General features: G+C 36.0%; 9 protein-coding genes and 1 pseudogene across 19 annotated transcripts; 4 read left to right on the top strand and 6 right to left on the bottom strand.

The window, feature by feature from the left end:
- Positions 1-10,132: 10,132 nt before the first annotated feature.
- On the bottom strand, positions 10,133-13,522 carry LOC110603180 (annotated as a pseudogene).
- Positions 13,523-14,023: 501 nt separating this feature from the next.
- Positions 14,024-19,594, top strand: LOC110604299 (COP9 signalosome complex subunit 5a). 6 transcript variants are annotated; one of them, XM_021742465.2, is made up of 7 exons: positions 14,038-14,573; positions 14,653-14,707; positions 14,906-15,183; positions 15,259-15,406; positions 15,594-15,676; positions 18,620-18,697; positions 19,124-19,594. In XM_021742465.2, the coding sequence occupies exons 1-7, from the start codon at positions 14,151-14,153 to the stop codon at positions 19,211-19,213; spliced, it is 1,155 nt and encodes a 384-aa protein (XP_021598157.1). In that variant the 5' UTR covers positions 14,038-14,150; the 3' UTR covers positions 19,214-19,594. The 6 variants fall into 6 exon arrangements, 5 of the variants coding, with proteins under 5 accessions (XP_043807966.1, XP_043807967.1, XP_021598157.1 ...); XM_021742466.2 differs by lacking the exon at positions 14,653-14,707 and having other exon boundaries at positions 14,044-14,573; positions 14,902-15,183; XM_043952031.1 differs by lacking the exons at positions 15,259-15,406; positions 15,594-15,676; positions 18,620-18,697; positions 19,124-19,594 and having other exon boundaries at positions 14,024-14,573; positions 14,653-14,759; positions 14,906-15,047.
- A 3,782-nt stretch (positions 19,595-23,376) lies between these two features.
- LOC110604298 (plasma membrane ATPase 4) lies at positions 23,377-30,146 on the top strand. Its single transcript, XM_021742464.2, has 16 exons — positions 23,377-23,627; positions 25,080-25,199; positions 25,323-25,559; positions 25,667-26,428; positions 26,525-26,647; positions 26,747-26,851; positions 26,939-27,083; positions 27,171-27,335; positions 27,743-27,981; positions 28,079-28,111; positions 28,194-28,275; positions 28,378-28,538; positions 28,648-28,821; positions 28,988-29,170; positions 29,282-29,463; positions 29,829-30,146. Exons 1-16 carry the CDS (start codon positions 23,571-23,573, stop codon positions 29,923-29,925), a joined length of 2,865 nt encoding a protein of 954 aa, XP_021598156.1. The 5' UTR covers positions 23,377-23,570; the 3' UTR covers positions 29,926-30,146.
- A 1,109-nt stretch (positions 30,147-31,255) lies between these two features.
- On the bottom strand, positions 31,256-35,140 carry LOC110603325. Its single transcript, XM_043951763.1, has 9 exons — positions 35,007-35,140; positions 34,575-34,623; positions 34,424-34,471; positions 33,678-33,749; positions 33,525-33,610; positions 33,380-33,436; positions 32,961-33,032; positions 31,669-31,787; positions 31,256-31,328 (listed from the first exon to the last, which is right to left on the bottom strand). The coding sequence occupies exons 1-9, from the start codon at positions 35,079-35,081 to the stop codon at positions 31,256-31,258; spliced, it is 651 nt and encodes a 216-aa protein (XP_043807698.1). The 5' UTR covers positions 35,082-35,140.
- Positions 35,141-38,253: 3,113 nt separating this feature from the next.
- Positions 38,254-41,032, top strand: LOC110604106. Its single transcript, XM_021742205.2, has 2 exons — positions 38,254-38,524; positions 39,077-41,032. Exon 2 carries the CDS (start codon positions 39,226-39,228, stop codon positions 40,480-40,482), a length of 1,257 nt encoding a protein of 418 aa, XP_021597897.1. The 5' UTR covers positions 38,254-38,524; positions 39,077-39,225; the 3' UTR covers positions 40,483-41,032.
- Positions 41,033-44,099: 3,067 nt separating this feature from the next.
- On the bottom strand, positions 44,100-49,031 carry LOC110603830 (probable E3 ubiquitin-protein ligase HIP1). Of its 6 annotated transcripts, none has more exons than XM_021741764.2 (7): positions 48,877-49,031; positions 46,228-47,438; positions 46,057-46,107; positions 45,884-45,982; positions 45,515-45,679; positions 44,966-45,168; positions 44,100-44,724 (listed from the first exon to the last, which is right to left on the bottom strand). In XM_021741764.2, exons 1-6 carry the CDS (start codon positions 48,980-48,982, stop codon positions 45,004-45,006), a joined length of 1,797 nt encoding a protein of 598 aa, XP_021597456.1. In that variant the 5' UTR covers positions 48,983-49,031; the 3' UTR covers positions 44,100-44,724; positions 44,966-45,003. The 6 variants fall into 6 exon arrangements, with proteins under 6 accessions (XP_021597456.1, XP_021597460.1, XP_021597455.1 ...); XM_021741768.2 differs by lacking the exon at positions 44,100-44,724 and adding an exon at positions 48,169-48,250 and having other exon boundaries at positions 44,784-45,168; positions 48,877-48,954; XM_021741763.2 differs by lacking the exon at positions 44,100-44,724 and having other exon boundaries at positions 44,784-45,168.
- Positions 49,032-51,634: 2,603 nt separating this feature from the next.
- On the top strand, positions 51,635-53,680 carry LOC110604200 (myb-like protein X). The gene is made up of 2 exons (XM_021742334.2): positions 51,635-51,839; positions 52,125-53,680. The coding sequence occupies exon 2, from the start codon at positions 52,180-52,182 to the stop codon at positions 53,455-53,457; it is 1,278 nt and encodes a 425-aa protein (XP_021598026.1). The 5' UTR covers positions 51,635-51,839; positions 52,125-52,179; the 3' UTR covers positions 53,458-53,680.
- Positions 53,681-53,965: 285 nt separating this feature from the next.
- LOC110603324 lies at positions 53,966-54,331 on the bottom strand. The gene has a single exon (XM_021741019.1). It carries the CDS (start codon positions 54,329-54,331, stop codon positions 53,966-53,968), a length of 366 nt encoding a protein of 121 aa, XP_021596711.1.
- Positions 54,332-55,622: 1,291 nt separating this feature from the next.
- Positions 55,623-60,223, bottom strand: LOC110602969 (pentatricopeptide repeat-containing protein At5g10690). Its single transcript, XM_021740594.2, is given in 13 exon segments — positions 55,623-55,758; positions 55,760-55,957; positions 56,121-56,297; positions 56,892-56,960; positions 57,337-57,414; positions 57,643-57,875; positions 58,346-58,481; positions 58,733-58,801; positions 58,891-59,052; positions 59,220-59,317; positions 59,419-59,551; positions 59,642-59,824; positions 59,903-60,223. Coding segments are annotated over 13 exon segments (1,824 nt in total). The 5' UTR covers positions 60,101-60,223; the 3' UTR covers positions 55,623-55,668.
- A 6,447-nt stretch (positions 60,224-66,670) lies between these two features.
- LOC110603033 lies at positions 66,671-68,302 on the bottom strand. The gene has a single exon (XM_021740681.2). It carries the CDS (start codon positions 68,262-68,264, stop codon positions 66,795-66,797), a length of 1,470 nt encoding a protein of 489 aa, XP_021596373.1. The 5' UTR covers positions 68,265-68,302; the 3' UTR covers positions 66,671-66,794.
- Between the last annotated feature and the right edge of the window lie 1,179 nt (positions 68,303-69,481).

The raw sequence follows: 69,481 nt of genomic DNA, 5'->3' as shown, positions 1-69,481 counted from the left end.
AGAGGTGTGTGAATCCCCATTATGTACAGAGTGTTTAATGAGTAATGATGTTATGACTATGATTATCCAAGCTGATATGTATGATGATGATACCCCATTGGAGTATTTGATGAGGACTCCAGTGTGGGGTTTATGTATGATTTTGTGCATGCACAGGTTTTGCTTGGATAAGACAAAAAGAAAAATTTTTACAGATCATGTATATGTTGTCATGTATGGGATTCCACAGGTTTACAGGCAGTATGTAGGCTTGCTACGGGTCCCGGCGGCCTTAAGCCGATCTGGATCCTAGCGCCGGTAACGGGTCAGATTTTCGGGTCGTTACACCTAGGGGTCTCAAACTATAATATACCCCAACTACAACACTTCAAACAACACATTTCCAACATACATTGTTCAAATCACAACATAAACCTAACAACAAGCCTAAACATGCATTCTACCCCATCAACTTGCATAAAACCTTCATAAAACATAAAAGAAACATAGATCGAAGCTTACCTCTTGAAGATCTAGAGGAAGAACGACCCTAGCTCGGAAAATGGAGGGATTTAGCTCCAAGACTTCCAACCTCCAAACTTGCTTAAAAACACTCAAAAACTTTTGTGGAACCTTAAAACTCAAAGAAAATGGTGGGGATTGAAGGAAAAACACAAGATTTGGGAGAGGGAGGTCGGAAGCTCGCTGAGGTCGAAAATGGGAGAAAACTCTCCCATTTCGGCTAAGTGCCCCTTTTATAGGTGGCTGGCCAGGCCACGTTCGGGGGCCGAAGGTGCCTCCGCATGCATGCAAGGTTTGGCGGCCGAACTTGGAGTTCGGCGGCCGAACCTGCATTTCCCTCACTCAAAATTTTCGGGCGCCTAAAGTCCCTCCGAAAGCATGCATGTTCGGCGGCCGATCTTTGGAGTTCGGCGGCCGAACCTGGGTTTTCCTTTCAAAGATTTTTCATGCAAAAACTCATTTAATTCTTACTTAAAAACATGAAATACATGAAAACATTTCATAAAATCATAGTTTTACCCTTCTAGAGGTTTCCGACATCCGAGGTCCCACCGGACGGTAGGGATTCCGACACCGGAGTCTAGCCGGGTATTACATAAAGGTTATGTTTGGTCCCTCATTTGAGTCCATCTGTATAACATCAGACTTGGGAGACTATAGAGGCCTGCAGTGAGATAACTGCTTCAGTTTTGGACGAGCGTCAGCCAAAGGTGAGTAGAACTGAACTAATCTATTATTTTAAAGTAATCAAGCCTTTTAAGCATGCTCATGCATTACGAATGCCATGTATATGTATTAGGTGTTTTGCATTAGAATTCATGAATATGATGCATTGCATAATTTACTGTTGTTGTGGATGGATGTTGGATGACCCACTAGCTCTCGAGTATGATATGTTATGATGTATACTGAAGTCTAGGTCGAGACCCATTCTGTAACGACCCGAAAATCGGACCGCTACCGGCGCTAGGATCCAGGTCGACTTAAGGCCGCCGGGACCCGTAACGAGCCTGACATATAATCTGTAAACCTGTATAATCCCATACATGATCAACAACATGCATAAAAATTAAACTTTTCTTCATACATACTGTCATCAACTAACTCAACCTGTGCATACTCTGATCATATACATAACATAGTCCCTCTGTGGGATCTCATCAAGCCTTAAAGGCAAAACAACCTGTGTTGAGTTAGTTTACATAAACATCATAACATAAGATCATGTATATACAAGGGATTAACAATACATTATGGTCAAGCACAACTCTATCCTCAATAACCTCATTACATAACATCCTGAACATTTTTACATTACATCATAATACATTTGTCATGTCCACAATCTAACTATTACATACATATGACTTTTTCTCTTCTTGCCTTCTCTATCTATCCCGTACCTGCAAACCTGGGGGTTAGGGGAGAGGGGTGAGCTACAAAGCCCAGTGAGTAGAGCTATTAAAACACATTAACACTATGCTCCATGAAATGCGTCATAACACAAACAATTCACATGAGGGTTGGGTGAACTCGTCACCAATTAGTCCAAGTTAACTCTGTGCCAGGCCTGTAGAATGGGGTCCTGGTCTTTCCTGTCAGAACATACATTACTTACCATTTTCCCAGGGCCTCCTCTGGCTCCTGGTCTTCAAGTCCCATAACCGTGCTAGACCATAGGATGGAATCCTGGTCTTTCCTTACTCTGTGCCAGGCCTGTAGACTGGGGCCTGGTCTTTCTTACTCTGTGCCAGGCCTGTAGCATGGGGCCTGGTCTTCCTGTCATGGACTAACTGGGTCATCCGACATTCACCCACAACAACAACAATTTATGCAATGCGGCATATTCGTGAAAACTAATGCAATCATCCTATTGCATAATCATGATGCATGAAACATGATAAAGCATTTAATTTAAAAGATTAAGTTATAGTTCCACTCACCTCTGGCTGACGCTGACAATACCGAAGCAGCTGAACTCACTGCTGGGGTCCTCGGTTCCTCGGGTCCGAACCTACACAGGTGGACTCAAATGAGGGACCAAACATGCTAGAACATAACTCTAAACTACTCCCCAAAAACCCCCTAAAACATCCTGAAAATATCACATAGAGATATGCATGAAGTGGCTGAACAGGGCACTTTCGGCGGCACCTTCGGCGGCCGAAAGTCCTGGACAGAGACGAAACTCGGGTAGGTTCGGCGGCACCTTCGGCGGCCGAAAGTCCTAGACAGAGACGAAAGTCTCTTTTCGGGGGCAACTTCGGCAGCCGAAAGGCCTGCCTCCCCAGCCATGTTCGGCGGCCGAAAGCACCTTCGGCTGCCGAACCTGGTTTCTGCCAAAGGGCAGAAACTTGGCTCCTTTGTGCATTCTCGCCTCCAAACTCACAAACCATGCATACCACTCAACCAAAACATGCATACAAGCTCCTAGGGGTCTCAAAACATCAAATACCCCAACTACAACACTTCAAACATACTCAAACATGCCACATTGTTCATAAATCACATAAAACCTAACATTTACTTAAAAACTCATACAACCCTATACATGCCATTCTACCCCATAAAACTTCTTAAAACTTACTTAAATCATACATTGAGCTTAAGATCGGCTCTTACCTCTTGAAGATCGAGGGTTGAGGAGATCTAAACTTGGAGATGGGAGAAGTTCCAACTTTTGGCCTCCAAGCTCCAAAACTCGTTCTAAGCTCAAAGATCTTCAAAACCAAAGTTATAAACTTGTAAAGATCATGGAAAAAGGAAGGAAAAACTCAAGATTGGGGGAAGGATGGCGGAATGCTCACCTTGGCCGAAATGGGGAGAAAAAGCTCGCCCATTTTCGGCTAAGGGACCCTTTTATAGTGGCTGGCCAGACCACGTTCGGGGGCCGAATGTGCCTCCGCATCCATGCAAATGTTCGGCGGCCGAACTTGACTTTCGGCGGCCGAAACTAGACCTCCCTAACTCATGCTTTCGGGGGCCTAACGTGCCTCCAAAACGCATGCATGTTCGGCGGCCGAACTTGACTTTCGGCGGCCGAACCTGGGTTTTCCTCCAAAGACTTTTCATGCAAAAACTCATTTAGTTTCATACTTAAAACATTAAAATTCCTGAAAACATTTTATAAAACATGTCTTTACCCTTCTAGAAGTCCCCGACATCCGATATTCCACCGAACGGTAGGAATTCCGACACCGGAGTCTAGCCGGGTATTACACATTCTACGTCCCTAGCAATATGTAAGAGAAAATCCAAGTCGAGACCCATTCTACACCCCTGTCACTATGGATTTATTATGTTATATTATGTTTAAGAGGAAGTCTTGAGGAGCACCCGTCGTGGGTTGGGCACTATTGGAATTTGTAGAGGGTTACTGGTGACAAATTCATCTTGATGTGAATTGTTTATGTTGTGACGTATTTCATTCGACCATATGTTTATTGAACTGTTTTTATGTTCTGCTTACTAAACTCTTGTAGCTTATCCCTTTTCCCTAACCCCAGGTTTGCAGGATCAGAGTTAGCTCGAGGGAGTCGGCTGAGTTGCTGGTATAGTTTTTGTAATAGTATAGATGTGGAAATGTATTGCTTTATGGTTTTAAAATTGTGCTTTGCCCTAGTTTTTGTCTTTGTAATCCCTGTTTACATGACTATTATGTAAAAGTTTTAAGTATGAGTTTATGTTTGAACTAAGCTTGAGGCATGTGATGTTTACCATACTGGAGCTTTTGATGAGGGCTCTAGTATGGGTTTTATGTTTTCAGTTTTGATACATGCACAGGTCGAGCATTGGTTCATGAAATATTTATGTTTATGTTTTCGTGTGATCATGTATGAGATTTTATCAGGTGTAACAGGATGTCTAGTAGGCTTGCTACGGGTTTCAGCGACCTTAAGTCGATCTGAACCCTAGCGCCGGTAGCGGTCCAGATCCCGGGTCGTTACAATAGTCATGGTATCTATGATGAGAGGTCGAAGGTCCATAAAGGCAAGGGTGATTTCATGGGTGAGAAGTAGGGAAAAGAGAAGGGAGAGACTCCTTCCATAAAATGCTTCTTGTGTGAAGGCCTATATAAAGCAAGGGATTGCCCGAAGAGAAACAAGCTCCTTACTCTTGTGGAGGATAAGGATATGAGTTGTGTTGGTGGATTCCAAGAATCCATCAGTGCTCTTCAATTAGCGGCTGTTAAAGAGGTGAAGGCCAACGCACCAAAGGAAGTGAGGAAGGGTCAATTATTTATGACTTGAAGCATGGAAAGCGTGAGGTTCTTGCTTTGATGGACACGGATGCTTCACCATAACTTCCTGAGACTGGAAGAAGCTTGTCGGTTGGGCATTGAGTTTAAGAAGACCGAGAGTTAGTTGAAGGCTGTGAACTCTAAGCCTACTTTGGTTCATGGTGGTAAAAGATGTTCCCATAAGGATAGGGGATAGGTAAGTGGCATGGTACTCTCTCCTTTGTTGTTGTATAGATGATTATGGTCGTATGTTGGGGGTAGAGTTCTTTGATAGTGTGAAGGCTATCTTAGTCTCGTGCGCCAACTAAATATGCATCGTGGGAGGTGGGAGAACCTACTCTATTCCGTGTAAGAAGCCACGCTCTTCAGCCTTTGCATGATGGAGTTGCCTGTGAGTCCATATATGGCAAGGCGCTATGTTGAAGTGGGTGGTCCCGTGAAGAAGGAGGATATGGTTATGCTAGTGTAACGACCCGAAAATCGGACCGCTACCGGCGCTAGGAATTCCGATACCGAAGTCTAGCCGGGTATTACATTCTCCCCCCCTTAAGAACATTCGTCCCCGAATGTACCTCAACTAGCACACATAGCAACATCGGAATTCCTAGCGCCGGTAGTGGTCCGATTTTCGGGTCGTTACAGCTAGGGCCTAACAGAAGAAGGCGGTATCGCTCAAAGAGGAGCAAGAAGAGTTGAGGTGTGGAGTGGAGGGAAAGATCAACACGCCTAGCCACATCTTAAAGGAGATATGCTTGTGGGACCATAGTGTCGTATGGAGGCAAAACATCGTATGTAGGTGGGCATATGGATGAAATTGAAATTGGTGTGAGATTGGAGTCAAAAAGTACACCAAGTCAAAGATGGAAATTGTGAATGTAATACCCGGTTAGAGTCCGGCATCAGAATTCTACTTTCCGGTGGAATCCAGGATGTCGAAATCCTCTAGAAGGGTAAGATCTATGTTTTTATAAAGCATTTTAGTATGTTTTTATGTTTTAAGTATAAAGGACATAAGTTGATTTTGAAAGAAAAGAGCCAAGGAAGAAATGCAAGGTTCGGCCGCCGAAGGTGAAAGTTCGGCCGCCGAACATGCATGAGTTTGGATTCACGTTAGGCCGCCGAAGGTGGTTTGGCCAGCCACCTATAAAAGGCCCTAGGTCGGTGAAATGGATAAGTTTCTTCCATTTTCACAGACCTAGGTGAGACCATGCTCTTCTTTGGGTGATCTTCATGACTTTTACAAATCTTTCAAAGTTTTGATGAGTTTGTACGTTGTTTTGAAGGTTTTGAGTTAAAAACCAAGATGTTGAAGCTTGGAGACTTTGAGCGAGAATTGCTCCATATCTCCACGTTAGGATCACATATCCTCTAGATTTTCAAGAGGTAAGTGTAGATCCTTAACTTCTTTGCTGTTTTATGAAGGTTTTATGAAGGTTTTTGGGTAGAGATGCATGATTAGGGTAAGTTGAGTTTTTGGTTGATTTGTGGTCAACGCTTGCATATGTGTTTGGTTGTGATATTTGTTGGGGTTTTGAGGTCGGCCGAAACTGGGTTCCCCAGTAAGGCAGAACCCTGCTCAACTTCATGCAATCTTCCTCTAAACTTCTCAAACATGCAAACCTCAACTCTACAACACACAAATACTCAAACATATTCACAAAGGGGTCCAAAACGACCTCAAAACCCCAACAAATATCACAACCAAACACATATGCAAGCGTTGACCACAAATCAACCAAAAACTCAACTTACCCTAATCATGCAAGTTTAGAGGAAGATTGCATGAAGTTGAGCAGGGTTCTGCCTTACTGGGGAACCCAGTTTCGGCCGCCGAAAGATGGTTCGGCTGCCGAACATGCTAAGGAGGTGGTTTCGGCTGCCTAAGCTTGCCTCCGAAAGTTTAGACTTTCGGCTCTGGAGGGGGGTTTCGGCCGCCGAAGGTTAGGGACTTTCGTCCCTGGAGAGGACTTTCGGCAGCCGAAGTGCCGCCGAAAGTGCTTGAGTTTCGGCTCTGGAAGGGACTTTCGGCCGCCAAACCTGCCGCCGAAAGTGCCATGTCCAGCCTTCCTTTGCATGTTTTCCTTGATTGTTTTAGGATATTTTAGGAGGTTTTTGGTAGAGGTGTAAATGAACCAAACTGTTCGTGAGCTATTCGAAGTTCGATTCGATAAAAGCTCGACCGAGCTCGACTCGATTTTTAAACGAGCCAAACTCGAGCTTAATTTTTAGGCTCGTTTGGTAAATGAGCTAAGCTTGAGCTTCATAGTATTCGGCTCGTTAAGACTCGTGAGCTCGACTCGTTTCTGAGTTCATGAGCAGGCTCGCGAATAGGCTCGTGAACAGTCTCGTTAAGTAAACTGAAATTACTATCATAAGAGAAATAAACTCAAACTCTGCATATACTCTCATGAGCCAAATCTAAATTTTTTAAAATTCAGCTCTATATAGTTTAGTTACACTCTTAAACTTGCATATATTTGGATTATTAAGGTTTAAAAACTCATTTTTATAAGTTTATATGCTAATTTGTAGATATACTTATTTAACTAAAATTATTTTAGTTTTAAACTAAAACTCATTTTACATGTAAATAAATTAAATTACTCGTGAACTATTCGAGACTTAACTCGATAAAAACTCGACTCGTCTAAGCTCGTTTGCTAAACGAGCCAAACTTGAACTTCTTAATACTTGGCTCGAGTTCGATATGAGTAAAGCTCGAATTCGGCTCGAGCTCGAAAAATTTTTAACGAACCAAGCTTGAGCTCTTCAAAACTCGGCTCGGCTCGGCTCGGTTCGTTTATACTCCTAGTTTTTGGGGAGTATTTGAGAAATATTCTTGAGTTAGTTTGGTCCCTCATTTGAGTCCACCTGTGTAGGAACGGACCAGAGGCACCAAAGAGATCAGCAGTGAGCACTGCTTCAGAGTTTCCAGAGTCAGTTCAGAGTTAGTCAGAGGTGAGTGGAACTAAACCTAGTCTTTGAATATGAGAAACTAAAGGTTTTCAGCATGTTTCATGCACCATGATTATGCCATAGGTTGAGTGCATTAAAATTCACGAATATGTTGCATTGCATTTTATATTGTTGGTGCTGGTGAGAGTGGATGATCCAGTAGTCCCTGAGAAAGACCAGGACCCCATTCTACGGCCTGGCACGGTAGATAAGGAAGTCCAGGACCCCATTCTATGGCCTGGCACGGTATATGGTAAGTTAGTATGATGTGTACAGGAAGACCAGGACCCCATTCTACGGCCTGGCACGAGTTTAGGATGTTGGGACTATTTGGGGACATGATCACCTGAGATGATGTGTATTGTCTGTGTTGTGATGCATTTCATGAGAGCATGTTTTTACCATGTTTATATCTGTTCTACTCACTGGGCTATAGTAGCTCACCCCACTCCCTTAACCCCAGTCTTGCAGGATCAGCGTTCAGGGGAAGTCAGAAGAGTACAACAAGAGTAAAGAGTTTTGTAATAGTATAGTGTGGACATGTAATATGTGTAAAAGATGTAATAATTATCAAGAGATGTAATGGTATTGTATAGAGTTTAGTATTGTGCTAGACCTAGATGTGTTGTAAATCCTTTTGGTATACATGATCTGTTTATTGTATGGAAATGTTTTTATGAGTATGGAGACCAGGCTTACCATAGTATGAGTTTAACCCGTCTAGAGCAAGCTCTAGTAAGGGGTTCTGTAGTACCGAGATAATGCATGCACAGGTAGAGCCGTGGTTCAGCTCAGAGTTTTATACGTTTACAGAAAATGTATGATCATGTCTGGGATTTTACAGGTACACAGACAGTATAGCAGGCTTGCTACGGGTCCCGGTGACCTTAAGTCGACCTGGATTCTAGCGCCGATAGCGGTCCGGATTCCGGGTCGTTACAGTGAAAGTCAAGGTGGTGTTATGAAGATCGAGATGCGATGAAAGCGTCGCGAGAATGAGTGGAGGAGAATATAATCCGCTTCTATGGAGCTCCTATATGTCCAAACAGGAAGTCTAGGCCAATCATCGAGGTTGATTGTAGTGTTGAATTGGCTATATTTTATAAAGGAAGCAATTCTGCCGAAAATAGGCTTACGGAGAGGTCCAGATGAACCTCATTTGGCAGTCGGGCTGCGAGGCACGCGGAGGACGCGAGCACGCGCAAGGAGCATTGGGCAGGCGCAGTGCAAGTTTTCACGTGTTCGACGATTCCAACCCCGAAAACCATTCAAGCCGTGCAGCACTTAGCTCAGTCCATCAAACTAAGTCAGTCTTAATCTCTCAAGGCACAACGAAAGATGAATGAAAGAGTTGATTCCAGCAACCAACAAGTTGCAAATGCACACAAGTGGTTAATAAGCACAACTTTGGACAATTGAGACCTCAAGGTGTTGTGGAAGCCAATCACACACAAACAAAGAAGCAAGGTAAATAAACAAACAACCAAAATAGAGAAGAGTATTTAGGGGCTAAGAGGAATTTACTAAGTGATGGAGAAATATAATGGAGGTTACAACAAATACCCACAATTTATGGCTCTCTCTAATGCCTCGCCATATCTCTCTATATGGCTCACTCCATATCTCTACATATCTCTCCATGGATCACTCCATGTGTCTCTCCATGGACTTACACCCATAAGCTTACAAATGAGGCGCATTGAACCTCGTTTGGTTGCAAGGCGCAAGAGGCGTGTGCACAGGCCAGGCGCACATTGTTCGTGGTCAAAGTCAGCACGAGACGTGTAGAAGTAAGCAGCTAACTGGTAGATAGACGCGCGCCAAACCCACATGGTAGGCCTACAAATTTGGACACCTGGCAGGCTGGTTGGCCAACTTTCTAATAATCTCCATCAATAGCCCAATTTCTCTCCAAAGTCGACAAAAGGGACTTTTATGGGCAGATTTTTTGTGGAGTGTTTTTATTGGTCTATTTGGAAGGACACATGTATGGCTCTCATAATTTCTTGTAAAATCTAATAATTAAAAAAATTAATACCATAACTGAAGGAGGTAGAGTTGCCTATAAATACCCCACCTTCCCCTCTCTCTCCCAATTTTATGCAACGGCAAAACACTTTCTCAAGTGTCCAGTTTACAATCCAGAGCCCTCTTCTCTCTTGTGATCCTTTGTAGCTTTATAAATTTACACTGTGGTCTTTGTAATTTTTACTTTGTGAATAAAAACTTTCTTTGCAATTCTAGTCTCAAATTATCCATTTAATTATCCCACCTAACATCTGTATTATTATCTTGTGTAATCCATTAATTTTATTTGGATTACTTTTGTGGCATAAGACTGACTTAGTCCTCTTCTAAAATTAAGTGCCACACATTAATCTTGAAGTTGGACGATTTAATTAGCTAAGGGACGTGACATTAAGCATGGACAAAAACTACTGCAAAAGTATTGTTAAATGAATAATTGGGAGTGTCCAGGCAAGCTTACACATTCGGCAATTAGGGATTCCACTATTGGTTATCGAGTATCAGTCCAATGGCATATTAGGGATGATTAAAATCTGCACAAGAATTGCCTTCTTCGTACAGTAAAGATCATGTTAGAAAGTGAAGACAAAATAAAATCTTCCTTTCACTGCGAAACATTACCCTCTCTTGTAGGGAGGCTATTTTCTCTAGTTAACTACTCTATACTTTGGGGACATCCGATAAAATTGGTACCCGACACGGCTTGGTAGACCCCGCACCCACACTAGAGCCTTCGCTATGACAGAGCAAAAGGCATGAGCATCTTCAATATTATATACACAAAGATTAGTTCTCGGACTAATATGGAACCTTCTTGGGAAGGTTCCTGATGACATTATTCTTCAAGCCAATTTTGGTACGCATGGCCTCTATACCTGATCGATTCATTTCCTTCATCACTTTCATCCTTACCATCTGCTCTTTTGTCTGCACAGTTGCCAATCCCATGCCTCTGTACCTGAAAAACAGACCACAGTTTAGAAGCCATGAAGCAACTTTCTTGCATTTTGCTTTGTACTTCTTTTAAAAGCAGAGGGGGAGGGGGAGGGGGAGGGGAATGTGTATATGAATTCAAATTATTTGTTAGTTAGGACAAATTTTAAAAGGGAGATTAACAGCTAACCTAGAGGCCAGTGCAGCAGCAATGGTCCCATCATTGGCAGCTGAGGGTCGTGGTTTCTGGCGATAATAGCGCAAAAATTCTCGACAACCAAGGGTTTTGGATGATATTTTATTATCAGATCTTGTGGTTACAATGAGCTCTGAACCACCATTTCCAAGTTCTACAGTGTCGGCCACATCACCTGAGGTAATCAGTTGTTTCCCATCCTCATCTACATAACTGCAACCACAAAACAAAATTTTTCAACCGACAGATTAAACATTTTATCTGTCAATAAACTAAAGATGGTCTTTTAAAAAGTAATGACAAGCAGCCAAGTCAAGAACAAGATAAAACTCGGCTCATTATAATCAGTGCTAATACAAAAATGTTAAAAGAAAAAGTATAGTAAAGAAGACACTTGATTTAAATTATCATGCCAAAATGATCAGGGCATGGAGAAGACATAAACCTGCTGCTATAATCATAGAATTCTTCTAATTCCGCTTCTTCATCATCATCATCACCATCACCATAATGTACCCTACAATGACTTTTTGCTACCATATGCTTCCTAACAGCTTCTAAGCTGTTAAAGGAAGGCATCTATCATTACAGTACAAACACATGAATCCCTCTTCACCTGGACAACACAAAAGAGAGAATATCTGTGAACAACTTTGACATGAAAAAAAATATATAAAAATAAAAATAAATTGCAGCAAGAAAGAACACGAAATACTTAGTACCTTGAGACTAAGATAAGTAAGAAGACCGTTTGGATCCTTCAAATACTCAACATCAGGAATAAAAAAGCCATGCTGCTTGTGCATGTGAACCATGCAACTTTCTAAATTATCATGCTCTTGATCACACATAAAGCAACAAGATGGATTCAACAAATCATCGCCTTCACTCTCATCCATATCTTCATCAGAGGCCTCATTTACATTCAAATCAGTCAATGAGTTTGTGCCTCAGCAATCAACTCTTCCTCTGGATCAACCTCTTCCCATTCATCACTACCTTCACTTAATTGATTATCTACTTCCCTTTGCGGGGGATGCTTATTAATGCCCCGAAGGGAAAGTGGTTTAATCACTGCCTTATCCTCATCTTGGTTTGTTCCTTGAGAAGCATGCATGATGTGGCTCCAAGATTTAAGATGCTGAGCATGAGCTTTGGGACTTTGATATCCCTTGCCACATATAACACAACTATATAGCATAGGGGTCTCACTTGATTTATTTTTCTCTAAAGTAAGTGCAGACTGTCTAGCGAGAAACAATGCTTCAGTCACCCCTGGAACACCAGCTACCTGATTTATTTTTTTTTTTTTTGCAAGAATAAGATCAAAAGTAAGAGATAAAAATTTGACCCCAAAAGAAAAAAGGGAAGACAACCTTAAGTGAAAAGGTAATGCTACATGATTAGTATTTAGGGTAGACCATAGTCCCTGTAGTTTAGGAAAACATACTCTCTAATCCCTGTAGTTTTAAAAAACTAGCTGTGTAGTCATTGTATCTTTAGAAAACCAACAAATTAGTCGCTATCATGTCGGATTCTTTCATTTCATTTACAATTTAGTCCCTATAATTTCATAATTACAACAATTCTATCTCTGTAGTTTAAATAGATACAAAAAATTAGTCTTCATTAAATAATACAAACAATGGTGACTTAACTATATTTTCATGATAGGGAGCAACTCGTTCTTTTAGACTAAAATGACTAAATTGGTGATTTTTTTAAAAATACAAGAGTAAAGTGTAGTTTTCACTAAATGATAGGGACTAATTGTAGTTTACCGTAGTATTTATGATTCTCATTGAAAAATGTTAGGATGATCACTGATCACCCAGCAAATATAGACGCTTTTGGCAGAGCAGCTACGAGCAAAACATACTTCCTACACAGCCCAAATCATAATTCAAAATCATAAAATAGCCTGACAATCTCTACCAAAAGGATATGTTACATCCATAACCCCATTCTTAAAAAGAAGTGAAATATCCTTTATTGATCGCGTAGCTAAGTACAACTGGTAACAGAAGTACAAGAGCAACTTAATCAAAACCATCGACTTTAAACGTAAAAGCTACATAATCTCTGAAATAATCAACATCAATTCATAACTTTTGCAAATAAATTGTGCAACACAGCATACGAATTCATTTCTTTGATGACAACTCATAAATCTCAAAAATCCTAGATAGCAAGAATCAATAACACATTAAAAATAGCAATAACAAAAACATCCTAAAGGAAAAAAAAAAGGATCCAAAATAATCTGAAATTTTACCCAGTTCGTAGCAACAATATATGCGAAAAAATTATACATATATATATATATATATATATATATATATATATAGATAGAGAGAGAGAGAGAGAGAGAGAGAGAGAGAGAGAGTATAAAGAGAACCTAGCGTTTGAGATTGTAGCGATGCCAGTCGGACTTGTAATGGAGCTTTTGTTCCGCGTCATCCTGGAATTCTTTATTACAAGCATTGCATGTCAACCCTGGCATTTCTCTTCGATTGAATTGAGCTTTCGCTGCTACTGAATCCCAAATGAAGGAGCAAGATATCTTAAAACGAAGTAAATATACGACGGCTTGTAGCCGGCGAGACGGTGGTATTCTGCTGCAGTCTGCAAGGTCGTTTGCCCGACTCGACCTCTGATATGGTGTCCTACCCGCTTTACTACATTCCACGAAGCTAAGCCCACTTATTGGGCTGGGTTGGGCCTACGTTCTTACCTTGCATTATCATAAGCCCCAATTAATAATAATAATAATAATAATATACCAAATTATTATTTATTATGCTTGAAAAGTACCTTTAAAAAATATTAAAACCTGATCTAACATTAAATTTAATATACTTTATTTATTAAAATAATTTTAAAAAATTGATTTTTAAAAAGAAATTTAAGATTATATTTAAAAGAAAAACATAATAATTACTAAAATGTACTTAAATTTTTAAAAATACATTAATTTGTTTCTCTTTTAAAATGATCTAATTTCTGTTTTTTTCAAAATGAAATCAACCTATTCACTCATTCTGTTAAATAAATTGTTAGCCTGATTTACATCCTTCAAGTTGACCCATAATATAATATCAATTATTAATCAGTTTAGCATGTAGAGGTGAATTGTTAAATCTACATGGGCCGGTTTAGACCGCTAATCCCGTCGAAAAGGCCCAGTTGACATCTGTGATGTCTTCTTCTGCTAACGGCACCGTTGATGTTGCTGTACCTTAACCATCGTATACTGATACGCCATCGTTGACACATCAGTGAATAGGAAGCAAAGCAATGGATCCCTACCCTTCGTCCACAGCTCTAATAGCCCAGAAAACTTGGGAACTCGAGAATAATATAATCACGGTGGACACCCCTCCGACCTCTACCAATTCCACTACGGACTCCTCGTCCGACGCTATTTTCTATTACGATGCGAGGGCGCAAGCTAAGTTCCAGCAGGACAGGCCGTGGGTTAACGATCCCCACTACTTCAGTCGCGTCAAGATCTCTGCACTTGCTCTTCTCAAAATGGTGGTGCACGCGCGATCCGGTGGTACCATTGAGGTCATGGGCCTCATGCAGGGAAAGACTGATGGTAACGCCATCATTGTAATGGACGCGTTTGCCTTGCCTGTTGAAGGAACCGAGACTAGAGTTAATGCCCAGGCAGATGCCTATGAGTATATGGTTGATTATTCCCAGACTAACAAGCAGGTCTGCTTTCAAAATTAACTTCCTTGTTTTTTTTTTCTCCTTTTTTTTTTCTGATTTCTTTTTTTTCAAAAGCTTTTAGGACTCTGCGGTTTTTGATAATTACTTAGGGAAGTTAAACGGTGGATATAGTGGAGGTAATTACTGAAGACGGCTTGTTTTTATGTGCTCAAAGAGATATGTGGAAGGGTGTGTAGTACTGTTTTTGTATGCTAATTCTTACACATAGCAGATATCAAATATGTTTTCTTTTCAGTTCATTATCTTAGCTCACTCATGTCTGTGACTCCCTATCAATTAGAGTTTGCTTACAATGAATGCTCTTGATTAGTCAGGTCGGTTGGAGAATGTAGTCGGGTGGTATCATTCTCATCCTGGGTATGGATGCTGGCTCTCGGGTATTGATGTCTCAACTCAAATGCTCAACCAGCAATTTCAAGAACCATTTTTGGCAGTTGTTATTGATCCAACAAGGACTGTATCAGCTGGTAAAGTTGAGATTGGGGCATTCCGGACATACCCAGAAGGATATAAGCCTCCAGATGATCTTGTCTCTGAATATCAGACCATTCCTCTTAATAAGATTGAAGAATTTGGTGTGCATTGCAAGCAGGTTATTATATTGGAGATTAATGTTCCTCTTGGGTTTTTTTATGTTATTATTGGCTAATATTTTTGTCTTTTGCAGTATTATGCTTTGGATATCACTTGTTTCAAGTCCTCTCTTGATAGTCACCTCTTGGACCTTTTGTGGAACAAATATTGGGTGAATACACTATCGTCATCGCCTCTCTTGGGTAATGGAGACTTTGTTGCCGGACAGATTTCAGATTTAGGTAACTATTGGTTCTGACCAGATAATTTCGCTGCCACCTCTCTTATTTTGGTTGCCATGATTAAACTAATATAAGTTGTAAATAGTTGGGGAGTAAATTTGAACCATTAAGAAGATTTTGCCGTAAAAAGAGTAGTAGTCTCACCTATTTTGAACGAAGATGAAATAATTGTATGTACATTATGCAGCTGAAAAGCTGGAGCAAGCTGAGAATCAATTGGCTCACTCCCATTTTGGGCCCCTAATAGCACCACCTCAAAGAAAGAAAGAGGTAAATGTGGTTTTTGTTAATTCAAACACATGTGCGTTGTATGATATAGTAATTGTTACTTTGTTTGTCATTGGTTTCAGTTTTTTGAAGCATTTTGTAGATGCAACTTCTTGTTTTGTCAATATATATCTTTACTATAGATAGGAAGCCAGTAACTACTTTTAGATATTATTTTTATTGTTGAATAACATGTGAAATTATGCTTACCCTTCTTATTGGCTCTTTAAGCCTCTATTTGCTTTGAGGTAGAAGTATAAGAGTGTGTAGGACATGGTTCTGCATTTGTGCTTTTGCTGTAGGCATATGCATGCATTTCTGCTTTATGCTTGTGCAATAATGTAGTCAATAATTGGTGTGCATATGAGTTCAAACACTGGGAATGTCCATAATATATATATATACACGAAATCATGAATGCTTTATAACAGATTTGTCTTTCAATTTCACATGCATTGGGCATTTGCACAGTGCCGTGATATCCATCTTAATCTGTTTGGCTTAGTTATACTATATTAGTCCATAAAAAATGGTGCATAAATTTCTTTATCTGGATAAAAAGCTTTCTATGTCAAACAGTAAGACAAACTTGCAAGTAGAGTTTTTAATGGCAGAAGGTGATTGTCACCTATAGAAGGAAGAAGCTGAGTAATGTAATCATGAATGACTGAGAGTAGTAGTCAAGTTGACTTAGAAGGGTAGGGAGTCTGTTAGGAAGTGTGGTGTCGAGATGGTTGATTTTGGAGGGAAATGAATTAGTTGGTTAGAGAATCTGTTGCAGGTAGCTGAGAAAGTCCAAGTCAGTTACTAGCTGAAGAATGTATAGGAAGAAGCATTCTTTGTACTGAGATTCTGTTGTAATGCCAATAATATCTCAGTTCTAATGTACCCTCAATTATTTCTATCATCTTTCTAAATTTCTTTGTCTTCTTCGGTGGAAAGCCTGTTTTTGGGTTCCTACTGACAAGCTGGTGTTGGAGCTCATAAATGTGTGGGATTTGATTCCTAACTGTCTTTCTGGAGTCGCAACATGACCAAAAAAGTGGTGGTAAGCCAAGAAGCCATTAGAGTGGCTGAATTGGAGGAGCAGATCCAGAATGTCCAAAACAACACTGACATATCACTGGAAGGAATCAGATCTGAGGTGAAGCAGAGTGCAATTGAGTCTAGGAGAGTCATTCTTGATGAGAGGCAATCCATCTTGAATGGGATTCTTGGGATAAAGGGAAAGGAGTGAATAATGAAGAGGAGGCTACTGGATGCCAGACGATCAGGGGAATTCTGCCAACTCTCAAAGAGTTCCTGAATGTCCAAGAAAAGGAACAGGTCAGTGCTGCTTCCTCAATAGGAATTGGGGAAATACCAGGATTGTTTCCTAAGAATGAGTTGAAACTTGTGATGGAAGGATCTAATCCTGGAGTGTGGCTTAGGAGGTGTGAGAAATACTTTGGTATTTGTAAGGTTCTGAGGGATCAAAGATCGAGTATTGCTAGTTTTTTTTTTCTGGTTGAAAGGGCAGATTCTTGGTTCCATAATTGGAGCAAGGGAAAAGGATTTTTGCCATGGGAAGCATTTGAGGAGTTGTATATCGATTTGGGGTGAAGGAATGGAAGATTTAGTAGTGGAACTTATAAGAATGAGACAAGAATAAGACATGCCCAAAAGAGACCAGTCAATCCTTTGTCAAAAACCACAACTGAAAAAAAGGAAAAAAAATCCTAGAGGTACGCAACTGAAAAGAGGTAAAACACACAATGAAACATTTAGAATTTTCTACCAATGCTTTTGAAGTCCAGTTAAAACTAAAAGTATAGATGTTAAAAAGTCTTAAACCATAACTTATAGTCCACTAACAGCAAGCCTCTAAATTTCCATAAGGCAACTACTCATAATCAACCATAAGACGTTGCTCTCTTCTCTGTTATACTCTTCAAAATCAATTTTTTTTCTCTTCCTCATCTCTAAGAACTATAAGTTTTAGCCCTTAAATTAGAAGATGATGCTTTTGCCTTTTCCTTTCGCCTAGCAATTGGAATGGATATAGTCATATGATGTGTACCATTTATTATTTTAATAATATAGGCATTCTATTCAACTCTAACAGCTTTAGACAGAAAGAACCTGATTTAGCACTATGGAAAACCTTAAAACATTTTGACCTCACTGTGTAGAACAGTCATGATGTCTAATGTAAAGCAACATACTTCTTTCTTTCATTTTACTGTTCATTTGATTCAGTGTGAATGATCTCATGATGTGGCTACTTGCAAAGTCAGATCAATGGTCAAGATATCTAGATAATCAAACACAATTCATAATTGAATATTACGGAGGTGCATGCCTCATAAATGTTGCTCATCTTTTTGGGATTTAGGTGCTAGGGCTGTGCCCCTTGTGCCTTGCACCTCAGACATGCCTTTGATGACTATGCCTATAATCATATTGGCCCATCCATATGACATCTAAAATTTTTGGGGCTTGCACACAGAAGCTCATATAGGCACACAATCTTTTTCACCATCAAATCTCCAATTGTCATGATAAGCTGATATTATGCTTAGAAAATTGGTGCTTTCTTCTTCTCCATGGGAAAGGTTTAATCACTAAGGCTAAAGACATTGGCCATTTCTCTCTCTCTTTCTCAAAGAACATTGGCTTTCTCAAACTGTTATTGTTATTCACTCACTAGATTTTTTCTTATCTTATGAACAAGTCACGTATGAGAAGTCCATTTCTGAAAGAAGAGAGAAAAGGAGGGGAGATAATAGTGGGGTGTGGGTAACCTATTTGTAATTTAAACGTTTTTGTTCCTTATCTATGCTTTATTCTTTTCTTGCTATCACCTTTTCTATCATATACATCTGTTATTTTGCATCAGGATTTTTGGTGGCCGTGGATTTTGTATGATTTTCCCATGATTAATTTATTTTAGTTACCACTGTGCAGGAAGAACCACCGCTAGCTAAATTAACTCGGGATAGTGCTAAAATAACTGTGGAACAGGTCCATGGTCTAATGTCACAGGTTTAGCTAGATGCCTACTTTGAACTATTAATCATTTACCATTGAGGAAAAAAAATGGCCAAAAGGCATAATTTGCCCCCTCATCTAAAAGTTATTTTATCCCTCAATTTTATTTTAATCATATTTACTTTTTTAATTTTTAAATTTTAAATAATTTAATCTTTATAAAATGAGAAAATATATATATCACCCCTTTAATTTTTAATTATTGAATAACTTAATTCCTATAATATGGTAGCGAATGAATATTATCTGTCAGTCATAAAAATTAAGTTATTTAAAAGGTGTAAGCAGAAAAAAGTTAAAAGTGGAGGGATAAAATGACTTTTCAAGGGTGAATTATGCATTTTGCCAAAAAAAAAATCTTAAAAAATGTCTTCTGCCTTTGCTAAACATTAAACTTGTTAGCTTGTATTCGTGGTTTAGGTTATTAAGGACATCCTTTTCAATTCTATACGTCAATCAAGTAGTTTGCTCACAGAGGGTTCTGGACCTGAGCCAATGGTGGAAAGCTAATAAAGGCTTCCCAGTGATGCTACAAAAGATGGATGTTTCATCTCCTACATACACGAAGAACAAAAAGGAAAGAACGAAAGAAAATTCCATTAACAAAGCTGCGGAGATTTTGTCATGTTTGAGGCTGATGTAAATCCATCATTGATTTGGTAGGAATTTGATGTTGTCCTGTTGGAAGTTTATACACGTCTACTGTTTAGCAACTTATCCTAATTACGGAGACTATTTTCGCTTACCATATGCTTGAATGCTGCTCAAGCATAGCTTACTGGAGAACCTTATTCCTTTTTCTTTTTTTTTTGGCCCCTTGATTGTTCTTGTAGGTCGAGTTAATCACGTCAAAGTATATTTGCATATGGTACTATTAAATTTTGAAAAGAAAATATTGGATTATTACACTCTAATAAATGTTGCCTTGGAAAAAATTTAAAACAAAACTAGATATTAGGTTTGTTATAAATTTAATTTGAAATATATATAATATGCATATTTTTAAAAGAGCATGGTTGAAATTAAAATAGAATTGGGCAATTATTGTTGGATTTAATATGAAGCGTGAGTGAGGAGGTGCCAAGGTAATCCATTATTTATTATGATTATTTAACACAAGGAAATTGAAGAAATGCATGGCCGATACAGCGAGATAAAAATGTGAAACGGAAAACTGAAGAACCATATGGGAAGGAAGGTGACACTGACACACAACACCTTTAATCCAATGAATTTGGAAGAAATAACTTCACATGCAAAGCAACTTTGTGTGAATTTCGTTTTCTTTCTGTGATGGGTTTTTTCAGATTGTAATCATTTCGCTGGCAAAGTTTAAGTCCCTTTTTCCTTTCATCACCATAACTTTCCACTATGTATTAACAACTTCACATTGCTCCAACCTATAATTTATATATATATATATATATTGCCAAATCTTCCACTTTTTTAGGTCTTAGTGGGTCTTCAGCACACACAATCTCTCTCTCTCTCTCTCTCTCTCTCTCTCTCCACCAAGTTCTTTCAAGATTAGATTCTCATGAGATAACAAAAAGGGGATGTTTTCACAAGGAATGGTCCTCTCTTTAGATTTAGGGTTATTTGATATAGAGCTTTGAAGAAGCACTACTTGTGACAATGTCACATGTAATTAACTCTCTCCACCACTACTACCTAACCCCCTTTGCTCCTTCCTTTCTTTTTGTTCTTCCCCTCTTTCTCTTGTCTTGCATTTTCTATATCATATTGAAAGCATCTAAGCACGTGACACCATTTCTCTAGAGCCTACTGCTAATTTCCCCCCACTCTTTAATTTATTGCTTGGCGTGCTTCAATTGGCTTGCCTCACAATCCATCGATAATTGCTTTGGAGAAATTTGTGCACTTGAAAAGAAGCATGTATTTATCTTCTTACTATCACATGTTTAGGTGGATTTTCTCCATTATTCTCTTTGTAATTCTATTTAAGAAAAAAATAAATAAACAGGATATTGGGTCCTCAAACTCAATCCTTTGGTACTCTAATTATCCAGGGCCATTCATGTAAATGGCCCCAGCTGCTTGCCATTTCATTTATTTTTAGTGATAAAGAAGAATTTGTACTCTATTTTGTTGATAAAGGAGAATTTAGGCACTTGATTGAAGACAAGTATATATGCTCTAGCCACTTCAGTTAGTGGTTGTCTACTCCCATCTAACTCCAAATCAAACAACACTGTTTCAATTTCTAATTTAATAAATACCCATTTCTTCAATTAAGAGAACAAATTTATGTAAAATGAAGAATGAGTTTCCTTTTTTATGTAAATAGAAAATATTCCCTTGGCCAGCTCTGTCCTTTGGTGCCTGTCTTCAAACAAGGAATGCCTACTATTTCCGCAGAATCTTCTTTGTGAGGTACACACTGATAGGACAAATAATAAAAAAGCAGTGGTGCCAAAGAAACTGGAGGCTTTGGGCAATCAATATTCCCCATCACCACTATGGCATCTTTCTGTGCTGTAATTTCTTGTACATCTCTCATTTTGCTCAAGTGGGTCAAAAGCTCTTTTCAAAACCACACACACATATATATAGTAGATGGGGGCCTTGGGAGCCAACATCAGGGACCATTTCTTCATTTCATACACTGAAAAAAGAAATAACCCAAAAAAAAAAAAAAGAAAGAAAGAGTCCTCTCCAATCTGAAAAATGGTTATGAGTGGGAATATGATCCCCTTGATTATTCATAATATGCCATTTTGTTTCCACTGTAAGACCCAGCTCATGCTTTGTTCTCTAATGAAGTGAAATTTTCCTTCTTGTTTCAGTAGAGGAAATTACTGCGCCTCCTAAAACAAACAGGAGCAGGCCAAACAAAGTCCAACATTAAGGAAACATCAAGACCTGCAATGTCCTATGTGATCCATTTCTGCTATAAGGCTTAAGGGAGGCAGGCAATCAAAGGCCCTTGAAAAATGGGATTTAATTTGAAGACAAAAGAAACATCATAATCCTAGTCAAACTTCCCCGTGCCTTAATGAAAAAAAAAAATTAAGGCTTTTTAATCATATAATTATTATATATAAGCTGAAGGAAACATCAATTGTACGTTTTGTACGGTCTCTATTTCATAATAAATATTCAGAAGCATGCCAACTCCACCAACTTTTCCTTTCCTTTTTCTTTTCTTTTCTTTTCCCCGGACGGCCAATGCCTTGTGAAGACCGTGGAATTGGCTTTCAAAATCCAAACCTAATAAACTCCTATTAGTTTATACTTACCAAAATTCTTTAAAATATTTTAAAAAATAACAAATTATTGAATTTATATGATTACATTCAAAATAATTTTTTTCATATTCTTTAAAGCTTTGAAAGGCATCCAAAGGTAAAAACTGAAGTCCAACATGGAAGTCAATTAATGTGGTGTGAGTAGGAACGCATTGGATTCGTTTCAAGTTCAGCTTTCAAGGATAATAGAATTAAAATTAAAAAAAAAAAAAAATTGCTTATTATCTGTCGGTAATCAGTGGGTTGCGAAAGAAAAAATATACATAAAAAATAGGTTATGGTTTATGAGTCGTTGACAAAAAGATGGTGCAATGAACAGTGGTTCTGAGATAGCAATTTGAGCCACCCGCGCAAGTGTGTTTTTTACTATGAAAAAAATTATGATATATATTTTTTTCTTCTCATTAGTAATAAGCTACTGAATTTACAATTAAAAAATCAAACTATATCAAATTTTGTTTCATTATTTTAAATTAGTTTTCATTTTTTATTAATAATCAAATCAGATAATACCAAAACATAAAAAATTACATATATTATTATAATTTTAAATATATTATAACATTATATACACATTATTTTGTTATTATTATAAAAAGGTACATACACACTTTCATTCTTTTAACTTCTTTTTAATAATTTTAATGGTAGTTACATTTAATTATTCTAATTTCTTTATTTCATAATTTTTATTTCAAAATTATTATACACGCTTATTTTTATATTATTATAATATATAAATAGATTATTATAATTTTATTTTATTTTATATTATTTTCAAAATCACCTATCGTTTATCATTATTTTTTTAAATGAATATTCAAAATTTTTTAAATAATTTTAATATGTGTATAATTGAACAATTAATAAAAATTTATTTTTTAATATATATAAAAAAATAAGGGGTATACTACTTTACTTTAACAATTTAAAATTATTATGTAATATGCATAGCCACTGAATTTAAACATAAATTTGTTTGAAAATTAAATTAGCATGCAAAAAGTTAAAATCAATAAAAATAAAAATAAACCTCTAATAAAAATTTAAATACGTGTTTTTTTTTTTTTACTTAAACACATACCATAAAATTAATAACATAAATCATTTTATTTATACATATAAATGTACATGTATAAATATATAATATTTTATTTTTAGACATAAATCATAAAATAAATTATTTAAATCTTTGAATGTGATTTCAGTATCAAAAAAGGAAAGAGGGACAGGCTCACCTAGGGCCGTTCCCAACCCAAGCATATATTTCTACACCGGTCTAATATGGATCAGGAAACGGGCGCGTGGCAGGTCAAAACTCTCAAAGGGTATAAAGTGCTATTTGGTAGGCCCCACCTCAGCCTTCCATAACCCAACTCTAGTATATATAGCAACTAGAGCCACCTCCTTCAAAGGATGGGAGAGAGAGAGAGTCCTATTTTTCTCTCATTTCATTTGCTTTGTTTTACCTCTACGCCACTTGATCCTTCTTCTGCTTCTTTTTCTTATGTTATGAGTATCTAAGATCAGGGGGAAACCCATATCTTCGCTTACTATATCATTCTGCATTCGAGGGTATAGCTTCAGATTCATCCATCATGGCCACCAAGGGAGGCATCAGTCTCGATGAGATAAAAAACGAGTCCGTTGATCTGGTATTCTCACTTTTGCTATTATTATTATCTTAATGTTGTTTTCACTTCCTCAATTTCAAAACTCAGCTCAAATCCATTTTTAACACTCAAAAAAGCTAAAACCCTGATTAAAACGGTTTAGGACTTTGGAGTTGGGACGCTCAGACGACGAGTTTTACTTTTTCCTTCTTGGTTATGTGATGTGCTCTCTCCTCACATTTTTGTTTAACTAAGCTTTCAGTTACACCATCTGTGTTTGGCCATTTCTCTCTGAGAACTTTGAGACCTTGTGACAGTAAAATTTTTCTTCGCTGAAGACAATTTGTTTCTTTTTTCTTTTCTGGTAATTATATACTTCCATTTCGAGGAACTAAAAGCCCTTTTCAAAAGATAAAAGAAACGATTCTTTTTTTTTCAAATTTTTATAATCTTTTTATCAATATATAAATTGTATTTTTTTGATACATCAACATGTAATCATATTTTTTTTGCGTATATTTTATTTAATATCAATAGATTTTTTTTTTCGTAATTTATTTATTCAAACTACAAAAGACTAGTGAGAGAATTTGATTTCCGTCTGTAACTTCTTCTCCGATGATATAGTCGAAAATCGTGGTAACTTTCCGGGAATAGTAAAAAGGCTTGAGCTGATTGGGAGCATGACTTTTAGTTGGCCTTTTGTGATACTGAGTACTGACCTTTTTTTTCTCTCGTGCTTCCGTTTCTTCTTCCATTGACGGAAGTACGTGATAATCTTGCTCGGGCGTGATTGTCGCGTCCCTCATCCTTATCAGATGAAACAAGCGTAATTATGACGCGCGCATCTTCAAAATTACGTCGAGGATAAGGGTATTTGATTTAGAGAATCATGCCCTCAGACTCTTTCCTTTTTTCAAAAAAGAAAAAAGAAAATCTTTCCACGTACTGTTTTGGAGCCTTCCTTTTATGATTTTTTATTTTTAAATTGCTTTTCTGATTTTTATTTCCATATGACTGAGAAATGTATTGGGGCCGGGAATACTTCAGTGTTACTTAATTCTCACTATTTGTTCAACATTCCATGTTATACTAATTAACAAGTGAGGGTAGAGGGGGAAAATATTTGACATTGAGAAATTTCGATTGACTTGTTCAGCTACACCAACTGCTTTAATAATTTTGTTCCGCATTAAAGCATACGCATAGCATAGTACAATAAATTTTTGCCGATCGAGAATAATATTATACATTAAAATTAATTTTGGCATACGCATCGTTACACCAACTGCTTTAATTGTAACCCCTTTATTTTCACTTGGGTAATTTTATATCCAATCCAATTACGTGAATCGTTGATCTTCAGCTGGAACAACTTGAGAGTTAAGCTTTTAAAACCGTATTGTCGATTAGACAATCCGTCAATTTACTCCTATTAGTAGGTTTGTGTGAGGCCGGAGGAGACTTCTATAAACAATCATATTTTGATTGCAGGAACGGATTCCCATAGAGGAAGTTTTTGAGCAGCTGAAATGTACCAGAGAAGGTCTTACTTCAGAGGAAGGAGCCAATCGGCTGCAAGTTTTTGGTCCAAACAAACTAGAAGAGAAAAAGGTCAATTTTGCGATCTTATTTATCACTAAATATTTTATATAAGAAAAAGGAAAATTTCCATTGGTAGTCTATGAAATTTCAATTTATGATATTTAAGTAATTCCATTTTTCATTTGCAAACAGGAAAGCAAACTTCTCAAATTTTTGGGTTTTATGTGGAACCCATTGTCATGGGTCATGGAAGCAGCAGCTTTGATGGCCATAGTTTTGGCAAATGGTGATGGAAGACCTCCTGACTGGCAGGACTTCGTTGGTATTATTGCCTTGCTGTTCATCAACTCCACAATCAGTTTCATTGAAGAAAACAATGCTGGGAATGCAGCGGCAGCTCTTATGGCTGGTCTTGCTCCCAAAACTAAGGTGAGAAGAATATACTTGTCAAACATTAACTGATTGCTTCAGTTTTTGAACATACTCTTTTCTAAAAGTACTTCTGTAATTTTCTTTTTTGTCGTGGAAAAATGTAGGTTCTCAGAGATGGCAGGTGGACTGAGCAAGAAGCTGCAATTTTGGTTCCAGGGGACATTATCAGCATTAAGTTGGGAGATATAATTCCTGCTGATGCCCGTCTTCTTGAGGGTGATCCTTTGAAGGTTGATCAATCTGCCCTTACCGGGGAGTCACTTCCTGTTACTAAGAATCCCTCAGATGAAGTGTTTTCAGGCTCGACATGTAAACAGGGTGAAATTGAAGCAGTAGTGATTGCTACTGGCGTGCATACTTTTTTTGGTAAGGCTGCCCATCTGGTGGACAGCACCAATCAAGTTGGACATTTCCAAAAAGTTCTAACTGCCATTGGTAACTTCTGTATTTGCTCAATCGCCGTTGGAATAGTGATTGAAATTATAGTAATGTACCCAATACAGCATCGCAAGTACAGACAGGGAATTGACAACCTATTGGTTCTTTTGATCGGAGGAATTCCCATTGCTATGCCAACTGTTTTATCTGTCACCATGGCTATTGGTTCACATAGACTATCTCAGCAGGGTGCAATTACTAAGAGAATGACTGCCATTGAGGAAATGGCAGGCATGGATGTTCTCTGCAGTGACAAGACTGGAACTCTGACACTTAACAAGCTCACTGTTGACAGGACCCTAATTGAAGTATTTGCAAAGGGTGTAGATAAAGAGTATGTCATACTTCTTGCAGCTAGAGCTTCAAGAACAGAAAATCAAGATGCTATAGATGCTGCAATTGTAGGGATGCTTGCAGACCCAAAGGAGGTATAACCTTCAATGTTGTTTTCTCCTGAGCTGCTGTGCTATATGTTTTCACATCAATTCAGGTTTCTTATCATAAAAATATCGCTAATTGGGCAGGCAAGAGCTGGTATTAGAGAGGTCCATTTTCTTCCATTCAATCCTGTGGACAAGAGAACTGCGCTGACCTACATTGACTCCAACGGGAACTGGCACCGAGCTAGCAAGGGTGCTCCTGAGCAGGTAACTATTGCTTTTTTTCCTTTTTGGAGCCCACAGAACATGAAATGTGGGTTTAGGGAGGGAACTTCCATCTGATGTGCTTTTTCTGCTTTAATAAAGATATTAGCCCTATGCAATAGCAAGGAGGATGTCAGGAAGAAGGTTCATGCTGTGATAGATAAGTTTGCTGAACGTGGGCTTCGATCTTTAGCAGTTGCAAGACAGGTCACCAGTTTAATCTTCTATCTTTTACATCTTTCTTGTTTATAATAAAATCGGTAATCTTTATGGCTCACTTGATGATGCGTGCAGGAAGTACCAGAGAAAACCAAGGATAGTCCAGGTGGCCCATGGCAGTTTGTTGGTTTGTTGCCTTTGTTTGATCCGCCCAGGCATGACAGTGCTGAAACCATAAGAAGAGCTCTCAACCTTGGAGTAAATGTTAAAATGATTACTGGTAATGAGTCTTTATACTTGTGTGCGTGTGTACGTGTGTAAAATATTTCATTGCTTAGACATTGGCTGACGATCTCTAAATATCCAGGGGATCAGCTTGCCATCGCTAAGGAAACCGGTCGGAGGCTTGGAATGGGAACAAACATGTATCCATCTTCTTCATTGCTTGGCCAAGACAAGGATGCTTCTATTGCGGCTCTCCCTGTAGATGAGTTGATTGAAAAGGCTGATGGGTTCGCTGGAGTTTTTCCAGGTAAAATTTTCGGTTGCTTAATTCTGTTATAAATGCACATGTGCACTTTTTTTATTTTTATATTCTAGGAACTCAACTAAATTTTGTAAAAGTCATGCCGTCAATAATTTTTCCACGTTATGTAAAGACTGCAAAAATATTCTTCAGCCATGGCATTCATTTTCCTTGGTGATTATTTTTTTGGGATATCATGAATAGGCTGTCAAATCATTGCTGTATTCTTAGCTTTAATAGAGCATATAATTTTATCAACAGCTTCCCTCGCTCTTTTTTTTTCCGTAATTTTCTGTTTCTTATTTTATCCAATTGATTGCCATTATGGATTTCTTTTTCTTGTCCACTTGTCCCCTTCTTTACACAATCAATTACTGATTGCCTCTCTGTTTTTGGCTCCGATACTTTAACAGAACACAAGTATGAGATTGTTAAGAGGCTGCAGGAGAGAAAACACATCTGTGGGATGACAGGAGATGGTGTTAATGATGCCCCTGCACTGAAGAAGGCAGATATTGGAATAGCTGTGGCTGATGCTACAGATGCGGCCAGAGGTGCGTCTGATATTGTCCTGACTGAACCTGGGCTTAGTGTAATTATAAGTGCAGTGTTGACCAGCAGAGCCATATTCCAAAGGATGAAGAACTACACAGTGAGCTATAATTCTGCTCGTTTGTTGTCCCCATTCAAGGTTCTAGCATTTTATCAAGTGTACGAACTTACATTATTTTCTCAATTCTTTGTTGCAGATATATGCAGTCTCGATTACAATCCGTATTGTGGTAAGTACAAATACATGTGAGTTTAACACACTATTTTGATGTTGATATATTCCTTTTTAATTTATGTTTTTCTGTTTGACAGTTTGGATTCATGTTTATAGCCTTAATATGGAAATATGACTTTGCTCCGTTCATGGTTCTAATCATTGCCATCTTAAATGACGGTGAGCTCTTGAGTAATTCTTTTACGTAAATTGTGTCATTTTGTTTCTTCATTTTACCGATTCAGCTTGAGCATTGCTCTGACTTTGTAAATCAACCTCAAGGAACAATCATGACAATATCAAAAGATCGAGTGAAACCATCACCACAGCCAGATAGCTGGAAACTTAAAGAGATATTTAGTACTGGTGTTGTTCTTGGAGGCTACTTGGCACTGATGACAGTGATATTCTTTTGGGCTATGAACAATACCAACTTCTTTTCGGTAAGAATACTCGGTATCTCTTCTGTCATATCATTAGTGTTTTAACTTTGTTATGTTAGATTTTATTCCTCTTGTGTTCTAGATATATAAGATTTTATCGTCAATGTAGGACAAATTTGGCGTAAGATCATTGCACGGTAGGGAACATGAAATGATGGCGGCTCTGTACCTACAAGTGAGTATTGTAAGTCAGGCCCTTATTTTTGTCACAAGGTCTCGCAGCTGGTCCTATGTTGAACGTCCTGGACTTCTTCTAGTCAGTGCATTCATAGTTGCTCAGCTGGTAAGGCTTCAATCTACTAATTTCTACTGGGCTTAATTTGTTTGCAATCAACAGAGTTCTCTGACTTCTGGATCAAAGCAAAGGCACTGTCTTTTCCAGTTTAACTTGTACTATGAAGAAATCTGCATTTCTATACTAAGGCATTAAACTATTCTGTAAATGACAGGTAGCTACTTTGATAGCAGTTTATGCAAACTGGGGTTTTGCACGTATAAAGGGCTGTGGGTGGGGCTGGGCTGGTGTAATCTGGCTCTACAGTTTGGTTACTTATGTGCCACTTGATCTGCTCAAATTTGCAATTCGTTACGTTCTCAGTGGCAAGGCTTGGGATAATCTTTTGGAGAACAAGGTACAGTTTTCCCTTTTTTTTGTTTTTTTGTAAGAGAATAAAAGAAGAAGAATCCTTGGACCTCCCCATTTTTCTAATCACTGGGGATGCTGATTTGCGTTGTTACAACAGACTGCCTTTACAACAAAGAAAGACTATGGGAAGGAAGAGAGAGAAGCCCAATGGGCCACAGCTCAGAGAACCCTTCATGGCCTGCAACCTCCTGAAACCAACAACCTCTTCGCTGACAAGAATAGTTATCGGGAACTTTCGGAGATTGCAGAGCAAGCCAAGCGGCGGGCTGAGGTGGCAAGGTAATCAACCAATAATATGCTTTACATTTCATTTCGTGACTGAATATACTTTTTCACATTTATCAATCGGGTGAGGGCTAAGGAAAGAACTAGCATTTTAACAATCAATTATAATGGGATGGATAAGCATTTTTCAATACCCCTTTCATATCTCTAATCAATGATTGCAAAAATAACCTTTAGGTTTACACATTTTCCTTAACCTTACTCTTATCGGTCTCTCATAAATCTAATCAATAATTGAAAAAGACCATTTTTTCCTTAATTCCACTATTATCAGTCTCATCCTCATTTATTTTGGAGTTTCTTCTATGAACTTACAAAGTAAATAATCTTTTCTTTTAAATTTTATTTTTTTCATTCAGGCTGAGGGAGCTACATACACTCAAGGGCCATGTTGAGTCAGTAGTGAAGCTGAAAGGACTTGATATTGACACAATTCAACAACATTACACGGTTTAAAGAGCCTAAAGATACCCCAATAATTACATAAGATGAAGAAGTCCTAAATGAAAATTTTCTCTAGGTTAGGATTATAACATTGCTCTTGCTATAATATGTGGTATTTTTTTAAAAACTTTTTATTATGTAGTTCTCTTCTCTGCTTTTATCACCAGAGGAGAGGCTTTCTCCTCTGAAAGTTAAGCATGGTCGCTAATACATATTTTCTCTTTAGTGTACAATTTTTCTATCTTCTGCCATTTAACAGAGTATATCATTACTTGATAAAAGCTTTGATAATGCCTTGCCAAATGTCGTTTTATATCCTTGTTATTAAATCACTCTTTTTATATACTTGATTAATCTATAGACCTTAAAAATAAAATATAGCATTATTTCCCATCCTTGGAAGGAAATACAGGGTAGGAAATAGATTGAATGAAAATTTTATTCCCTAATACATCCTTCATAAACTCACAAACAAAGCTATTCAATGAAGATACGATAGTAAGTAAATTTGACTCGCTTCCAAATGAAACATCCACACAATACAGAATATTATCACACTTACTTTTCCTTAAATTCCTATAATATAACTTTTCTTCCCTTAGCATCAATAAATTTAAATTCTTTCCTCAATAATTAAAAAGAAAAATCAGGTTATATAAAACCAGAATGAGCACATTAGTAACAATGTCTTTAAGCATGTACAAGAAAGCCACTGTGCAACGACCTTATATCTGATTACCTCACGAAAGAGGATTAGGCTTAATGTTATATACATCATCTGATTGTTAGCTTGATGCTTTCATAAAATTAATAATCCTACTATGCAAATTAGTGAAACCAGGTTTTTCCACTTATATGGTACTAATTCACAATTAACCAAGAGTATATTGTATGCTAAGCAATGCTACAGTTTTGTACGTTGGAGTTTTGCAGAAGAACTATTATTAAGCATCAAGTTACGTGGGGCTTATTTCTTGAAATATTTGCTCAATGGCTTGAGATGCCCAAAGCTTTAGGGATAACATCAAACAACACACTATCAAAATTTATCAAAACAAGATCCCATTTTCAAGCCCTGTAATTGCAGATTTAATTCTGTTTGTGTGCGTGTAAGTGTGCATGTTTATTTGTAAACTAGGTAAATGAAAGATCAAAAAATATAAACCTCAGGGAAACATCATCCAATGGTATGCCTTAACTGTGATAAATAGGGAGCTGTAGATTTGAACAAAATAGCACCTTCTGGTAAACTCATGGTTCGTAAGGCATCCTCTGCTTATGCTAGGCGAGCTGGATTTTGTTGACTTCCAAGCGCTCCATTTTCCTTAAATTGATTTATAGGTCATGCGAATACTCTAATTCTAGTTGGAAGTATTGACACAAGGTCAGCATATCTAAGACTGACTGTCACCTTGCTGCAAAGGAAAATAGCATTGTAGAAGATCAGTTCATGACTTCACATATGGTTTATCCAAAATATAAAGCACCCTGAAGTCGAAAACACCTTAGCACTAAATCAAATTTTAGACCAAATCATAAAGATTATTGCTAATCACTATTTAATTTTTATGAATTCAACAAACTAAACAGTAAATATAGCACAAATTGAAGCAGAAGGGATCAAAAAACCTACTGATGGGAAAATTTTCCAACATGATCATTCAAGTAATTTCAGTACAGCTAAGATCCAAATTAAACAAACCACCAATGTGTAAAAAATGAAAAATATAAAGAAGCACCTAAAAATGCACCAACCAATCAAAATCGTCCAGCACAAATCCTATCATATGGTAGGGAAGACTGTGATAAAGCGCCGAACCTATAGAATAACAGGAAAAGAAGGTAAGACATGTAAAATAGAACATTTTAGCATAAATTTACTACATCATAGATGGTAGTCAGAGCTATACTACATAGTATTATTAAAGGCGCCGGGAGGCGTTGCCTGGCACCAGGCCTTTTTTAAATTATTTTAAAGGATTTTAAGAGCAGCTCCCAATTCTTTCTCCATTCCAAACAGAACTAAGAACAGGTATATACTCCTCTTTCTTCTCTTCTTCCTTCTCCTCCCTTCCTCTACACTCTCCATACCCGACCCAACATTCTCCTTCTACTCCTCCCTTCCTTCACTAAGAAGAATTTTTTTTTCTTTTTCCATTTCTCTTATTCTCCTCTTCTCTCCCTTCTATGAGTTCTCGTTGTCCTACAGTCCTCACCACCAGCATGGTTTTTTCTCTTTTTCATTCTTTTTAAATTTGAGTTCATTATTACTTGATTAATATATTGCTATTTGCTTGGTTTTAATGTTTAATGGTTTATCATTCAATTGATAAATTTTAAAAATTAGATATTGATCATTTTGCAATTAAATGGATATGCTTAATTTGTGAATTGTGATGAACCATAAATATTAATATTTATTTAGAAATTAAAATGGGTGTTATTCATTTGTGATTTGTTATTTATTTATTTGTGAAAATTTTTATTTATTTATTTAGAAATTAGAATGTGCGTTGTTAATTTGTGATTTGTAGCTTATTTATTTGTGAAAAATGAATTATTATTTATTAATTTATAAATCAGAATGTATTTATATGTACATATCTAAAATATATTAAAATTTTAGCTTCTGTTGCTTTTTTAAAAAGACGTAACCTTTTTAAAAAGACGTCGCCTTGTCTCTCATTTAAAATGATAAGTGACCTTGTCGTCTCAGCGTTGCCTATAATACTACAAAACACTGCAATGCAAGAGCTAGGAGAACAAATCATTAACTCAACAATTTCCAACAACCATGATTTGTCCATTTATGTTAGGTTTCATCTCATACTGAAAACTAATAAATCAAATCCTAACATCAACAAGCATGCATTGTTTTTTCTTTTTAACAATTATATCAAGAGAACAAAAATTCATAATGCAAAATGAGATTTGCTAGATCGCGAGAGTACATTATGATTGTACGATTCTTTTCTTCTTCTTCTTTTCTTTTCTTTCATGTCTGATACATGCAAAGTTTTCTCCTTGCAAAGATGAACTAGAGTTACATCAAATGCCAACAACTTGTTTGTCAAACTTGCATTCACTGCTTTGAAGTTCAAAGAACTCAAAAGATGGATCTAGATGAAAACAAACAAAAAGAGCCACAAGGTCTACACCAATAGGAGAAACAAGAAAGAGCCCCCATTACTTTATATCTAGCAGGCCCAATTAACTCCTCCTAGATATTCCCATCAGGATAGTGCAAATTTGACGATAGTCACTTCAAAAGGAAGAAGGGGGAAGTAAAGGGAACTTATTCGGGCCACTATATACAAACTAAAATTTTCAGGAACCTAAAAGAGGGTTGGATTGTCCAAGACAATGTCTGTTTTGTAAACAAGGATAATCTTTTCAGAAAGAACAGCATAAATAGAAACACCAAATGTGCATGGCTTGGACTATAGAATACATATTACCACCTTACCTGTTCACGTCTGTCAACATAAGAGTGCAGAAGTTCTCCAACATAATCTATAAATCTCTGGAAGGAAATAATTGAGAAACATTCAGATGGCTTAAACGTTGCGGAAGCTCAAATGAGAAAAGACAAGTCAGGCAACCAACCTTACCATAGTATTGGAAGATAGAAGATCATTTTCAGCGTCTGGTATTGGCAAAAAGAATGGAACTGTATGTTCAAGGACAGTCATCTTTACACATAAAACATGAGTTTGAGATGCAAAATTTTTCAATTTTCTGTATGCTTCATGTATTAAATGTACCTTGAGTTTGAGATGCCCGTGCAGCCTCAAATTCTTTCTGCAAGCGCTCAAATATCATCTTGTCGGAATCCCAGTTGAAATCAATACAATAAACAAAACAAATTCCTCTAGAACATTAGTGCTCAAGAACCATAACCATTTATACTTCCATGACAGTAAATGCTGAATTTATAACCTAGCCAAAAAGATAGATAGCATGCAGCAACATGTGCTCATATGTGAAAGTATGCTGCATCACCAGGACTGTCAACAATGCATAAACTTTTTCCCTTCGCTTTCGATTAGCATTTTGACATAATTATAGACTTTCAGTAAGACATTAACCACTTTAAAAATGATGGCTTCTTGGAGGCATAAAAAGAATCGTAAATGTCAATCAAAGAACATGATAATCTACTTTAGAAAATAGATAACCTTCAAGGACTTGATTTCTCTTACCCATCCATGTTTATTCTATGGAATCCTCTTTTCCTTCAATATTTCTATGAAATTGTGCGTGTTAAAATCTGAGCATCATTAATGTTTAATATTTTATAACTCTCTATAGCCAGCAAAAGCTATTAGGAAGAATGATGTTGATTAACTCAGGTAGCAGGAACATGATTTTGCATACACAAACACAGATGTGTGTTTCCATCCATATATCCAATGGATTTCACAATCCTAGGAAATTATAAGAAGTTCCAAGGAAGCACATTGATGAAGGGTGAGCAATTTCTTTAACAACTCACTAGGAAAGTTATACGTAGATAGACGCTCTGACAATTCCCCATGCCGCTTGAGAACATTTGCAACTACCAATAAGAAACATAAGCTCGTAGAAATAAGTACCAAAAAATAAAACCATATTAGAAAAAATCTTTAACAAAGAATCAAGTAGGGAGCAATGATAGATACATCTAGCTCGTGTGGTTTCCAACCGAATATCTTCCCCTTGCAAGAAATTCTGCAGCATAACAGGACACTACAAAAATCACTAAAAGGGGAGGAAAAGCATAACCAATTCATGAATCCTTCTTGGAGAAAAAAAAACATATATATAATTATCACTTCTCCCACGATTTGGTATGGACGCATCGGAACCATTTCAAATTGCTGCATAATCTTGACATACATTAATCATTGATTCATAAACATATTAGCAGTTATGAATTCGATTGAATAATAAGAATTTCAAAGAAATTATTAAGATTAGATACAGAAAACGAAACGGATTGGTTTGCTAATTAGATGATAGAAAACATGAGTCCAATTCCAAATCAATGTGATGTAATCAGCCAAACAGAAACTCCATAAGAACGATAAATATGGTAAAATGGGAAAAGTGACCTTGCGAGAAGAGTCTCCTAGAACTGGGTTCTTCTCTTGCCTCTTCTTCAGCGACTCTTCAGTGTCATTGTCCATTGATGCAGCTAAGTTTTACTTGGAGGAGGGTGGGAGGTAGATTTTGAATAACATACACATCACCCGCCCAAAATTGAGACACAAACAGTTTTATTATCATTATTTATAAAAGGTGATGCACGGCAAAATTCATTCACTTTGATTTTTTTATTTTAAAAAATATATTAAAATATTCTCAAAATTTTAAAAAATATAATAATTAATTATTTTATTAATTTTAATTATTAAATATTATATTATTTAAATTTTTTTAAAATAAAAATTAAAAATCAAAAGAGTAAAACAGAAATTTATAAGATTTACTCAAATGAGTATGTTACGAGTAGTGCTATTATTCGATTCTTATAATATAAAAAACTCTATTAATTTTATAAATATATCTACTATTTAATATTTTTATATTGGAAATTTTTTAGAATTTTATATAATATTTAATAATTAAAATTACAGGTATATTAATAAATAATTTTTAAAAAATTTTATTAATATTTTAATATATTTTTAAAATCAAAATATTAAATAAAATTTTTTAGACTAAATATTTTTTTATATAAAATATTGTTCCTACGATCACAATTTTCGTTCAGAGAGATCACATTCACATATAATTAGGATAGTTAGATCCGACACGGTCCAGGATTGCCCGAAATCAAAACCGTTTAAGAGTCCAAACTGAATTGAAATTGTGATGCTAAGAGTCGGGCACATTTCACTCACGTCCTTTAAACCAAATTACTGATTAATCTAAAAATTCATTTTAATTCACTCTTTAGAACAAACCAATCATTAAATTACATAAAATCTGTTTAGTTTGACTTAATTCAATCACTAAAAGGCATTGAGTCGACACTCATTCATTCTCTACTAAAAAACACATAAATCTTAAATTAAAACGAATCAAACGACGGTAAACAATTTTCAACATAAAATGAAATCAAAATAATTTATTTCATTTGTTAACACAAAAAAATTCATTTATTTCAAGTCATCTTTATTCTGAACCTTTATTATATGATCTTTCTAATTATAAACTCAAACTCCTACACAATTTCAAACTATTTTTTTACCAAAAAATGTTAATGAGGAATAAATATCAAGTAATTTATAATATAATTACATTAGGTAAAAATATATTTAAAACATTAAATTATATAAGTGGACTTAAAATGTTTTAATTCATTTGAAATTTGATAAGTAATTTTGTATTTTTAAAATTGAACACTTAAATCTCTCTATAAATCGGTCCAAATTAAGAGAAGATCTTGTCATTTATTTTTACAATTAAAAATATAAAAATATTTTTATTTTTTTTTAAATAAATAAACTACACTTTAATTATTAAATTTTTACATAATTAATTAATAAATCTCTAATTTTTAAAATCGCCCACTTAAATTCATTTATAATCAATATATTCTTATTTATTATAATTTATAGAATGAACGTTCAATTCTCTATCAACTTTTATGTATAATATCTCAATTAACTAATTTTTAATCCTTTTTATTCTTTAATTTTTATTCATAAAATACTTCAATACTTATAATTTCAAAATTTACAAGAAAATATTTATAATTTCAGTTATTTTTAAATGATATTAATTAATTTTTAAGTAGATTATAAATTTGTATAAAGAGTATTTTAAGATTAAATTATACTTTTAAAATTTTCATCATTCACTAATTTTGAGTTAATATCTATAATAGATAAAACAAATTATAATTTTAGATAGATTAAATATAGAGATTTAAGAATTCAGTTTTACAAATATAATAACTGATCCATTAATTACACTAAAATTTAGAGATTAAATTATAATTTATATATATTTTTATCACTCACGATAGAAAGAATTTAAGTGTTCATGATGATATTTTAAATATTTAAAATGTTTATTCTTTAGTTTACTAAGAGTGTTTTTAATTTAGATGAATTAATTATATAAAAATTTAAATATTTAATTTTAAAAATATAAAAATTAATTTATTAATTAAATTAAATTTAAAAATTAAAGTATAATTTATTTAAATAAAATTTCAAAATCATATCTACAGGAATTGATGTTAGCTGGCATGCTTGATTTTAAGTCAAAAGTTAGTTTATTGGACTTGAATAGTAGAAAGAAGTTTAAAAAATTTATCATAAACATCCGGGGATTAAATTTGTAGAATTGTTGCAATGGAAAACTTAAAGAGGAGTTGGAGTATTTGGATTGAACACTATAAAAGAGTTTTGAACTCCAGCTTCTTCCTCTAATTTTTAAGAAGCACAACCCATTACTCATGCAATCTCAAAATCCACCGTAAGATCCATACATTAAACTTAATGTGGATGTGGGTTATGAATAAATGTGGCATTACAATTGGATGTTGGGATTCTCACCAAAAAGTGGTGGATTTGTGTTGCCGCATAATCCCAAACATATAGGATCTTCTTATGTTAGGCTGTTTGACATGCAGAAAAGCTCTCATCTTTGCAACTATTATAAAATTTTCCAACATGCAACTAGAGTCTAGACAAAGATTCAGCCATTGTCATAAGAGAATTAGTATTAAATTTTACAGGACAATAAAAAATTATATATATTATTTTGAATGTAATTAAAAAAAACATAGTACGTTGTTATCTTGCTTTATTTTTATTATATATTCAATGTATCCATGAAATGCTGTCATATGTACAAACTTTATACTTTTAATTTTCCTTTTATTTGTTTTCAATTAATTGTATTTATAAATATAAGTAAAAATAATGCAAACAAAAAGTTAGTTAATTATGAAAAATTAAAAAGAATTATATATATAAAATTACATGGAACGCAAGTTAAAAGATTAGTTATTAAAATTAATAAAATTTACATAATTTATTTATGCTAATAGCCATAGTTTTTCTTTTTCCCAAAATCCTTCATTCAATTTTCAATTATAAATTAGTGTTGAATGAAATTATTTTTTAAATATAAATTATTTAAAAATTATACTATATGAATTATTAATTTCAATAGTTACTTTAAAAATACATATTTAAGTTTGTTTGCATGATGAATTAAACCCTAAATATAACCAAAAGTAAATTACTAATTACAATGAAATTAGATAGTACCACAAAATTTACAAACAAAAATAGGAAAAATGAAGGAAAAGAAAACCATAAAAAATAAGTTAAACACGTTTACACTTGAAAGAAACAAGAAGCTGAGACCTTGCGAGAGGCGAGCTACCGAGAAAGAAGAAGAAAGGAAGGGAGAGAGAAAAAAGAAAAAAAAAATTAGCAGGGATCGAGTCGAGCTAAACAAAGCAAAGCTCTCCCTCTGTATGTAAATCAGCTAAAGTAGAATTTAAGGAAAAGAAGAAGAGCGCAAATAGAGAGAAAGCGCAAAGAATCGAAAATCCCAAGTGAGTTGGAGGCTGTAGGTTTCTCTGCAATTTGTGAAGTTGGTGAAGGTCAGAGTTTCGCTAATCTTTAAACCTTAATCTCACACTCTACAGTTTAGTTTTTCACACTTTCTTCGCAATTCCAATTTCGTCTGCAATTGGTGCTATTTTCTTAACTCAATCTCCCAGCTCCACTGATCTTTCTTTCTCAACTTCAATTTTCTAAATTTGAAGTTTCCAGCTTTTAAATTCTCTCAAAAGTTTCAATACGGGCGGGGGGTAGGGAAGGTGGATTCAATCTCTCAAGTGCTACACTTTTACGGTTCGTGCAGTTACGAGCCATCAACTTTGATGATTCAAACTTAGGGTTTTGATTTATTGTGTGTTTGAATCAATTTGGTTTGATTTCGGGCTTTTTGATAAGCTTAACCACTGACTTTGATCTCTAGGGTTTTGGCTTTTTCGCAAACATGAGATTTGGGTTCGCATTGTATTGTTTCTGGGCGGGTGAATTTTGGGTCATTTGGAAACATAAATAACCTTTTTCTTTTTGGTTATTGAGGTTTTAATTCTTCTGTGCATACTGTTTCGTGTCTTTTTTTTTTTTCTTGACATATACAGAGCGTGAGAGTTTATTTGCATTGAATTGATATGCGGCTGGGTGAATTTGTGATTGTTTGGAAGCCGTTATAAAGTATTTTGGTGTGTTTACTGAGGGCGTAGGGGTCTTGTGATTCTTTTGGATGGTGTAGAAATCTGTTTGTTGAGAGATGCAACCTCAGCAGAGCTCCAGAATTGATTTGGTTGAACTGAAAACTCAGATATCGAAGAAGGTTGGGGTTGAGAGGTTCAAGAAGTATTTTCATTACTTGACTAGGTTCTTAAGTCAGAAGCTGAGCAAAAGTGACTTTGATAAGTCATGCTTTCGCCTGCTTGGAAGGGAGAATCTTCCCCTGCACAATCAGCTTATCCGTTCCATCTTGAAGAATGCATGTCAGGCCAAGACCCCACCAGCAATTTATGAGTCAGGTCCCACAAAATCTGCAATTCAGATAGCAAAACGTTCTCCTGCTAGAGAAGATGGACATGAACAAAGTGGATCCCTTCTTCCAAATCAGAATCAAAATGCGTCTATTTGGTCAAATGGGGTTTTGCCCATGTCGCCACGGAAGATTAGGTCAGTGATGCGTGATCGTAAGCCCCGAGATAGACCTAGCCCACTTGGGCCAACTGGAAAAGTTGAATGTGTCTCACATCAATCAACTGGAGTAGAAGATGTTGGCAGCAAAGTTATTATGGATAATGGGGGGTTGCCTCCATGTGATTATCAGAGACCATTACAGCATCTTCAAGCAGTTGCTGAGCAACCTAAGAATGAAAGTGAAGGGTTGTTCCATCAGCCATTTGAAAAACAATCAATACATAGCAAAGATCAGATCACGTTTGTTGAAGATGGGGAAGAAGTGGAGCAAGCAAACCACTTTACTTTCTCTAGAAATTCATTACTTGCGCCTCTTGGAGTACCTTCTTATTCTGCTACTGCAGGTCGGGCTCGCAAAACTATGCCAGCAACAAACTGTGGTGATTATATTAGCTGTTGTGAAGGCGGTGTTCTGTCGAGTACAGAGGTGCTGCGGAAACGCATGGAGCAGATTGCAGCTGCGCAGGGCATTGGAGGGGTTTCAATGGAATGTGCAAATATGCTGAATAATATGTTGGATGTGTACTTGAAGAAGTTGATCAGATCTTGTGTTGAGTTGGTAGGAGCAAGGTCTCCAGATGATTCAAGAAAGCACCCCATCTATAAGCAGCAGGTTCAAGGCAAAGGGATCAATGGAATGTGGCCAAGTAATCACTTACAGGTGCAGGCCAATAGTGGACCTGTGGAAGTTATGCGTGAGCAGAGGACTCGTTGTGCAATATCTTTGCTTGATTTCAAAGTTGCAATGGAGCTGAATCCACAGCAGCTTGGTGAAGATTGGCCATTGCTGCTGGAGAAAATCTGTACACATGCGTTCGAGGAATGAAACATTTCCATGAATATTTGTTGTGCCAAAGCTGCAATTGGGCATGGCTGTCCTGGTTCAGAGGCCTTGATAACTGTTGTTGGAAGTGTTGATGAACATGTTCTGTTTGGATTGCCATGATGAACTACATGGTTCCGCCTTCAGATGGAGCTCGGCCCTTGCAAGATGAAATTGTGGTATTGAGTATCCAAATGTCTGTTTTCCTCCTGCAGAGCCTGTGGGAATAAGGAAACTAACTATTTAAAAGCAACCATGCAATGGAAACTTTTAAATAGAATGCCCATGATCGATTGCTGTGTTGTATGATAAGCATCAGCATTGGCTGACTTGTGCCATCACTACAGATCTGAAGTTCATCTATGCAATTTACAGCCTATGAAAAGGAAATCTAAGACAGTTTTGCAGGGATACTCTTGTGTAGCTTGGGGAAAGGTAAAATCGCTGGTGTAAGAGCTATAGAGTTGCTCTTTATGTATTTTTAATCTGATAATTGATTGGAATTCCAATATGAATAAAACATTAATATCCACTGACTTTTCCTTGTGCTTTAGATTTGCTTTTGCAACTACGTAACACCTATATAATCTAAATGCTTAGTTATTACTGAATCATTCTGTGTTTGTCTGGAGACTTAGCTTCTAATTAGTCATTCAAAAAGCTGTTGATGCAGTAAAGCTACTTAATCTAAAATCATATGTATGAGAAGGAGATGTACAATTTTCGTCTTGCGCAGAAGCATGAGATAAGCATAGAAGCGTTTGAATTTTGAAATCTGGCTAATCTTAAACAGGCTGTTTGGCAGAACTTAACATATTGGTCAAAACTGAAGTTGTTACTGAGTCTAATGTTGGTGTCAATCTTCTGTAATTCATTTTATAGAGATATATTTGGATACACATAAATGCTCCTGCAGATTATAGAACAGCTGCAACTCAGAGTGTTTATGGAAGATACTCTAATAGTCAGGTGTGATTTATCATCAGACTACAGGACAATCCATCTGATTTCCACCTTGATGTTTGAAAATTAATTATCTTTGCATCTCGGGGAGGTGGAAAACTGAGAGTAAAGAAACCAGCAAACAAGTTTCTCTTTCAGTCGAGGCTAAATTGAAGTAGCTTTGCTTCAGATTGGGCGTTGCTGTGCAAACCTACCAATTGAGTTTACTGGAGTCACCATTGCTTGGACTTCATTGGCGGAGCTTGTAATCTTTATATTGTGCCAATACCGAGAATATATGGAGTGGATTGACCAGTATGGTTGAGGGTTTATATAGTAGATATAGACTATTGTGCCTTTCTGGGATTTTAATAAAAATTGGCTATAGATTATGTATGCAGTAAAGTTGCGTGTTCAAATTAACCAACAGTTTATTGGGGCTAGTTCTGCATGTAGACCAAAATGTAAGCAGTACAGTCATGCAAGCTTCTTAAATCTAGAAAATCTAATCAATTCATATGCATGTAAAAGTTGTAAGGTCTTCTTGCTTTGCTATAATTGCTTGACTGGCACCATGAATTCCTCCTACGTTGTATGAATTTATCCTGAAAATTTCATTTCGATTGGAATTTGGTTATTCATCATATATGTGGATCCCCTCTAAGCCTCCACGGCTGAATGATTAAAGCATCCAACTCACAATTAGTGAATTCTTAGGTTCAATTCCTACTGTACGGGGTTGAATGTGTCATAACTTGGAGCAAACTAGCCTGCGTTGTCTATATGCTGGGGGAATGAACAAAATTAGGATATTCTCATACAAAATGATTGAATAAAGATTTGTGCTTTCTGCTTTCTTTCTTCTATTTCACTGATATTGAATATCTCAAGTTATGTCGGAGGGGTGGTGAGGAAACTAAAGATGCCTGAAAGGTAACTGTTTGTAGCTTGGTTAAAGGTAATATCACTTTCAACATCTCATGCATTGTAATTGCAGCACAGCAGGTCATACATCTAGAAAGCATTGTGCATTATTTCTTATACTCTCTTAAAGGAATACAGAATGAATATTGTCAAAGTTTATAGTTTTGTTGTGTCTTGCTTTAGCAGTGAATATGGAAGAACTGCTGTTGTTTGTTCTCTAGATTCTGTGCTTCTGTGCTGTTATTTTGTTACCTCTGCAAAACCCATAGGAGATAATTCTTTGAGATTTGGCTGAACTTTTAAGGGTTGGAAGTGATGTTGGAATTTTATTCTTGCTAGTTGTTAGGACATAGATGGCAACAACGATCCATATAGCCTAATGCTAACTAGTTTGAGATTGATGTTGTTTATTATGGTAGTCATTAGAATATCTGCAATGTTGGAATTAATGAGAAAAATGGGATCAGGAAGAGATTCATGAGTCAATCTGAAAAGGATAGGAAGTTGTTGATATTGCTCCAACGGAACCTGAAGGAATAGAAAGTTTGTTGTCCCAAAAGGAAACGAGGATTATGGCTGAAATCTTCTACACTATACTTACATTCAGAGTGTTTTCAATAATTAGATGACTCCTAAAGATTCATTAGCTCAATTTATTACCTGATTGCTCTTGTATGCACAGAAGGATTCAACATCTATTTGTTATTGCAGGTTATCATATTCACTTGCTTCTTTCTTGGAGTTCTCATTAATTAGTGTTTCCACCATGCCTGTGTATTTTAACCGTTCATCATGCCAAAAAAATACTGGCTTGCGGCTTTCTGGGATTGATCAGGGACATCGTTGTAGAGTCTAAGAACTAAATTCTGTCATTTCATTTATTATCATTTGGGCCATTAAAGCCAGCTTTGTTGCTACAATATCCTTTTAGGACTGGTCTTTTCAACTGTTTATCATGCTCTAAATGACCCTTATTGTCAATTGATCAGAGAAGCAGAATTTTATTTTTAATATTTTCTTTTGCATCATTTTATAATAATATGCCAGGGAGGAAGCAGTGGAAAATCAATTAGAATGATAGCTGAAGCTTATTAAATTGTTTTTACAGTCTTGATCACATTTTTCTACCATTTTCTTCATTATAGACCTAAAGTATTTTGCATTGCAGTATAAAGGTAAGGTGTTTCAGCAGTTCCTTGGATTTCCCCTCTGGAAATTCTATTAGAACAATTACTGAGGCTTATGAGCTCAATTTTTCCAGTTTTGATTACATTTTTTCTATTCTTTACTTTATAGACCATGTTTGGTACACAGTAATATAATGTAATGCAATCAAATTTTCTATTGAAATACGGTCTACCAAACATCTTTGGCGCTGCATTATAAGGTGAGGTTTTTCAGCAGTTCCTTTGGATTTCCCCTCTGGAAACTACAGGAAATTAGGAGAGGGTGTGATTTCATTGCAACTTTTATGAAAATGAGTTTCTTTGCTGATGTACACACAAAGTGCAGATTTAGATGTGCAAATAGAACTTGGGTGTTTTGGCTGTCCCTTTCTGTAGCATATTGGAGGGCAGATCATTGTGCATTACGCAGCAGGAACTGAATAACTAGCAGAATAGAAATTTCAGTTTGTCCAGCTTCCAGCAGTCCATCAGGGATTTGTGATGGACTAGCTGAACGATTTGAACCAGGCTTCGGAATTGCAAATTGGAGATGAGGCAAATGCGAATGTGGAAGGAAAGCCATGTGAATTGTGAAGCAATACAATAAAAAAGCATGTTATATTTAAAAGAATTTCCTTACAAACTATATATTATAGTTTTTCATACATAAGATCTTGCTAAAAGTCCATTGCTGGCTGATGGTGTTGTCAACTAATGCCAAGTTGGGGCTGTCCCCTTTGTAGTAGAAAAAGCAGACCTAATTAATTTCTTAGAGAAATGACAAAAACAAACCCAGAAATACAGGATAATCTTAGTAATTCTGCAAGACGAGCATCCTTTTTTTTTGTTTGTCGAAAAAAGGATTTCCTCTCCAATGTATACCCTTCTATAACCACTTGCCTTTTCAGGGGCAAGGAAAGGAAAAGACGGTTAAAGGGCAGAATATCATTTCATTGAACAAGGAAAGCACTTTTTCTACTTATATTAATGTGAGATAAAACAGATGTTAAACCATACATTTTAAGGAGTAAGGAATCCTATTGTCGGTCCAGAGAATGCTGCCCTAGTTTGTATTTAGCTACTCCGTAAGGAGCGCCTTTGTCAGTGGCTGTAAAGGTCAGGATCAACTTGCTTCACGCATGCAAAGTTACTTTGCCAAGAGATTATCCCTCATCTCCAAAACAAGTCATCACGAGAAGTAAATTGCCAACTCCTAGAAAAAAGTGACGCATTCAATTCAGAAACAGTATTTGTATAATAAAAGACAGCACAGCAGATAAATTCCATTCACCAGGTTCTATTTTATAAATGAGAAGTTCTCGATGTGAAGGCAATGGTGCCCGAGTTTATTAGTCTATTGACATAAAAGAGAGTTGATATGTACAGAAAAGAAAATGATCTCCATTTTTCTCAAAATATATATATAATGAAAAAAAATGATGCAGGAGATGTACTTAGTTTGGACAAAATAAAGTCAGTCTCAAACATCCAATTATTGATTGACTGCTGGTGGTGATGCTGGTGAGGATGAGGGCACTGCCGATAACTTGCAAACGGGGCACCAGTTCTTAAGCCTCAACCATTGATGTATGCAGGCCACATGATACCTATGCTCACATTTCAATCTCCCCACTTCATCTCCAGCAGCATATTCCTCCTGCAATAGAAACATAAGGTCGAAATGGGTGAGTTCAATGAAGTTGGCAAATGAACACATTCTGCCATGCTCAAATGCAATCTGGGTAAATTGCAACAACCCAACTCTTTTCTTTACCTTTTCACAAAAGCTATTTAAAAATATGTGTCCATACACAAACCCAAACTTAATCAGATTTAAACCACTCAAGTTAAGCCAAGCACATTTGAATTAAAACCAGAAAAGAGATTGCTTCTACGGTTCTACATCTACATAATTTGGTTTGATTTGGCTATATTGCTTCTAAATAACGACATAGAAGATAAAAAAAATAAAGGATATATTTCGGCTTGTTTAAAAAAAGGACCTGACAGATACTGCATTTGGCATGAGCATTTTCCCCACAAAAGTCCAAAGTAGCATCCACCGGGGATGCTGACTGATAGATGCTAATCTCAAGGCATTCTGACAATGCTTCCTCAGTTAGTGCTGTGCTCACCGTACCCATCCTTTCTTCTAGAGCTAATAACTCCTGTAGAGACAACAGTAAAATACAGACACGTTAGAATATCTAAAGAAAATTGAGTACTTTGTAGCTTAGTTAATAAAGTTTTGTTCTTTATGCTGAGTGAAGCTCATGAACAACAAAGCAAAATGAAACACAAGGTAAAAGGCTAAGGAAAAAATGTGAGAAGCAAATCCATATATATTAATGCAATCAGAAACAGGAACACACCTCATATGACATATTATCAATATCCAATCTCATGTCTCTATGCTGGTCATAGAAATTCAGCCCATTAAGAAACATATTAGTCTCCAGAACAAGTAATTGCTGCCATATAAGGGAAATGAGTCAGAAATAAATGCACAAACTGGTCAATGTCTAAATGCTGAAAGATGACCTACCTCATAGGTTAGCTCTTCATCTTGTTCAACCCTCTCAAGTGCCTGTAACATCTGCCCGAATAAATTAATCATTAATCATCAAACCCTCCTCCCCAATTATGTAAACAAAATTTGATTCATGTTAACATGGGGAAGGAAAGAAAATGACACAATATCACATGGACTAATTACCTCAGCAATTCCATCCATATTGAAGTGCTGGAAGTTCTCCACACTAGATTGGATGTTGACAACTTCTGCAGGATTGGATGACCTAATGCCCCAAAAACTCTCATGGCTACTACCAGGTAGACCATAAGACCTTGAGAGATTTTGGGAGGATTCTGTAGAGAGTTGATGTGATGAAGTAGGAGAATTCAAATCAATGGACAAAATAGGCTGAGACATTTGTGGGATTACATGGGGCTCATTTGGTGATAGATTATTTCCACTTTCTTGATTAGCAACCTTGGTCCAAGTGTAACCAACTGATCTTCGAGTCCTAACTGATGCAGGACCATCATCCTGGTTGGAAGGTGCATTTCTGGTTCTTCTTGAATCGGAAATTGAGATACCGTAGCTAGAACTAGAATGCCGCCCTTCCAAAGATGACTCGCTTATTTTCTTTCCTCTAGCAGAGAAACTACTTTCTCCACCAGTGATTCTCTTGTTAGTTGTTTCTTTTCGTCTAATGAGATTTGAATCTGATGTTGAAGATCCTGTAGGGAAGGCGTGCAACACTGAACTGCATCTAACGTTTCTCATACCATACCTGTGTGGACTAGCACGAGTCCCTTGACTTGAGGTTTTAGATATCAATAGAACAGGCGAGCGTACAGATACATCTGGTTTACCTATTCCTAATTTCTGATATAAATTCCTATGAGATCTTGTGCTGGGTGTACTAGAGCTACCAACTTCCATTGAGGTGCTCTCACTAGGCCCAGCATCATCAGATTCAGAGCCAAGACCTTGTTGGATCTTTCTAGGAGGAGTTACAAATTTTGGCAGTTCAGGATCATCTTGAAAACTAACAGCCTCACATGGATCTCTTTCTGGCTGAGAAGTCCGCCTTTTCCGAGGTCCTGCAAAAGATTTCCCAAGATTGCTGGTTGCGGAGAAGGTCCTAGAAGAACTTCCAATTATTTCCTTGCCATTTGACAGAGAACGTAATGATTGCCTTGAAGATTGGGCTTTCTCTGAATAACTGATTTGCGTACATTTAGCAGAGTTTAGCCTCCCACTAGTACACCCAATGCGGTTGCAAAATTGAGCATTTTGGTCTTTATCATTGGCACTATCATTCAAATCAAGGGTAGATCCCTTTCTAGAGACAACCAGCCCATCACCAGCTCTTTTACCAGAACACTCGTCCATGACTAATGATGTACAATCCCTCAAGTCTGTGACAGTGAAAATATAATACTTAAGAAAAGAAAAACTTCTACTTGGTGATTCACTAAATTGTTTAAAATCGCAGAAAAAAGTTGCAAAACTTTGTATCAATGAAAAGAAGCAAACCAATAATCACAGCACCTCAATATACACAAGTTAGCATATAAGCAAAGGCCAAACTTAGTGCCAAAGTTTGCATTAAAGACATCCACATACCTTAGACCAAATTAGAGATCTTGCAAGTGCCAAAAAGTAAAATCTTTAGCAATACCAAGACTACAATAATTAGAAAATCAATTCACATCCAATCATACAGGAAAATGTAAAAACATCATTGGATCAAATTTTTTCATGTAGTTCACCAAAGCACTTAAACTATTAAGTGGAAGGTGGAGATTCCTATCTTACCCAAGATACTTTCAAATTACAACTGCTCAACTTCAAGTGCTATTTCTGCAGTAATGACTATCATTAAAGTTTCTTCCATTCATTATATATTGATACATTTTCCTATAAGTTTCTGTGCAAAGCATAGTAGATGCTACCATATGTAGCATTAAGTCATTACTACTATTAAGAATGAACATTCTACATGTTGAAAATGCTTCCAATACTTCATTGAGAAATAACAGAAACATTTTGAACAAAAAAAAAGGATACAGAATATCAATGTGGATCAATGATAGAAAATGTATGATTAAGCAGTGGATAATCACAGATAATAGAACTCATTCTCACCTCAAGTTATCAAAAACCAAGATATAATCCACACACTTGAATTCATCCCATGTTTTCACTCCTTTGGCTTATGGAAAGGAAACTGTTAAAGTTTAGGAATTGTTCCGATCGTCATAATCACAGACATAGCAAAGACAAAAGCCTAAAATTCCTCATTAACCAAACAAATAAAAAATGTTGTAACTGAGGAAACCCTCTACCTAGCATTAAAAAAGAGGATGAAAACCAATCAAGAGGAATTGAAATGGAGTTCACGAATTACATTTAACTAACCAATTCATATTCAGTTTAAGTATGATGTTAAGAAAGGAACAAACCCAATAAAAATGGGTCTCATCGTTTTTGTAGGAATCACAGCTAATTCTCCACACAATTAACAACACTTTCTTTTTATTCCTAAAAATAAGGACTCTTCCTCCGTGATTCAAGGGATCATAAAAGCTGAACTTCATAAAATATATAGAGAGAGAGAGCAACATCCTCTATGATAAAAACATCCCGACTTTCACAAATACAAAAGCAACCACAAAACAAATTCGATTACCATCAGAATCATATTGAAAGAAAAAGGAAAGAACATCAACTGTTAATTTTCGTAAGAAACAAACAGAAAATTGAAGGAAACAAAAACGTAAAATTCGAATAACGGGAAGGCATCTAATCGATTTTTTAATGGAAAAAAAAAAATAAATGCAATATGCATACTACCTTTGCTTTGGGTTTGTGCACAGAAGGATAGAGAGAGGTTAAGGGGGCGTTTAAGAGAAAGGAGGAGAAACCAAATTCGCGTTTGAGTTAAAAAAGAAGAGCCCATGGCGAGGCAATGCGAATTTTTATTTTATTTATTTAAACAAAAAAATAATAATAATCCAGTGGAGCTTGCCGTCCCATGAACTAAAGGATTCGATGCGCGCGTGAGACGAGTCAAGGATCAACGGCTATAGCGAAGCCAAGGTCCGGTTCTGATGGTAATTCGGTTGAGTTCAATTTTCTCTTTCTTATTGAATTAAAAATCGAACCAGAATTGTTTGATTTTACGTAATTCTATATCAAATCAACTTTATTTTTTTTTCCAATAAAAACAAAAATAGTTAATTCAATTAAATTAGAAAACATATGATTTGATCTAATGTCCTTAATTTCAAAATCTAAACAAAAAAAAAAATTCAATCTACAATTATGATTAATATTTAAAGAAGCACGTAGAGGTTGGCTTTTAAGTTCCGAGATTCTTATGAATTTTTTTTCCACCTACCATGAATTTAATCTTTTTTTAATTATTTTTAAGAAAGAAGAAACTTTGGAGTTTGTTGGGATCACCAGAAGAACCAACCTGTAGTTGCCTAATCCCCCCATGTCCTGAGTGGAAACACCCTGAAGTGAGGTGACCTGTTTAAGAACACAAATTATACTCTACGATGCCGTTTAGTAAATCAAACACATTATTATTTTTGTTTTGAAAAAATAGCTGCAAAATGTTATAAATTTTAAGAATCAATTAATACATGGATGTTTATTTATTCAATCTTACTCCTAATATAATTAGTGTGTTATTTCATATAAATTGTTCTACACAAAATAACCCAAATGTTTTCTATTTTCAAATGTGTTATGTATTTAGTTTAATGGATGATTCAAAATAGTAAATAAAGTTTTTTAAATTAGAATTTTAATTGTAGTTATTTTTATTTTAATTAAATTCCATTACCATATACACATTACCAACTGGGATATGATATCACATCTAATTTTCCATTTACTGAAATTAATTCTCATCGGATATTATTTTAATAATTATTTTTTTAAATATATTTTAATAATTGATATTATTAAAACTAAATTGATGATGTAGTCAAAATAAAATTATGCTCCGATTGAAGAATAGAACAAATATTATAAATATAAGAAATAAATTAAAGAATAAACAAATATAAAAAATAGCTTAGAACACAAAAAATAATTATATAAGAATTATATATATTTATCTTCGTAATTATTTAATTTTATATTATAAAAAAATAAAGTTAAATATATTATTTCTTAAAAATCTATAGATGATATGGCCGATTGTTTGATAAGGATATCGCTAAATAATTGGTCGATAATCCCACAATTACTGATGTAATGACAATATACTAATAGTAATTTTATGCCAAAATTACATCTATTAAGGTAGGATGAGAGGTGATTCAATGTTTGAATTTTACTTTTATTAGATGAGATCGCGCTTTAAATTCATATTTTTATAAGTGTCTCTATTTTGCGATCACATAATTTATTTTAAATAATTATTATATAATGTGGATAATTTATAAATATAGGATAATCACTATTTGACTTGTGTGAAATATTTTGATATTCTTCTTTTATGGTAAAGAAATCTATATATTCAACATGAAAAAATTGAATTATATTATTGATTGGTATTGATTTTATTTTGTGATGTCATTTTAATATCTTTCCATATCAAGATCCAATATTCAATTTATTAACCATTCAATAATATAGATAGGATAAAGTTTATCCGCATGATTTATTTTATAAATAAAATAAAATAAATAAATATTTATAAAATTATATATGATTTTATTTTTTAAAATAAAAATTAATTATATTTTGAGTAATAGTAAATAATTATTTAAATAGTGATTTGTTAAATATTACAAAAAAGTATATTTTTATAATATATTTTATCAATCACTAAATAATAGTATTTTGTCTTAGTTAAAACAATATTTATTACTTTAAAATTATTGCCAAGTCTTTTAATTGGGTTTGGATTAAAATCAAATTATTTTTTAGTATTTCTTAAATTACATCAAATAGATTTTATTAGATTTATATTTTTTTTCTTAAAAAAAAAACCTATCGTTTAATCAACTCAAACCGAATAAGTTAAATTTGAAGTTAAATCTGTATTATCTTACAATATGATTTTTTTGAAAATAATTTTAAATTTTACATTTATATGTTTTATCTGGTTAAATAAGCTAATTTTAATTTTTTAAATTAAATATACCCATATTGTAAGATAAATACATCTTGATATGTTAAAATATTAATTTTAAAATATTTTAAATGTTGATTTTTTATTTTATTTAAAAATGATACACAAGTTTTATTATTTAAAAATTAAAGAAATAATATTTTATTATTAAAAAAATTTTAGTATAATAAGACATATTTGATATTTAATTTAAAGTTGTGGATATATTTAATTAAAAAATTAAAATGAAGCTAAGCACATCGGCGGATTTTGGATTTATTTCCATCTGATTTTGAGCCACTAATCCTAAGAACTGAAACAGATTTCAGACTGAATGAAACGGTAGGCAGCCTACCATACCATATGATACAGTAAGACTGAACGCAGCGGATGAAATCCCATACAAATAGATTTTAACAAGAGGGCGCTACGTGAGAACCAGAATGAGAAGAGAAATGAGAAAGGGTCAAAATTGCTCCACATGTCTCGGTTGGTGGATGCATGTCGACCATTTTCGATGATAGTTTCCATTTGATGGCCCTCCATTATCACCACACCAACAGCCCTTTCTTCTTTCCCGCAATTCACGCTCCTTTTATCAAATCACAATACCCATTAACCTTTTCCTTCTTATAACCATTTCTGTTCCTTTCTCTCTCATGAAATCACGTCTCTTTTCATCCAGGTAAGATACTTATATATTTTTTTTTTGGTTATGTGTAAGATACTTATATTTAATTCTCTTGCATTTGTCTCTACTGGGTTTTGCTTCTTTTCCTTTGTCTTGAAGTTGGTGGGAGATTCTTCTTGTTTCTTTTATAACCAAACCAGAAGGCAGACTCCTATGTTGTCCTATATATATGTTGTTTAATATCCGTAGAAAAGATGTTTACTTCATTGTTCTTGAACCCTGTCAAGGCGTTTTCTATAAGTTTCCTTAAAGTTTCTCATGGTTATTTTGATAGTGCAGGATCTTTCAGAAGTACTTGCCTTGGAATTAATTAATTAGCAATATATATTATTATATGGCAACAAAAGCAAAGGATAGTAATGGGACTCCTAAGAAGGAGAAGAAGGTCACACTCTCTTCAAATTCTCATCACCCCACTACCCACAAGCAATCAAATCTCAAATCAGCCACCGCGAGCTCCACTGCTAAAGACAAATCATGCAACTCAGCTCCAAACTATCTCAGGCCTACATTTAGCTCAAAGTCAGAGTCCTTAAATCCTGTCAGGAAAACTATCAATGAAGATGCCGCCCAAAAGCTTCTTAGAAGAAGATCCTTTGACAGGCCACCATCAGCTGCTCGTACGCAGAAGTCACTCATCTCTCCTGACCCTAAAGAGAGATTGGCTTCTCGGGATAGACAATTGCCAAATCGATCTTCCTCTTTTACGGCATCAAAAACTCCCTCTTCAACTAAACCCGTTTTGGAAAGGAGTTCTAGGTCGTTTAAACCTGTAAAATCTCAGCCATCGGCTGCAGGGAACGTAAAGAAGAGCTCAAACTTATCCAGGACTTCAAATCTATCCAAGACTGGAAGCAATGCTTCTCGTTCACCGAAAGTTCAAAATAGTCGTGGTAGCACTCAAACTTCGGATCTTAAAAACGAGCAAAAAAGATGTGAAGAATCTACGGTTCAAGAACATGAAGAGACAGCGAATGTTGAGAGGGTGGTAGAAGTCCCTAGCGATACGCCAAAGGCTGAAACTAAGGAAGACAAAGACGTTGTACAAGATACACAAGTTAACGATAGGGAAGATGAGAAGGTCAAGTCTCCTGCAGTTTCCACAGTTGTATCCAAGGCAGCTCAGGTTGAGGACGTTGAGCCTGAATTTCAAGAAGATGAGAATAAACATGAGGGAGAAAAAAATCACAGAAGCGATAGTCATCCTGAAGAGGGTATTGCAGATGGTGCTAAAGTTGAGAGCGATGAAGACAAAGGAGAAGAAGAAGAGGATGAAATTGTAAAGGTAGCTTGTACTTCTGAAGAACCTATAGATGAGAAGGAGGAAGAAAAAACAGACCAAGGCAATGAAAATGAAAGAAGCGAGGAGTTGAAGTCCAAGGAAGGAGAAGAAGTGGAGGAGGGTGTTGAAGGAGAAGGAAATGAGGAGGTCGCTAATGCAACGCAAAAGCAGCAAGGAGAACAAGGGAAGAAGGAAGCTCCAGCAGCTTACAATGACGTGATTGAGGAGACAAAGAACAAGCTACTTGAGAAGAGGAAGAACAAGGTGAAAGCATTAGTTGGGGCATTTGAGACCGTCATAGATTACGAAACTGCAGGCTCTAATAAATGAGAAAACATTATGTTTCGATCAAATTGAAGCCTTCCATGGACGATCTTTGAGGACGACGGCTTTGTAATTAATTCATTCAATGGTTTTATTAATTTTTCCTTCGATTTCGTGGATACTCTGTTCTATTAACACTTCATCAAAGCATGATATTGTGCTGCGCTGATATGTATGTATATATATAAACACATTTCTCTGTCTTCTACGTTCTTTATGTGAATATATGGCGATGAACAATTATATATACTTTGTGAAAAGAACTTGAAATTTTTAGTTTCAATCTCAAAAAGGTTCCTTTAGTGATTGCCCACTTAATCATGATGGAAATCTTTAAAAAAAATGTCAACCCAGAATCTCAATCATTATGTATATTCTCAAGCAATTCACCAAACAAATATGCAACAAGAAAAAAAAAATCACTTCTCAAACTACAATATAAATATATAAAAGAAGCCTCACTTATTGCTGCACTCTTATCTCATTCTCACATCCTCTAATTCACAAAGGGCTTTTAATAATCCCTGGTGAAACTATTCCCCCGGTAGTATCGTAGCTGCAAAGAAATCTGCCTTTCTAGCAAAAGTTGCCGGCGAAAATTTTCTATGAAAATCTCCGCCCTCTGGTCAATATCATCCTCAGAAGCATAACTTCTTGTTCTTTGAAGGGCTCGAACCCGCTTGTTTTCATCTGATTCTACATCTTCAATGCACCCATGAAGCCCTAACCGATCATTAAAGCTCAAACGCCTACGCCTCCGAGAGACATTGCGGAGAATTGAAGCTACGCGCCACCGCCTCAGGTTAAAGCTGAGTAGAAAGTTCAGCTTCTTCACGGCCCTCTTCAGGTGGCCTAGCACCGTCCAGTTTTTTCTGCCCATTTCGAAGCTCAGGTGAGTAATTGATGCTAAATTTGGGGGCTAATTGTTGGTATATGGCTATTTATAAGACAATGAGGTTCAGGAACTGAACTGAGTAGATTCTCAGACAAGATAAGCCAATTTAACGAGGAAGCGCGTTGGGAAGTACCTCTGCCTCGACCGCTAACCATGTTCGAAAATTCGTGAACAAGGACTAGGGTGACAGCCTAGTCACAAATAGCAAATATCACTGTTTGTTTGACCTTTTTTGTATCAGTTTATTGGACTGTCTTTTTGGCAATGGCACAGCTTATATAAAAATTAGTAACCGGTACAAGTCTTGCTGACTAAGTTTTCGCTTGGAACATGTTATGGATCGGATTGAAAGTGATCAGCACAAGCAACGTCCATTATAAAGTTGACCTTTTCAGATGAAACTTTATTACATTCAATTGGGCTTTGATTGACGCAGGCCAATGGGCTTCACTTCTTTGGTGAAATAGCTAAAATATTCATGTAAACAAACAATCAAAAAGTTAATTTTTTTCTTCAAAATTACTATTTGCAAGCAACATAGATGTTACATTGATAAAAATAAACTAGGGAAAATTAAGAGATTTTCTTCGCCCTAAGTAAAAGTAGCAAGAAAACAAAAACTTGCAATTTCTTACTAGTAAAAACTTACAATTCCTTAATATGTATGTATGGATGTGTAGAATGAATTAGACAAAAATCTTGTTATTGTTTCTATTTTTAAGTAGATACTAATAAAAATATAAATTAAGAAACTTAGATTTCACGAATATAGTTATTATTTTAAAAAGTCTATTTATAATTATTTTATGAATTTCATTTAATAAAATTTTTGAATAAAATAAATTTTAAATTTAAATAAGAAATCAATCTTACATATCAAAATTAAATTTTAATATAATAATAAATTATTATATATTTTTTAAGCAATTAAACTGAAATAAATCCATCAATTATCATTAAATTAAACCAAGGATATTTCTGATAATTCCATTATTCCATGAATATATAATAATATTAACATATATATCTAAAAATGTATAAGAATATATTCAATCGAATAAACTTAGTTTGATTTTAGCGAACACCAAATTAAAACAGCACATTAAATATTTTTCACGCATTCTACTGTATATTACATCTTTTTCAAAAGACAAAGTATTAGCTCAGTTCTCTTGTATTCCCCTTTTTTGGGGGATTTGTGATGGTGATGGTGATGGTGATGGGGAGGAAAACTCAACGTCCGGCTCCATATTAGACAACAGGATACGAGGAAGCATGCTTCAAGATGATCCTACTCTTTAACACAATACAAAATATAATATTCATGGATATGTAATTATGATTGCTACACTATCCTCTGCAAAATATGTTCGTTCTAAAGCTACCACCTCTGATAGAGGTGCAGCCAGTTTCAAACAACTGTTCAGCTGTAAAAACACCAACAGCCCTAGAACTTGAGCCGTAAGTAGTACCATACAAGTTGCTGTACTTGATAACAATCACCATTCTGTATTTCTTTTCCAGAATTAGATCAGCCACGTTACCAATAGATGTTGTGGTAGTAACACAAGGAGGTGGGCTTCTCATCATTGTCATAAGCGGCGCATTCAACTGCACAACATTTTATTAAAGTGTTAGCTTGCAAATAAGCAGTTTGAGCATATCACCATTAATCATGCTTCCCAAGATCGATATCCTAATGATGCTAATTTGTAACTACTCAGTAAACCAAGATGAGAAAAATATTTTGCAGCAGTAGTAATGTTAAAGGTACCTCAAAGCAGTCTTCACGATGCAATATTCCAACGCAACAGCCCCATTCATCCACAATTGGCACAACTTGATCCCTAAAGAAGCGCATAACCACTTTCTTCAATTCCAATGTACTAAGTAGTGGTTGAGCTTCTTTTAGTGGTGTCATGATACTCTCAATCGGTTCACTCAGGGAGACCTGTAGAGAAAAGCTAAAGTCAGGCAATTAAAAGAATCATCCATGTCAAAAACAAGTTACCAAGACAAGTCATGTGGGCAGTCAAAGATTAAACTCCTAGCTACTAAACACAAGTATCAATCTCATATCTGGAATCTAGATATTCCAAAACCAGAACCCATCATTGACAGCAAGTTATTTCATTTTAGAGACGAGGAATCCTGTCTCAATCTCAGCACAAGTCAGTGTTTACACTAGTACATATATATCATTCATTACTACTCATTTGCATTTTTAAAGATATTAGGAGCTATTCTTCAGCTTTCACCTACAGGCTTTAGCTTTTACATTGAGTGATAGTCAAAGACAAGAATCAATCTTTCCAATGAAAGTTCTAGAATACAAATCTTCAGCCCCCCCCCCCCCACCATTATTAAGTTTCAGCATAAGGCAAGGCAGGCCTATGGTGGTAGCCCACATTCTAAGCCTGATGGTATTCACAAAAAGGGATGTATTGGATTATACTAAGACCTATATTGGGTCCTTGTATTCCTTAGACATAATAAGGGTGTATAATTCTACTGCATTAAGCAAAGAATTAATGAACTTTGATACCTGAGGGAGCGAGTAAGGACTGAACAAGGATTTCACAAATCCCAATAAGGCTTCTATGCGCAAAGCAACCTGCAATATAAAGGTAAGTAATTGTTGGAACACATTTAAGAAATATATATTAACCAGTCAGGACTATCTTAATGAAACTTACATGATTGCAAACCAATGAAAAATTAAAATTTTTTAGAGTGATATTGAAATGCAATGAGTTATTGATACCCCTGAAGAACCTGAACAGCACTAATGCAATTGCTTACCACTTGCAAAGAACTTTTCAGAAGATTCTAAAACTAGAATAATACACTGAATGCACTTAATACTTTGACAAAAAAAAATATATATATATATATATATACTTAATAGATCTTCAGTATACTATATTAGTTTAGGTGTTTAGCCAATTTCCCTTAATTTGAAATGCAGAAAATTGAATGGCATTACATACCATGCCTCCTCGACTTGTCCATGATATGCCTTTCCATTTTTTTACAATACTCGTAAGATTTTCTACAGCTGCATCAACCTGACAAATGCATAACATATACAAAAATTCCGAAGTTCAATTTTATATATAACAGCTTATCAAAGCATGGATAAAAGTAGAAGTATTTGGAAGCAAGAGTGTATATTTCCCTGCCTAAGAAATTATGAAGAAAAGTACAATGGTAAAATTCTCTGTAATACTCCAAAATTATACATTTAGGGTTTTCTCTTTTTCTTTTTTTTTCTACAGAAATAGTAGATTTTGCACCTGACCATCATTCAAAGTGGCCTCCATGAGAAGATGATCAGCTTCCTCTTGAATCGCTGGAGAAATAGTCCCAGTTGAATCTGGCCATAAGCACTTGTGCAGATTTTTAACCATATGGTAATCTCCTTGAATGGCAAAGGTACGCATCAGGGACAAATAGAGGTGAGGCTTTGGACGCAAGTCCCTATTCAGACCAGCTCGCTTTATGATTTCTCCAAATATGCAAAGAGCACCTAAATGTATGATAGACAGACACCTTAAGGGTGACCTAAAAGATAATTGGCAGTTTCTCCCATAAAAATACAAGGTTTCATTATTTCCTTATGTCACTAGCAGAAAGCATAAAAAAATTTGAACTACAATGTGTTACCTGCATGCATTAGATTGAGGTGAACAACATGATGTCAGAACACCAACAGAAAATGTTAGTAGTACAGGATGAATACAGACAACTAGTGACATGATATGCACACACCTTAAACAGACAATTTATGGTTAATGCATATCCCTGTTTCCATAATCTTTTTGCAAAGCAATATTTAACTCATGCGAGTATCGGATGAATACTTGAGTATCAATTAAGCACTTCATCAATTATATAGAGATCTAGACAAATATGGTTAAATGAATTGAAAAAAAATATCAATTTTTAAATCATGTTCAGTGTCGCTGAATCTGAAAGTAAATTCATAAGGAAGCCTACCTTTCATTGAGCCACAGTTTAGCAGTGCATCAACTATAGCAGTGAATGCAGTTCGATCGATAAATAAATCATGATGTGATTTCATTTCCAATACAATTGTTTGAACTGAAAGGAGATCCTTTGATTTCCCAAAACCCTGAAAGATGGTGAGAAAAGCAAAGGTCTTAGCGGAAAAGAAAAACAAAAAAAAAAAGAAACTACAAGGCACAAGGTGCTGATTTCCCACTACATAAAGTTAAGAAGCCAATTCATCAATATAATAAGATGTATAAAAATAAAAATAATTCTAGAAACAAATTAATAATTTGGCGGACTTTTCATTATCCACTTTGAGATCCCACAAACTTCCTATTACAGAATTACACTAGCACATGCACAATTACTGACCTTAAGTATCGTAGTGTAGGTGACAACATCTGGATAAAGATTGTCATTTTTTGATTTTTGTGCTTTTTCCTGCAAAAGATCAGAGGAATCATTCTTTAGGTTAACCATCTTAAGTTCTTGTATACCATTCTAATTTCTTGCATGCAGAAACTTGTGACCTTCATTTCCTTGAAGAAATGCATTGCAGCATTGACATTTTCATTCTTGACACATGCTAATATTAGGGTATTATAGGTGAGCCTATCAGGGGTTAATCCAAGACGTAATATCTCATCTTGCACAGCCAAGGCAGCTTGAGGACACCCAGCTTTTATATATCCCTGAAAATTAAAATGAGGAAGACCCTCAGATCTTACAAGCATAAGGTTAAATGTAAATATTAACTTTCTAAGGCTCAAAATAAAAATAATAGATAAATAAATAAAAAGTAGAAACCCACACTCTCTAAAGCATGGTCCTCTTAAACAAGTGTAGAGCAGTACAAAACCTTCATTAGTAAGTTGTATATCAAGACCGGAGGATTGCCTCCTTCACGAAGCAAAAACCCATAACGTGCAAGAAGACCATTAGCACGGCGTAAATCTCCTGTACTACAGCAGTCAAGCAAGGCAATAATAAAAGTAAGGTTAAGGTTAAGAATGCTAAAATAAAAAAAGACAAAAGAATTTTCTCCATAGTTCGATAACCTGCTTCAATTATTGCATTTAATAGACCGATGATGAGTGGCGCCGATAATTTTGCATTTCCCCGAGCAGAACCTTGTTCCAGGGACTCAAGTATCTGAAATGCTTCATCGATTCTTCGAGCCTCTCCCAAACCCTTTCAAACAGTAATCAATTAAGAATAAGAAGAAGGGTTCATATTGATGCTTGGGGAAAAAATCTGATGTATTTAGAAGTAGTGAAGTACCTTCAGTAGTGTACCATATGTGACTCCATCAACGCCACAACTACCCGGCTTCGACATCTCATCGAAGACCCGAAGAGCTGAATTAATATCACAGCAATGCACACAAGCCTCCATCACCGCATTCATAATGATCGTGTTAAGCTTGCCATAGCTTCTTTTGGCAACTTCAATTTCTTCAAAAATCTACAGGAGGAGGTAAAATGGATAATCATTAATCAGGGTTCCATTAAGAATAAGAATATGAGGAGGAAGAAAAGGTACCTGTTGGAGTTGTCTTCGACGAGTAAGTTGAACGATGCGAGAAGTAAGTCGCTTGAGATTGGAGTGTCTGCGAGGAGGAATCTTGAGCAGACGACGCCGTGGTGGAGCAGAAGAAGAAGGAGGAGAAGATAAGAAGAAGGTAGTGAGAGAGGGTAATGGTTTAGATTTCAACGGCGATAGAGGTACAATTTGATGCATTGCGGATGATGAAGGATGACCTCCGCCATGCAAGTGAGGAGCAACGGATAATGCTAGGACGAAAAAGAGAAGATTGGATGGGTCAGGTCCAGACTCCAGTAGTTGGGACCCGAAGGAAAGGAAGGGATGGAAAGGAAAGGAAAAGAAAGGATTTTTTTGGGCCCGCCCTATCCCGTTTGCGCTCTTGGGCCTCACCCTCAGTGGTTAGAGGCTTTGCAAAACGCAATTGAGAGGTTTTCTATAAGGATAAGAAGTGGATAAAAAGGGCATTAAGTTTAAAATAAAATATTGAAGTTTTAATGTGATGACAAAATTACATTTTTTTTATTAGAGGACTGAGGTTTGGAGACTATATTAAAATCGGTAAAACATATTATTAATTAAGACTCTCGGATTCACAGTTTTAATCTGATAATAAGTGTATCTGAATAAATCTTAAAGATCTCAAATTCTATTTTTTCAATCTCTTTATTCCCAATTCAAAAAAAAAAAAAAAATAAAACTCTCAATTTAATTCTAATTTTTTATCTGTATATATTTTTTAAAAAAAATGTCATGCTCAAGTTTCATTATAAATAGAAAAATGAAAATCATAATCCCAACAATTTAGAAAATAAAATTCAAAATGTCTACATTAAAATTAATAAAATTTAATTTCATTGATCTTTATATTTTATCAACATGATTTAATTTAATGCTAACGCTAAATAACATATTAATTTGTATGTAGAGTATAAATTTATTAGTTTAACGGTTAATAAATTAAATATGTATTTTAAAAATTATGTTGAGTTGGTTAGAGTATATAAATAATTGAAATAAAAGTGCATTAACTTTACATTAATCTCATAGTAAATATCCCATTTAAAATTATTAAATTTATTCTTATATTATACTCAATTAAAAAGTATAATGAAATTATTGTGATTTAATTGCCTCAATAGGAAAAAAAATGACATAAAGTTACATTTCTTTAACTTATGAAAAAAAATTATAAAACAAATACTAGTTGATAACCGCCGGGCCTCATCCACCCTGGACAAGGTCAGGCTCAAGTGAACTAGCCGACCCAAAACTCACAAAACTCCTTAGGTCAGCAGGAAGAAGCTCAGCCCGATGATGTGACGTGAGGGAGAGGAGCTAATCCAGTCACTTCGCAGCCATGCCCACACGCGCGCCGGAAAAATTAAATGGCCGTCTGGCATGGAGAGAGGTCTGACACATCTGTATGTACGGAGCTGAGTGACAGAGACAGCTAGCATTGTAAGTAGATATATACCACAAGCATAGGAGGAGGGTCCTTCCTACTTCTTCCTCGGCTCCATATTTTTACATTATTTTTCTCTGCAACTCTTGCTTATCCATACTACACTAGTTCATGAACTTGACTTGAACGTCGAAGGGTCTCCACCGGGGGCATCCTCAGTAGACCCTTGACCATCTTTTCTTATTTTGCAGGTTCTTTCATCAAATCGAACATTGAGAGACCCATATGATGGACCTGTATGATAGAGCAAGAAGAAAACCATATCTATCCTGGAGTAACAGGAAAATCAGATTTATCAAATGGCGTCGTCTATGGGAACGAAAGAGATTTTTACTATCTTTAAAATTCATAAATTCACCCATTGAAATCCACATGAAGAAGGTATGAAAGTTTATATAAAAAGGAAGCTGGAGGTTTACAATAACCCAACTGAAAAAAAAAATAAAGATTCATTATGTTCAGGAATATTTTAATAGTCTTTCAAATAGTTTATTTTAATATTTATCGAATTTTATTACTACTAACTTTTTCTTTAAAACCTGGTGAAGTGAAACGGTAGATCGAAATACTTATCTATGAGTATAAAATTTTAATATTTTCTATAAAAAAAAATTAAATAATGATGTATATATTTATTGAGATTGTAAGGTCGGCCGTGTATATGTTGTAAAGGTGAGATGGGTCGGCTATAAGGTCCCAGATTAGCAAGTTAGAGAGAAAATTAATAAATAAAAAAGAGGCAAGGTCAGACTAGCATTTCAGGTCGGATAAGGCACGATTCATGGCCATCCAACTTGGTTGCACTGCAGCGCCCCTCAAGTATCGGGGCAACATGGAGACAATAAAAAATGATCAAATGTCCAAGCTGACCGAGGTGGATGAACTCAGACTTTGTATGTTGTCCAGCTTGAAGATGAGGTGAACTGAGATATCCCTAGTCGGCATGGTCGGCATTAGTCCGTCTGACCGACGAAAGGACGACTGATCAAGCACCACTGATAAAGCACCACTAGTAGGACCACCAATGGTTTCGCTGGTCGGAGCATCGAAATGACGCTTGATCAGAGCATCAAGGGATCTGCATGGTCAAGCCCGTAGGTCGGACACTCAAGAGCTGGACAGATCCGTTGGGTTACCAGGTCGGCAAGCCTTCAATCTCTGATTGAATAGGCCAGCTCTAACACCTGGACGCTTGATCAGAGCATCGAGGGATCTGCATGGTCAAGCCCGTAGGTCGGACAATCAAGAGCTCGACAGGTTGGTTAGGTTACCAGGTCGGCAAGCCTTCAACCTCGGATTGAATAGACCAGCTCTAGCACCAGGATGTCAAGCAGTCAAAATTGGATTGTACAGGCTGACAATGCCACCCGATTAGCAGATCTCAAGAGAGGGCTAAACAGGTTGGGTTCACGACAACCTTTTTGCTAAGGCACTAAAAAAAAAAGAAAAAAAAAAGAGAATGGAAGAAAACTAAAGCCAACCAGCCACCAGCCAAACCCACCATCCCAGCTTCTACACAGAGAGAGAGAGCAAGCAAGAGCGAACAACAATATACCATTACCTGATTACCATATATATTGGGCACGAAGAGAGAGAATCAGATAGAAAAGTGTACATTCAGAGAGATGGAGGGGAAATGAGCGTATGCCTTGTCGGCAAGAAGAACTTTTAAAGCAGGGTTTACAAGACTTTGGATTGTCACTTTACTATTGGTTCATACTTCTGATGGGTTGAATTCTGAGGGGTAATACCTCCCATATCTAAAGAATGGCCTTCATGATGAACTTGGTCCTTTGAATAACTGGAAATCCACTGATCAGACACCATGTACGTGGATTGATGTGTACCCGCACTCACCCGATTTTTGAGAACCCGCACTCATCCGAGGTGGTGCTCGTCACACTTTGGATAATCATGCCAATTGATATTGAAATAAGGTACACGTACGATTGCCACCTGTTTGTTACTTGTCATTAGCATAATTATTGTTGGAGAAATATACAAGGCTTTAATCACTTATTTTAAATACCCATGGTATATATAAGCTCCAGTCACTCAAATTGCATCTTGTTGTGTATGCTCATTATTTTATTTTAGAATTTCGAGACTGCCTTTGATTACTGCAATTGTTTCTAATTAATTATTGTTGAATACAAAGGATTTCATAGATTATTAAAAGATATGTTTTGTATGTAAATAATAACGTTAAATTTAATTAAAGTATACTAACCTGAGTTTAGATATCTTGACAATTGCTTATATAACATTAAAATTCAAGTGTTGTCATGAAAATTTTATTAATTAATGTTAGCACAGACATCCCTAAGAGAAAGATCATGTATTTTATAGATTAAAAAATCCTGGAGAAATTTATACATTCAAAATATTATTTATTGAATATCTGAATTGCATGAGTTAATATTGTTAGTCAAAACTAATATTTACGTTCATCTTAAATATGAAGCTAAGTGCCATGTGCGACATATTATTTATTAATGAACATTATTAAATTAACAACGAGCATTCTCGTTATATACGCTTTGTGTAAACTCTTATTTTGCAAAAAAAATTCAGAAGAAAGAGTAAGGCCAAAGAGTTTGAATCTTGCGTAAGACCTCAGTGAGGTAGGTGACTGGCCTCGGAAAATGACCCCTGGCACCACAAAATCGGCTGAGATGATGAAGCGACAGTAAGGCCAATGAGCCTGAATCTCATGCAAGGCTAGAGAGCCTGGAAGCGACAGTAAGGCCAATGAGCCTGAATCTTGCACAAGACCTCAATGAGGTAGGTGACCGGCCTCGGAAATGATCCCCGGCACCACAAAACCGGCTGAGATGATGAAGCGATAATAAGGCCAATGAGCCTAAATTCCATGCAAGGCTAGAGAGCTTGGAAGCGACAGTAAGGCCAATGAGCCTGAATCTTGCACAAGCCCTCAGTGAGGTGGTGACCGGCCTCGGAAAATGACCCCCAGCACCACAAACCGACTGAGATGATGAAGCGACAGTAAGGCCAATGAGCCTGAATTCCATGCAAGGCTAGAGAGCCTAGAAGCGACAGTAATGGCAAAGAGCCTGAATCTTGAGCAAGCCCTCAATAAGGTAGGTGACTGGTCTCGGAAAAAGACTGCCCACATCGTAAAATCGAGCTGAGAGGACGAAGGGAAATATTCTTTCTCCTTTTATTAAAAAATATCGTATGCTCATAACAAACAACGGCATACGATAACAACGCATAAAAACAACACATAAGAACACAGTTCCAACCTCACAAAAAAGATTGGGGCACTGGACCTCAAATAAAAAATTAAAATCCGACCTCCCAAAGGAGCTCGGGTCATAAGGTAAAGAGACTTTGATCTCACACAATAGCCAAAAGTGTCAAAGCGCCATGCTGACCTCAAGAGGGTGCTGGAACAAAAAATCTGAATCCGACCTCTCAAAAGAGCTCAGATTACAGGCTAGTGAGACCTCGATCTTGCAAAATAGCTAGTGTATAAAGAAATTAAACTAAGGCGCTCCAACACCGGTATCATGTAGTAATGCGGCCTACTAAAGGCCAATGCAAGGCTCACGGAGCCAAAACGCCAAAGCGCCATGTCGATCTCAAGAAAATGAGCTCGATACTAGTAAAGCCAATAGGCAGACCAAATTAAGGCGAAGCGAATCCTAAGCAAAATGCATACCGAGGTAGAGAACCAAACAAAGGACAAGGGGCAATCATACGAGGCACCGACCTTGAGAATTGACCGCTGGCACTAAACCAGCTCACCTAGCCTAGAGAAAGGTTTAAGCAGCAAAGAGCCCGCAAAACACTTGAGGGTAGACAGCCCGAAAAGCACTCGGGGACAAAAAACCCAAACAACCGAGACATACCCGAGAACCGGATGCTCAGACAAAGAATAAAGGGGACAAGAGCAATGTAAAAGGCCAAGTGAACCATTCTGAATGATCGGACAAGGCAGTAGAAAGTCTTGACTCATTGGATACAAAAGAATTGAACCCCAGTATGATCAAACCCAAAACAGATAATCCAAGCTCTTCGTCCTGGGGTCGATCTCTCCGAAAGCCTAGAGGGGCTAGACATACCTCCCTGTTGAGCCTTATGTATGTACTGGCGAGGCTATAAGCCTATAAAAGAAAAATTAAAGCTGAACAAACAAGTAGTCAGATTGAAATATAGCCTGTATAAGGCTAGACAAGAAAGCAAGAAACTAAGTCCGACTTCACAAAAGAGCTTGGGGCACCAAAGTGAAGAAAGCAAAATCCCGAACTCCTGGGCTCGTAGCACAAGCAGCATCACAGGCTATAAGGTTAAAAGACTAAGCAAAGAACAAAAATCCGAGATCCCGAACTCGCAGTACGGACAGACTCACAATAAGTAAACGACCAAACAGAATAAAGCTAAGTATGGAAGAAATAGCGGAGAGCCGAGCTCCCTATATGAAAAGGTCCACAAATGCAGAACACACAAAAGAATAAACGAAAGCAAAGGGCCATGCTCCCAGCTCGGATCAGCTCGCAGTGCATAAAAAACTTAAACAAAATAATCTAAGTATAAATGAGGCAGGCCGAGATGAAATATCATTCATCATCAAATACACATCTCCAGATTCCCATATATTCAAACATCAAAGTAAAGAGACAAAGAAATAAAAAGGCAAGGAAATGACGTTTTGACAAGAGCCGTTCTAAGGTAGCACGGTCATAATGTAGATTTACCTCCTCATCACTCGTGGAATAACTGCTGAGGAGGTAAATGGGCAATTGATGATCGCTGGGCCTCATCCATCCTGGGCAAGGTCAAGCCCAAGTGAACTGGCCGACCCAAAACCCACAAAATCCCTTAGGCCAGTAGGAAGAAGCCCAGCCCGATGATGTGATGTGAGGGAGAGGAGCTGGTCCAGTCACTTCGCAACCCTGCCTGCACGCGCACCAGAAAAATTAAATGGCCGCCTGGCATGAAGAGGGGGTCTGACACATCTGTATGTACGGAGCTGAGTGACAAAGACAGCTAGCATTGTAAGTAGATATACACCACAAGCATAGGAGAGGGGAGGGTCCTTCCTTCTTCTTTCTACTTTTTCCTCGGCTCCATATTTTTACATTATTTTTCTCTGCAACTCTTGTTTATCCATACTACACTAGTTCATGAACCTGACTTGAACGTCGGAGGGTCTTCACCAGGGCATTCCCGATAGACCTCTGACCATCTTTTCTTATTTTGCAGGTTCTTTCATCAAATCGAACATTAAGAGACCCATATGATGGACCCATATAATGGAGCAAGAAGAAAATTAGATCTATTATGGAATAAGAAGAAAATAAGATTTATCACTAGTAATAAAAATAAAAATTAGATGAATAAAGTTTATGACTTAAACAAAGAAAAAAAATGAATAAGTTATCAAATTATATTATATCATAATTAAACTTTATTTAATACTCTATCTCTTAATAAAGCTTCTACTGCCTTTCTTCCCGAGACCAAAGCACCATCAAATGTAGCATTAGTCATATAATCACCACACAAGTACAAGCCCGGCTCGACCCGATAATTTTTCTTCAAATCAGTTGGAGGACATTGGTTCGGTTGTGCAAATCCAATCCGATAAGTTCTTAAGTATTTCCATGGCTTCACAATTGAACCCCCGAACCAACCCGAAAGCTCCTGAACAATCTGACTCGTCAGATCTTCATCAGAAACATCCTCTAACAACCCAATCAACGACACCGACATTAATGCCTTCCCAGGCGGGCCATATGATGGAGCCACGTTGGTTGCAAAGAACATATTGTTTATAATCCCTTCGCCGGAACCGTTGAGAAAAAGAACCGGGTCTTGAACCGGGATGCTATCTCGGTCCGCGGAGAAATATACACAAACTGTACTCCGGGGCGGCTTTCTCTGAATCGGTTCCATCTTCCTTCCCGCCAACAGCTTATCGACCTCAGGTTCTTCAACGGCCAGAATTACTCCAATTTCACTCTCTAAAATTTCTCCATTTTCCAATCTCACTCTGGGTGTTGTGATTTCACCAGATGATGGTTCATGGAACTCAATAGAAGCTACCCTAGTATTCAAGAGAACGGAATCGGGAGGCAATTTAGCTACTAGTTGGTTAGGAATGGCTACAATTCCCTTGGCCGGAAGTGTGTTGTCGCCGAGAGCGAGACATTTGAAGATGAAATTGAACAATCTGGAAGTAGTTTGAAGCTCTCTATCAAAGAATATACCGCCAAAGAATGGCCTGAAAAACCGGCAGATTATCGAATCTGAAAACCCAATGTTCCTCAGCAGATCAATAGTGGTAACCTCGTTAGAGGAAAGAAGTTCATCATCAGATTTCGTCAAAACCTGAATCCTGGTCGATCCAATGAGTAATTTATCAATAATAGATCCAATCGGATTTGTTAACGACTTTATAGAGTCCCAAAAATGGCGTATAGGATCAGCCACGGTGTGGAACTGACCATTGAAGTAAATCCGGGCACCTGAGTAAAACCTCTGCAGATCCAAAGCTTGGTAGTCAAGGAGTTTTTGAGCCTCCGGATAAGCAGTGATGAAAATTTGGAAACCTCGGTCCAGGAGGAAGCCATCAACGATGTCAGTGCGGACGCGACCACCAACGCCGTCAGAAGCTTCTAGGAGGAGAAAGGGAATGTTTTCTGAATTGAGTCTGTTTGCAGCGGCTAGACCAGCAAGTCCAGCTCCAATGACAATGACTCCGGTTTTTCGTTGGGACAAGGATTGGGAACTTGGAGACTTGGGATTGGAAGATAGTTGCTGGGAGGATGATGCCTGGAGTTTGAATCTGATTGAGAAATTGGTTGGGGAAGAGTGGGAGACGTGGGAAGAAGAGCAAAAGGGGAGAGGATGAGCGAGTGTGAGAGTCATTGGATAAGGGCTTTTGGGTTGTCATTTTGGTGTTGCCTGTTGGAGAAAATATGGCTTATCCATTTGGGCAATAATGATGTGGACTCGAGCTTTCATCCACCACCACATCTCATTTGCCATTGGGCCCATCTTTTCCCTCTTCTTGTTATTAAGGACTCGGAGAATTTATTGGTTTCAAAAAAATAGAAAAACAAAAAGTAATAGTTTATTTAATAAGACTATTATATGTAAAATACGTACATTATGGGACCTTTATAGATTTATTATTCAACAGAAAAGAAAAATTCAATGTAATAAATGGACATAATAAAATCATTCTAATATTTTAAAAAATTTTAATAAAAATAAGCCTGCTAGCTAAAAAAAATAATAAGTTAGTGGTATTTTATTTTTATAATCTAAATTTTTAATTTTTAATTAAAAATTTTTAATTTTTAAATTTATTATAATTATATTAACTTTTTAAATTAATTTTAATCAAATTTAAATTAAAACTTATCTTATTATTTTTATTACATAAATAATTTGATTAATTTGAATTAAATTCTAATTAAAATTTTAAACTCTTAATTAAATGAAAAATACTTAATTCTCTTACATTTAAATAAAAATTTTAATAGAAAAAATTAATTAATTTAAAATTTAAAATTTCAATCAAAATTTAATTTAAGTTAATCAAATTAATTATATGGTCAAAATAATGACTAGTGAGCTAATTTAAATATAATTAAAATTAATTTAAAAAGTTATTATAATTATAATAAATTTAAAATTAAAATTTCTTATTTAAAATTAAAAATTTAGGTAAAAACTTAGTAAAATTTAGATTTTTTTAAATTAATAGGCCTTAAAAATATAATAATTCTATTATTTTTAAATATTTAATTAAATTAAATCTTATTAAAGTGAATTTGAATAATATATAATCCACTAATCGGTTTTAATATTTTTGAAGTTAGATATGTTACATTACTTAAATTTAATTTTTTTTTTAAATTAAAATTGGAAATTGGAGCCATAGAATTTGAAATTTTTAAAATTTAGTCAGATACATTTACCATCAAACTAAACCTGTAAGTTTATTAAATAAAATCAAGAGCATTTCCTTTAAAAAAAATATTTAATTTATCTATTTACTTTTTAATTTTTAATTTAAACTGTACTTATTGCATCATGATTTTTTTAAAAAAATAAATAACTTAATTATTTAGCAAAAT

Source organism: Manihot esculenta, chromosome 16 (genome assembly GCF_001659605.2).
Source record: "Manihot esculenta cultivar AM560-2 chromosome 16, M.esculenta_v8, whole genome shotgun sequence".
NCBI lineage: Eukaryota > Viridiplantae > Streptophyta > Magnoliopsida > Malpighiales > Euphorbiaceae > Manihot > Manihot esculenta.
The sequence above is the reverse complement of the archived record's forward strand: the minus strand, read 5'-3'. Positions and strand labels throughout refer to the sequence as shown.

What these genes read in the sequence shown, in the direction of transcription:
- LOC110604299 (XM_021742465.2), top strand. Translation starts at nt 14,151, where the DNA reads ATGGATCCCTACCCTTCGTCCACAGCTCTAATAGCCCAGAAAACTTGG. An exon ending in AAACGGTGGATATAGTGGAG is followed by an intron (nt 14,708 to 14,905) that starts GTAATTACTGAA and finishes TTGATTAGTCAG; the next exon opens with GTCGGTTGGAGAATGTAGTC. An exon ending in CACCTCAAAGAAAGAAAGAG is followed by an intron (nt 15,677 to 18,619) that starts GTAAATGTGGTT and finishes ACCACTGTGCAG; the next exon opens with GAAGAACCACCGCTAGCTAA.
- LOC110604298 (XM_021742464.2), top strand. Translation starts at nt 23,571, where the DNA reads ATGGCCACCAAGGGAGGCATCAGTCTCGATGAGATAAAAAACGAGTCC. An exon ending in CGATTACAATCCGTATTGTG is followed by an intron (nt 28,112 to 28,193) that starts GTAAGTACAAAT and finishes TCTGTTTGACAG; the next exon opens with TTTGGATTCATGTTTATAGC. An exon ending in ATAATCTTTTGGAGAACAAG is followed by an intron (nt 29,171 to 29,281) that starts GTACAGTTTTCC and finishes TTGTTACAACAG; the next exon opens with ACTGCCTTTACAACAAAGAA.
- LOC110603325 (XM_043951763.1), bottom strand. Translation starts at nt 35,081, where the DNA reads ATGGACAATGACACTGAAGAGTCGCTGAAGAAGAGGCAAGAGAAGAAC. An exon ending in TAGGAGACTCTTCTCGCAAG is followed by an intron (nt 34,624 to 35,006) that starts GTCACTTTTCCC and finishes GTTATGCTGCAG; the next exon opens with AATTTCTTGCAAGGGGAAGA. An exon ending in GTGCTGGACGATTTTGATTG is followed by an intron (nt 31,329 to 31,668) that starts GTTGGTGCATTT and finishes TTTCCTTTGCAG; the next exon opens with CAAGGTGACAGTCAGTCTTA.
- LOC110604106 (XM_021742205.2), top strand. Translation starts at nt 39,226, where the DNA reads ATGCAACCTCAGCAGAGCTCCAGAATTGATTTGGTTGAACTGAAAACT.
- LOC110603830 (XM_021741764.2), bottom strand. Translation starts at nt 48,982, where the DNA reads ATGGGCTCTTCTTTTTTAACTCAAACGCGAATTTGGTTTCTCCTCCTT. An exon ending in TTGATAATATGTCATATGAG is followed by an intron (nt 45,680 to 45,883) that starts GTGTGTTCCTGT and finishes TTGTCTCTACAG; the next exon opens with GAGTTATTAGCTCTAGAAGA. An exon ending in CCAAATGCAGTATCTGTCAG is followed by an intron (nt 45,169 to 45,514) that starts GTCCTTTTTTTA and finishes TTTCTATTGCAG; the next exon opens with GAGGAATATGCTGCTGGAGA.
- LOC110604200 (XM_021742334.2), top strand. Translation starts at nt 52,180, where the DNA reads ATGGCAACAAAAGCAAAGGATAGTAATGGGACTCCTAAGAAGGAGAAG.
- LOC110603324 (XM_021741019.1), bottom strand. Translation starts at nt 54,331, where the DNA reads ATGGGCAGAAAAAACTGGACGGTGCTAGGCCACCTGAAGAGGGCCGTG.
- LOC110603033 (XM_021740681.2), bottom strand. Translation starts at nt 68,264, where the DNA reads ATGACTCTCACACTCGCTCATCCTCTCCCCTTTTGCTCTTCTTCCCAC.